Source organism: Pseudophryne corroboree, chromosome 4 (genome assembly GCF_028390025.1).
Source record: "Pseudophryne corroboree isolate aPseCor3 chromosome 4, aPseCor3.hap2, whole genome shotgun sequence".
NCBI lineage: Eukaryota > Metazoa > Chordata > Amphibia > Anura > Myobatrachidae > Pseudophryne > Pseudophryne corroboree.
This window is the reverse complement of record NC_086447.1, coordinates 176333393-176405481: the sequence shown is the minus strand read 5'-3', so window position 1 is coordinate 176405481 and position 72089 is coordinate 176333393. Positions and strand designations below refer to the sequence as shown.

The following is a 72089-nucleotide window of genomic DNA, read 5'->3' as shown; positions in this document are numbered from 1 at the left end:
GTCAAGTTGACCCAAAGAGAATAAAAGACAACTCTCTGCAACCGTTCCAAGCTGGACTGTCCAGAATTCTTGGTTACAACCTGAAACCAGGACTTGGAGAGGCTGAGAGGTCATTGTGTCAAAGACTTGTGACCCCAGAACTTCAGTATACTCAACTGTTATACAAGTCCATTAAACGTAAATTTACTTCATTTGGTCATAGTTTAAACCAACCTGTCCATTAAGCCATATTTTTTTTATAGTGCCCCTATAAATGCTGCCTTCCATTTTTATAAAGTTGCACTTTCTCACATGAAAATAATAAAATTACACTAATAATTTATTTTTGAAGTAAATATTATTGAGAAATAGCCTATTGGGATGATGGTTACAACTGGTGCACAGCGGATGTGAAATGAACTGTTAGCCACAAAGAGTCATTAAGCAGAATTCAGGGTTTATTGATATAGAACAGGTACAGTGTAATGCAGGAACACAGTGGTAATGCAAAGGTGGCATCAAACACAGGGTATTGCAGTTAACAGGTGTTAAGTACTGCACGTGTGTGTAGTACTGTGACACTAGTACACAATAAATATGGCTGCAGTCTGCACATGAGCAGTAGCAACTCAGGTTGGAGGTCGCCCCTCCCTGCAGACTCTGGCGTTAGTGCCTGGAGTGTATGTAGTATATGCAAAGATACAGATGTGTCCTCTTGCAGTATTGCTGTGTGCACACTGATCGCTACATAGCGGCGGGGAGTACACTATGCATTCAGTTCACTGGGAGCTGGCGTGTGTATGCCCCAACCGCTGAGTGTAATGGGAGCCAGCCGTGATGCATTTGTATCGTGATCCCCCTACAACAAGCTGCTATACGCCGCTAAGCTGCAGCAGGACACCTCTGTATGTATATTTTTAATTGCTCTTAAATTATTTTTTTTTTACCATTATGTATATTAAAATACATGTAAAATAGGAGATTTATGGTACCTTGGAGAAGAGATTTACTTACCATGGTTAAATCTCTTTTTGCGAGGTATACTGCGTTCCACAGGGAATACATCGAGGTGTAGAGACTGTCCCAGAATGCATTGCGGGGCCTCCTCTATAACCCCGCCTCCAGGCACTGTGAGCTCAGTTTTGTTAACCAGTCCAATGCAGAAGCAGGTAAAAGAGGAGGCAGATGTTAGTCCAGTGTGCAAGTAGAAAGATTTTCTTAGTTGTACTGAGTGTCGAAAAATGGTCATGGTCATGTGTTGTGAGGGGGCGTAGCCACATGCTGCTAGTGGGAGGGCTGCATGACATTAACAGCGTGGCCACACCACACAGCCCCTTTTTTTTTTTTTTTTTAATCTGGAGGCAAGGCTAAAAATATATAGTAACGCCTCCAGTATAATAGAAATATATAGTGATACCTCCAGTATAATAGAAATATATAGTAATGCTTCCAATTTAATAACAATATATAGTAATGCCTCCATTATAACAGGAAAATACAGCCACTGTCGCACTCCCAGTAACCCTGACAAAGTGGGAGGAGCTGTCATGCTGCCAAGCACCATGGTCTTATTCAGATCTTCCCCAAACAGGATGTCTCCCTTAAAAGGAAGTACCTCCAGTGTCTTTTTGGAGTCTAGGTCCACCTTCCATGACCTTAACCACAGAATTTGGCGAGCCAGGATGGACGTAGTCGACGCCTTGGCCGCCATTACACCTGCCTCAGAGGACGCCTCCTGAATATATTGGGAGGTGGTGGTAATATGAGACACATATTGTCTGGCAGTGTCAGAAATATCCTGAGGCAGCTTATCTTCTATTGCCTGAACCCATGCTTCAATTTCTTTTGCGGCCCAGGAGGCTGGTATAGTGGGTCTATGTACAGCACCTGTAAGGGAGTAAATAGACTTCAGGCATGCCTCCACACGCTTATCTGTCGGTTCCTTCAGTGAGGTGACAGGCAGAGTAGATGACACCACAAGACGGGTGACATGGGAATCCACCAGCTGTGAATTTTCCCATTTATTACACAACTCAGCAGGGAGAGGACAACGAGCTAGCATCTTTTTAGACAGGGAGAATTTCTTTCCTGGAGAAGACCAGGGTTCCCGACGTATGTCTACTAAATGATAAGAATGCGGTAAGACTACTTTAGCAACCTTCTGACGTTTAAACTTATCAGGTTTCTTAGACGCAGTAGTGGGATCTACACCATCATCGATTTGTAGAATCGGCTTAATAGCCTCCACTAGGTCAGGGACATCAACCTGAGCTGTAGGTTCCTCGTCAGAAGCAACTGTATCAGTGTCTGATGGATCAATATACTCCCCATCCTCAACAGAAGTATCATCTGAGATATTAGTGGATTGTGAGGAGGAAACGGACTGCTTAGATGACCCCTTGACCCCAGAGGGACGTCGGGTAGGTTTTTGTCTAACCAAAGATTGATTCAATTGTTGTATCTGGGTAGACAGAGCACCTGCCCAGGGCGGATTTACCACAGGGACAATATGTGGCTGCAATGGCACAGGAGATCCCATAGGGGGCGTAAGGCGTGTCACAAGCGTATTAAGCATTGTAGAGAACGCCGCCCAAGGTGGCTCCTGATTGGCTACAGGAGCAGTGGGCTGACTGGGAGATGTATGGCACCATCCTTCGAAGCTCCCCCCTCAGGCAAATCCTTCGCGCATACGCTGCATGATGCAGGAGCATCCATGGATTTCCCGCTCTTTGTGGTGACATTATAGTTAATGTAACCCTAGAGCGTAAGAGTACGATACAGCCAAATACAAATACAATACCTGCAAATAAATCCCCTATTTATGTGGCAGTATATACAGGACACAAACAGAGAATAAATGCGGTATGAGGTGACTGAAATACACAGTAGAATACACTTAACTGTAAATACTGCGCAGCACTGTATATTAGACCCTGACGCACCTAGGGGGTCATTCCAAGTTGATCGCTTGCTAGCTACTTTTTGCAGCGCTGCGATCAGATAGACGCTGCTAGGGAAGCCAATCCCGGGCCATTTTTTCAATCCTGGGTATCGGGATTGAAAAATGGCAAATCCCAGGATTGGCTTTTAACTATGTGGCCGCCCCCTCGCCCCGCACACATAACTCACCATATACCGGGGACGGGCGGGTGGGGAACATCCTGCGCTCTCTCCTGGCGGCTCCCAGCGGTGTGTGACGGTGCAGTGTGACCTCTCACGATGCGCTGGGGAGCCAGAAGAAGGAACCCGGGCAGCGTCTGAGCGGTCTTTGGATGCTTAATGCTGATCCCTCAATCCCTGGGATTGAAGCTTCCAATCCCAGGATTGAATCCCGGACGTTTTTGGTCCTAAATCCCTGGATCCACCATAGTCGCCGCCTATAGGGGAGTGTATTTTTGCTTGCAAGTGTGCAAACGCCTGTGCAGCCGAGCTCTGCAAAAACATTTTGTGCAGTTTCTGAGTAGGTCTGAACTTACTCAGCCCTTGCGATCACTTCAGCCTATCTGGTCCCGGAATTGACGTCAGATACCCGCCCTGCAAATGCTTGGACATGCCTGTGTTTTCCCAAACACTCCCAGAACCCATAAACGTATTCTTCCTGTCAATCTTCTTGCGATCGGCTCTGCTATAATCTAACGCTGTGATTGTGATCATTGAAAATTGCCGTGAGTGCCACGTTGTTCTCCTCTGTTATTGTTCTATTTTCACGGAGGCACCGGCGTTTGTCTTGTATAAGCTTTTTGGAGTGCCTTGTCTACCAATTTCTATATATATATATATATATATATATATATACACACACACACACACAATGCGCGGTCCGAGACCAGCTGTATGTATCAGAATACTCCTAAAATATATTCTGGTAGAGGTACACTTGTACTTAACTAACACTGTCTTAAAATGACATGTGGAATACTTAAGTGACTGTGAAATCACAGCGCTGATTAATCAGGGGGATTTATAGAGGAGACCTTGCCCTGCAGTCCCGGAGACCAGTCGCAGCTACTGTGAGAAGATGGTGCCCAGAGAATCCGTCAGGAAGTGAGGGAGAGTGTAAGACAGCTCCAGGGTGGGAACACCAGAAGTAGATGGCGCCTGGAGCTGGGGGAGGGCTTTTCCCATATGCTGGTCCTCACCACCGGATACTATTGAGCCTTATTAAAGTGGATATTTTACTATCCGACCTGTGCTCCCATGCGGTGATGGAGCTGCAGCACAGTATGTCACACTGACATATGAAGTGCTGCAGCCCTTGAAGTCTTCTAAAAAGCTTTTTCAGGGCTGCCTAGCGCAGCCCCCCTGTTAAGTGACCTGCTTCATGCAGGCACCAACTCTAAAACTGAACTCACAGTCCCTGGAGGTGGGGTTATAGAGGAGGCCCTGCAATGCATTCTGGGATAGTCTAAAGCTTTAGCCTGTTGGTGCCTCTGGATCAAGAGCCATCTCTACACCCCGATGTATTCCCGACGGACTACTAGAAAAAGAATTACCGGTAGGTATTAAATTCCTATTTTCTCTAATGTCCTAGGGGATACTGGGAAACGTAGTTACCATGGGGAAGTCCCAAAGCTCCCAGGACGGGTGGGAGAGTGCTGAGACACCTGCAAAACTGCCTGACCAAACTGAAGGTCATCACCAGCCAACTTCACAAACGTGTTCGATCCAGACCAAGTAGCAGCTCGGCACAACTGTAAGGCCGATCCGCCCAGGAAGAACCCACCAATCTTGTGGAGTGGGCCGCATAGAAGTCAGCAAAGGCAATGCCGCAAAAGAATAGGCCTGTTGAATCGTCAACCTGAGCCATCGAGCAATGGACTGCATAGAAGCAGGACATCCAATTTTGGTAGCGTCATAAAGGACAAAAAGCGAGTGAGATTTCCTGTGACGAGCTGTCCTCTTGATATAAATCCTCAAAGCCCTAACCACATCCAAGGACTTTGGAGCAACCGATGTGTCAGACAGTACTGGAACCACTATTGGTTGATTAATGTGACAAGCCGAAACCACTTTCTGCAAAAACTGTGGGCAAGTCTTGAGCTCCGCCCTATCCTTGTGAAAAAACAAATAAGGGCTCTTACAGGATACGGCCCCCAAATCTGACATGCCACGCTAAGGCCAGTAACAATCTTCCAGGTAAGATATTTCAAGTCCACCTTATATATAGGTTCAAACCAGTCCGACTGTAGAAAGGTCAGAACCACATTGAGATTCCACGGAGCCGTGGGAGGGACAAAGGGCCGTTGGATGTGAAGAACACCCTTCAGGAACATTTGTACTTCTGGAAGTACAGCCAGCTGTTTCTGGAACAAGATGGAGAGAGCCGAGATGTGAACCTTGATGGAGCCCAAGCGTAGGCCCATATCCACGCCTGCTTGCAGGAAGAGCAGAAAACGTCCAAGATGAAAATCCACAGTAGAATATTTTCTACCCTCACACCAAGAAACATATTTCTTTCAGATACGGTGGTAATGTTTAGATGTGACCACCTTACGAGCTTGGGCCATAGATGAAATAACCCTTGAGGAAAGACCTTTCCTGGCTAGAATCTCCCTCTCAACTTCCAAGCCGTCAAACGTAGCTGCAGTAAGTCTGGATAGATGAACGGCCCTTGGCGAAGAAGATCCTTGAGAAGTGGCAGAGGCCAGGGCTCCTCCAGAGACATTGCCAGAAGGTCTGCATACCAGGCCTGCCGAGACAATCAGAATTGCTTGAACGTTTTCCCTTTTGAATCTTTTTAGAACTCTGGGAATGAGAGGTATTGGAGGAAAGAGGTACACAAATTGGATAGTCCACGGTGCCATCAGAGCGTTCACCGCTGCAGCCTGCGGATCCCTCGTTCTGGAACAGTAACGATGGTGCTTCTTGTTGAGATGAGAAGCCATCAGGTCTATCTGTGGACAGCCCCACCAGTGAACTAGCTATTGAAACAACTGAGGGTGAAGGCCCCATTCCTTCAGATGTAGGTCGTGCCTGCTGAGGAAGTCCGCTTCCCAATTGTCCATGCCTGGAATGAATATGGCTGAGATGGACCTTGCGTTGGCTTCCGCCCAGAGGAGTATCCGTGACACTTCTCGCATTGCGGCCCTGCTTTTTGTTCCTCCCTGTCGGTTTATGTACGCCACCGCCGTGTCTTTGTCCGACTGTACCTAAATGTACCTGTTTCGGAGAAGATAGGAGGCCTGTAGAAGAGCATTGTAAATTGCTCTGAGTTCCAGAACACTTATCGGGAGTGCAGATTCCTGACTCGACCACTTTTCCTGGAACTGAGCCCCCAGGGTCACTGCCCCCCAACCTCAGAGACTGGCATCCGTTGTCAGGAGAGTCCAAGATTGGGTACTGAAACTCCGACCCTCCACAAGGTTAGAGACTTGTAGCCACCATAATAGGGAGATCCATGCTCTTGGCGACAGAGCTATACTCTGGTGCATGTGTAGGTGAGACCCTGACCACTTGTCCAGCAGATCTAGCTGGAACGGACCGGCATGGAACCTGCCGTACTGGATTTCCTTGAAGGAGGCCACCATCTTTCCCAGTAGGCGGATGCAAAGGTGAACAGAGACCCTGCGAGGTCTGAGCACAGAGCGGACCATAGCCTGGACTGTCAATGCCTTGTCCATGGAGAGGAACACCTATTGAGACACCGTGTCCAGTATCACTCCCAGGAACTGAATCCTTTGTGAAGGTTCCAGGTGAGATTTCTGGAAATGTAGGATCCAACCATGATCCGTAAGAAGGTGAGTAGCCAAGGTGATGCTGTTCAACAGACTCTTCCTGGACATCACCTTTATCAGGAGATTGTCCAAGTAGGGAACTATGTTGACTCCCAACATGCGGAGTTGCATCATCATCTCTCCACCATGACTTTTATGAATATCCTTGGGGCTGTGGAGAGACCGAAGGGTAAGGTCTGAAACTGGAAGTGGTGGTCCAGTACAGCGAATCTTAGATAAGCTTGATGAGGGGGGCATATCAGGATGAGTAGATACGCATCCTTGACATCCAGGGACACCAAGAATTCCCCTTCCTCCAGGCCAGAGACCACCGCCCTTAGGGATTCCATCTTGAACATTAACATACGCAGGGCAGGTGAGGTTCAAGAATGGCCGTACCGAACCGTCCGGCTTCGGTACCACAAATAGGCTGGAATAAAATCCCCTGTTGTGCAACAGAGGAGGCACTGGAACAGTGGGCCTAATTCAGAGTTAATCGCAGCTGCAAATTTGTTAGCAGTTGGGCAAAACCATGTGCACTGCAGGGGGGCAGATATAACATGTGCAGAGAGAGTTAGATTTGGGTGGGGTGTGTTCAAATTGAAAACTAAATTGCAGTGTAAAAATAAAGCAGACAGTATTTACCCTGCACAGAAAGAAAATAACCCACCCAAATCTAACTCTCTCTGCAAATGTTATATCTGCCCCACCTGCAGTGCACATGGTTTTACCCAACTGCTAACAAATTTGCTGCTGTGATCAACTCTGAATTACCCCAATAACCTTTGTCTGTAGTAGTTTTTGAATGGCGTCTTTCAAGGTAACTCTTGCTACAAGTGAAGCTGGTAAGCTGGACTTGAAGAATATGGGAGGAGGTAGTGCTTGACATTTCAATCAGTACCCCTGGGATATGAGGTCCCTCACCCACGGGTTCCGGCAGGAGTTCGCCCACATGTGGGCGAAGTGTTGAAGACGAGCACCTACCTGAAAGTCTCCCTGCAGCTGGGGCCAACCGTCAAGCGGAGGACTTAGTGGATGAGGATCCGGAGGTCTGGTCCAGAGATCCAGCAGCTGCTGGTTTGCGGGACGTACGTTTATTTCCCCTAGTTGCATTTGAGGCACCTCCGGCTCTGCCTCTAAATCTGGCCACACAAAAGGACTGCAGAGAGGGCCCAGGATAGGGACTTCTAGCAGGAGGCGCAACCGACGGCAGATAGGTAGACTTCCCAGCTGTTGCTTGAGAAATCCATGTGTTCAGTTCTTCCCTGACCAGGCATCCTCTGTGAAAGGAAGATTTTCCACGCCTTTCTTGGAATCAGCATCCGCTGGCCATTGTCGCAGCCATGGAGCCTTGTGAGCCGAGACCACCATTGCCGTGGCACGGGCATTGATGAGGCATATTTCTTTGATCGCATCACTCATAAAATTTGCAGCATCCTGGTTATGATACAGTAGAGTCAGGATCTCATCCTGAGGTACAGTGTCAAACCCCTCTATTATATTGTCAGACCATTTCAGCATGGCCCTTGTAATCCAACCGCAAGCAATAGTGGGCCTCTGTGCTAAGCCCACTGCTGTATAAATTGATTTGAGTGTAGTCTCAATTTTACGGTCAACCGGGTCTTTGAGAGAAATAGCCCCAGGTACAGGCAGCACAATGTTACGTGACAGCCTTGACACTGAAGTATTCACACACAGGGGTTTTTCCCATACTTTCCCATCCTCAGGTGGGAAAGGAAAAGAATTTAGCAAACGTTTAGTTGTTTGAAATTTTCTCATACGTCCTAGAGAATGCTGGGGTCACATTAAGAACCATGGGGTATATACGGGATCCGCAGGAGACATGGGCACTTTAAGACTTTGAAAGGGTGTGAACTGGCTCCTCCCTCTATGCCCCTCCTCCAGACTCCAGTTTTAGAATTGTGCCCAGTGAGACTGGATCAGGGACGTGCAGTCAGGGGAGGCATGGGAGGCAGTGCCTCCCCTGTCATTAATGAGTAAAATAATACAAAGAAGATACTTATGACACATAAGTATCTTCTTTATTATTTTACTCATCATTAAAGCAGTTTGGGAGGCACCGATCGTGGTGCCTCCCGCACCTATTGTTAAAAGATATGGGAGCGGGGGGCGGGTGCGGGTGGGGCCTAACAATGGGCAGAAAAAGCCCATTGAAATTGTATGGGAAAGCGGCACCATTAGAGGTGCCGCTTTCCTACAGGGACGTGCTTTCAACCTATGAAAGCACGTCCCCTGTCAGTGAGGCCACAGTGTTTGGCCAGCGGATCCGTCACTGGATCCGCTGTCAATCACTGTGTGGGCCTCGGTGGCGGCGGAGGTGCGGGCGGCGGAGGTGCGGGATGCGGCGGGCCGGGCGCCAGAGGTGCTGGCGGCGGTGATGCGGACGATGGTAGCGGCGGCGGGACCCGGCATTACATACAGTTCAGCAGAGTTTGGCAGCGGAAGCGGTACCCATTTCAAAAATGGCGCCTCAGCGTCATTTTTGAAATGCAAGATGGCCGCCGCGAGCCAATCATGGCTCGCCGCGTCATCGCCCCGCCCCCTCTGCTGACTTATATAAGTCAGCGCGAGGCAGCGGCTGTCAGTCCGACGGCGGAGGAGGAGATGAGAAGAGCTCCTGAAGACCGAAGATGCCGGAAGTCCTGGATGGGCGGCGGCTATGCAAAAGAGCTTAGCAGCCGCCGCCCACCAGGTTAAGCTGCTGGAAGTCCTGGGAAGGCGGCGGCCATGCAAAAGAGCTTACAGGCCGCCGCCTCCCAGGTGAAGACGCCGGAGGAAGACGCCAGAAGCCCTGGGGAGGTGGCGCCCCCCCAGGTGAAGACGCCAGAAGCCCTGGGAAGACGGCGGCCACGCAAAAGAGCTTAAAGGCCGCCGCCCCCAGGTGAAGACCCTGTTTAATAAAGTTTTTTTTTAAAGTATGTGTTGTGTTTTTTTTTTATATTTTCTTTACAGGTGGACTACGGGTGCCAGCGGGCCCTTTATGTCCGGGCATGCTGGCACTTGTGGTTCTCCAAGTGCCAGCTTGCTGGGGCAGGCTTGCTGGGACCTGTAGGTTACCTGTAAAGAACAATATTACTATTCTTTACAGGTGGACTGCAGGTGCCAGCAGGCCATTTATGTCCGGGCATGCTGGCACTTGTGGTTCTCCAAGTGCCAGCATGCTGGGGCAGGCTTGCTGGGACCTGTAGGCCACCTGTAAAGAACAGAGCTTACAATGAACCCCGCACCCACCGCCACCAGGGGTGCGGGGCATAGCACTGGGCTATCAGTGCCTCCCCAGCCCCTGACCTCACCGCACGTCACTGGACTGGATGCACTACAGGGGAGCTCTACTGAGTTTCTCTGAAAAGACTTATGTTAGGTTTTTTATTTTCAGGGAGGCTGCTGGCAACAGTCTCCCTGCTTCGTGGGACTTAGGGGAGAGAAGTATGACCAACTTCTAGTGAGTTCAGTGGTTTTGCTTCTGGCTGACAGGACACCATTAGCTCCTGAGGGTGCTGATTGCTGGGTACGCCTAGATGCTCACTCCCGCAGCCTGCCGTCACCCCCTTACAGAGCCAGAAGTCAGGTGAGTAGCAGAAGAACAGAAGACTTCTTCTCCAGTGACGGCATTCTGAGTTACCGAGCAGCGAGCGGAACGCTGCGCGCGATGCTCCCACACAAACACAGGCACTGCAGGGTGCAGGACGTGGGGGGTAGGGGGGGGGAGCCCTGGGCAGCATAAATTCCTAACAAAAGGCTGTCAAAAGCGGACTTTAGTGCCTGGGCACTGTCCTTACCCCGCCAGCGTAATTAATTATTTATTTCTGAGCGGGACAGAAGCGCGCCATTACAGCGGCGGGGCTTCTTCCTCACCTCATTAGCACACTGCTCGTCACCATGTTTTCTCCTCAGAGAGACGCTGATCCTTCCTTCACTGCTGACAAGATCAGGGTGCAAAACAGGGGGGGGGGGGGGGGGGGGCGCAGCAATATGGGTGTTTGTTATTAATCTATAGAGCGTTGCAAGTCTGTTACTATAGAGTTTATTATTCCCCAGACTGTGTACTTTTGGCGCTGGGTTGTGAGCTGAAAAATCCTCTGTGTCCAACTGACAGATTTTCTGTGGGTCTGTCCCCCATAAGCCGGTGTGTCTGTGGGTACTTGGTACATGTGTGTCAACATGTCGGTGGCTGAATGTTTTTCCCAAGAGGAAACTATATTAGGGACGCAGACATGTGATGGTGGCCCTGTCGGCACCACCAATAACTGACTGGGTGAAAGTTTCAGTAATATCAAAGTAAGGTTGGATAAATCTGTGTCCAAGACACAGACGTAGAGAAAAGATGTGATGTTCATGGCTATGCTTCTTTCCCTCAGGCCCCTCGGGGTCGCAAAAATGTTATTTTGCCCTGTTACTACACACTGATACCGACACGGATACTGATTCCTATGTCGACCATAATCTCTCCTGATTAGATCCAATATTGGCAAGGAGCATTCAGTACATGATTGTGGATATTAAGGACGTATTAACGTCACTGAGGACCCTGCTGTCTTGACAAAGGGGTCTATATGTGTATGTATATATATATATATATATATATATATGTATATATAGATATATAATGAAAGCTGAGGTAACGTTCCTCCATCTCATGTGCTGAATGCTCTGTTTGAGAAAGTCTGGGCCAGCCCGACAAGATGGTTTCAAATCCCCAAGAAGATTCCGGTTGTTTATTCATTTCCTGCCGTGGACAGAATAAAGTGGGAGTCAACCCCTGTTCTGCATGGGGCCCTGTCACAAATCCAGCGGATCGTATGCAGGAAGCTACGTTATATTCTAGTTATGTAACCACGGGTACGTTACTTAGACCTGCCTTTACATGCGCATGGGTGAGTAGTAGTATTTAAGAATTGGTCGGATACCTTGTCATCCGATATAGATACCCTGGAGAGATAGGATACTCCTTACGTTGGGTCATATCAAGGATGCTGCAGCATACTTACGTGAGACTGCAAGGGATATAGGACTCTTGGGTTCACGAGCCAATTCCATGGCGGTCTCGGCTAGGAGGGCATTGTGGATTCACCAATGGAATGCTGATGCTGACTCCAAGAAGAAAGGGAGTCTCTTCCCTATGTAGGTGAAGCCTTGTTTGGTGACGGCCTAGTTAATTTGATCTCGGCAGCTGCCGCAGGTAAGTCAACCTTCTTGCCCTATGTTCCCTCACAACGGATGAAGACGCATCATTATCTGACGCAGTCATTTCGGCCCAATAGATACACACAGGGGCGGATTGGGAACAAAAAGCGGCCCTGGAAAAATTTGTACTAGTGGCCCCACTTGGACAGCACCAGAGGTGTAAGGTCTAGCCATGGGCCATGGCAGCAGCACCCTCACCCCAAGACTTTCCAGATAGTGGGGATGTCCAGCATCAAGGGGAAGTTAAAGGGAAATAAAATTAAATGTTATAAGCACATTATATGATACACCTTTAGAATTTAGGAAACTATATAATTCTTTAGAAAGATATATTTTCTTGCTTATTACACCAACCGTATCCCAATCACTATTCACTCAATCTTATATGTCAGCCAAGCAGGCAGACAGAGCATACACTAGATCATCTGCAATCACAGGCTAAGTGGCAAAGTCATTTTCATATATGCAAATTGTTTGGCATCTTATTCATTATGTCTATAAATAGGACCGCATGTCCTCAAACAAAACAGGCCCCGAGGGTGCGTCGGCCCACCGGGAATCTTCCCTGTAGGCCCTATGGCCAATCTGCCTCTGGATACACAAGAAGTTAAGATTCCCCTTTCTTTGCAGGTAGAGGAAGGAGAAGAGGGAAGAGGTCCGCAGCCTCTTCAAGATCGCAGGAGCAGAAATCATCCTCTGCTTCTGCCAAATCCACCGCATGACGCTGGGGCTCTCTTGCGGGAGCCCGCACCAGTGGGGGCACGTCTAAAACTCTTCAGCCAGTTCTGGATTCGTTCGGACCTGGATTCGTGGGTTTTACAAATAGTGTCCCAAGAGTACAAACTGGAGTTTCAAGACGTCCCCCTCACCGATTTTTCAAATCGGCCTTACCAGTTCTCCTCCGGACAGGGAGGTAGTATATGACGCAATACAAAAGTTGTGTCAGAATCGGGTCATTGTCCTGGTTCCCCCGTCACAACAGGGAGAAGGTTTTTATTCAAGCCTGTTCGTGGTCCCGAAGCCGGATGGCTCGGTCAGACCAATCTGAAATCCCTCAATTTCTACCTAAAGAAATTCAAATTCAAGATGGAATCTCTCAGGGCAGTGATCTCCAGTCTGGAGGAGGGAGATTTCATGGTTTCGGTAGACATAAAGGATGCCTACTTACACGTTCCCATTTATCCTCCGCCTCAAGCTTACCTGAGGTTTGCAATTCAGGATTGTCATTACCAATTTCAGACGTTGCCGTTTGGTCTGTCCACGGCTCCGAGGATTTTCACCAGGGTGATGGCGGAAATGATGGTTCTCCTTCGCAAGCAAGGAGTCACAATTATCCCGTACTTGGATGATCTCCTGATAAAGGCAAGATCCAGGGACCAGTTGGTGCAAAACATTGCACTCTCCCTGACAGTTCTTCAACAACATGGTTGGCTCCTAAACTTGCCAAAATCACAGTTGGTCCCAACGTTGCGGTTGTCGTTTTTGGGAATGATACTGGACACAGAACTACAGAGAGTTTTTTCTTCCAGTGGAAAGGCTCTGGAGATCCAGAGCCTGGTCAAACAAATTCTGAAACCAGCAAGAGTGTCAATCCATCAATGCATTCGGTTGCTGGGGAAGATGGTTGCGGCCTACGAGGCCATTTAGTTTGGCAGGTTCCATGCCAGAGTGTTCCAGTGGGACCTGTTGGACAAGTGGTCTGGATCCCACCTACACATGCACCGGAGGATAATCCTGTCTTCCAAGACCAGAATCTTACTCCTGTGGTGGCTGCACAGTTCTCACCTCCTAGAGGGGCGCAGGTTCGGGATCCAGGACTGGATCCTGGGGACCACGGATGCAAGCCTCCGAGGCTGGGGAGCAGTCACACAGGGGGAAAACTTCCAAGGAAGATGGTCAAGTCAGGAAACTTGTCTCCACATAAATGTTCTGGAGTTAAGGGCCATTTACAACGGCTTTCTACAAGCTGAACATCTTCTTCGAGATCTACCCGTACTGATCCAGTCGGACACTGTAACAGCAGTAGCATACATAAACCGTCAGGATGGAGCGAAAAGCAGAGCGGCAATGGCAGAAGCCACAAAGATTTTCCGCTGGGTGGAAAAACATAAAAGCGCTCTGTCAGCGATATTCATTCCAGGAGTGGACAACTGGGAAGCAGACTTCCTCAGCAGACACGATCTCCATCCAGGAGAGTGGGGCCTCCTCCAAGAAGTCTTCACAGAGGTGACAAGTCGTTGAGGAGTTCCTCAAGTAGAAATGATGGCGTCTCGTCTCAACAAGAAGCTTCAGAGATATTGTTCCAGGTCGAGGGACCCTCAAGCAATAACAGTGGATGCACTGGTGACACCGTGGGTGTTTCAGTCGGTGTATGTATTTCCTCCACTTCCTCTCATTCCAAAAGTTCTAAAGATCATAAGAAGAACAAAGATTCGAGCAATCCTTATTGTCCCAGACTGGCCAAGGAGGGCTTGGCATCCGGATCTTCAGGAATTACTCATAGGAGATCCCTGGCCTCAAGACTTACCGCGGCTACGTTTGACGGCATGGCGGTTGAACGCCAAATCCTAGCCATAAGGGTATTCCCAGTGAAGTCATTCCCACACTTGTTCAGGCTAAAAAAAGGGGTAACGTCTAAACATAACCACCGTATTTGGAGAAAGTATGTTTCTTGGTGTGAATCCAAGAAGGCTCCTACGGAAGAGTTTCTGCTATGACGTTTTCTCCATTTTCTACAAGCAGGTGTGGATGCGGGCCTAAAATTGGGCTCAATTAAGGTTCAGATTTCAGCCTTATCAGTTTTCTTTCCTCCCTTCCAGAAGTTCTGACTTGTGTGAAAGGCGTCTTGCACATCCAACCTCCGTTGTGCCTCCAGTGGCACCATGGGATCTTAATGTGGTGTTGCAGTTCCTTCAATCACAATGGTTTGGACCTTGGAAAGTGGTCATTCTGTTGGCCTTGGCATCTACAAGGCGGGTGTCTGAGTTAGTGGCCTTGTCTCACAAGAGCCCTTATTTGATCTTTCATGAAGATAGAGCAGAATTGAGGACACGTCAACAATTTCTGACGAAGGTGGTTTTATCTTTCCACATGAACCAATCTATTGTGGTGCCTGTGGCCACAGACGCCTTCATTGAGTCGAAGTCTCTGGCTGTGGTCAGAGCTTTGAAAATTTATGTCGCCAGAATGGCTCAGATTAGGAAAACAGAGGCTCTGTTTGTCCTGTATGCTCCCAACAGGATTGGGTGTTCTGCTTCCAAGCAGACCATTGCGCGCTGGATCTGTGGTAAGATTCAGCATGCTCATTCCATGGCAGGATTGCCGTTACCGAAATAGGTGAAGGCCCATTCTGCTAGAAAGGTGGGCTCGTCCTGGGCGGCTGCCCAGGGAGTCTCGGCATTGCAACTTTGACGAGCAGCTATTTAGCAAACACTTTTGCTAAGTTTTACAAGTTTGATACCTTGGCCGATGATGACCACAAGTTGGGTCATTCGGTGCTGCAAAGTCGTCCGCACTCTCCCGCCCATTCTAGCGCTTTGAATAACCCCATGGTTCTTAATGTGACCCCAGCATCCTCTAGGACGTATGAGAAAATAGGATTTTACTACCTACCAGTAAATCATTTTCTCTTAGTCCGTAGAGGATGCTGGGCGCCCGTCCCAGTGCGTACTGTGTCTGCAGTTATTACTTGTGGTTACACACATGTTGTGTTACGGTTCTGGTCAGCTTGTTGCTGCAATTGTTCATGCCGTTGGCTTGTGTTCTGTTGAATGCCACGTTCTGCGGCATGCTTAAGGTGTGAGCTCGTAAGATGCTCACCTTGGTTTAACAATAAATCCTTTCCTCGAAATGTCCGTCTCACTGGGCACAGTTCCTATAACTGGAGTCTGGAGGAGGGGCATAGAGGGAGGAGCCAGTTCACACCCTTTGAAAGTCTTAAAGTGCCCATGTCTCCTGCGGATCCCATCTATACCCCATGGTTCTTAATGTGACCCCAGCATCCTCTACGGACTAAGAGAAAAGGATTTACCGGTAGGTATTAAAATCCTATTTTTTGTCAGGATTGACCCACGCCTTTGTAAAGAGTGAGTTTAATTCCTTGGATATAGGGAAGGTGGCAGAAGATTTTGGTTTTATATTAAAAAACAATTCTTCCTCAGGTTCTGTCTCCTTATTCAGTATTTTGAGGACTTCCCTAATAGAATAGATTAGGGCCTCCACACCTGAGACAGAGTATTATCACCCTCCATATCCACCTCCCCTTCATCCATATCTGCCAGGTCATTATCAGAGTCAGACTGGAGTACATGTGGGAGCTTGTGTTTATGAGAGACCAGCAGGGGGGGACTGAGTAGCCTGCCTGTGGTCAGCAGCCTTGATCAAAAAATCAGCCACAGATTTTTTAAGGGTCTGCCTTTCCTGTCTGGCAGTAGCCAACTCTTAATTTATATTATTAATCATTCCTTTAAATGATTCTAACCACTCTGGTTCCTGAACGCTACTACCCTGTGAAAGTAGAGAACACTGGGTACATAGGAGAGATCCCCCTGGTGTAGGGGAAAACGTAGTGTTGCATGAGGGACACACAGTCTTCTTCCCAGACATTCTGATTTAGCAGAAACACAGAATTCAGTGAAATAACACAGTTCAGTGAAAACACAGGAGAGTGAAATAAAACAGTAAACCCCAGACAGCCTGAATGGAGTGACACAGAGAGGAATGAGACCAGCATACAATTTACCTCAGCCAAAGCAGTGCTCTGCTGGGTACAATTCCAGAGCCTTAGTAAGGCAGAATTTGTAAAATAGCTTAAATGCTTCCCCCCCCACTATAAAACCCACTGGTACCAGTACAATTGGTGATTCAGTAGGTTTTGTGGAGGAGCAGCGTTTGCATGCAGCCTGGCAATCAGCAGCAGCAGGAAATGGCTCCATTCAGCTGCTGGTCCCGCTCCCTGGGAAGCCCCGCCCCCTCACTGGCGCATGGACCCTTTGTGTTTATACTGGCTTTAATCAGTGTAAAAAGGAGTTTAAGAACCCCTTTATGTCAGCGCCAGTGTGGGTGTCTCAGCGGGAACCTCAGCCCGCAGCCAGGTGCCCATCGCCCTGTATGCAGCCATTTTCACCGGGGAACAGCTAACCGGGACCCCAGTGTCTGTACTCACCACAACGCATCTTCAGCATCTGTTAGGGGTGGTGGCATGCTGCCGGCGTGTGCGCACACCCTGGGGGCATGTGAAACAGCGCCTCAGGAGCTTATTGTTCTGTCTGCGGGAATACAAACCATTAACCCTCTAGGAAGTTGGTTCGGTCCCCCCCTAAGTCCCAAGATGCAGGCAGACTGGTGCCAGCCAGTGCTGCCTGAAAAAAACAAACTAACATACATTTCTGAAGAAAACTCTCTGGAGCTCCAGAGAAATGGCACATTTTTGAAAACTGAGTCTGCAGGAGGGGCATAGAGGGGAGGAGCCAGCACACACTATTGATTTCTTAAAGTGCCAGGCTCCAATGCACCCGAACAATACCCCATGGTAACTACGTTTCCCAGTATCCCCTAGGACGTTAGAGAAATGAACTTTTCTTGATGAGTACACAGCTACCACTAAATCCACAATAACAGCTGATTCAATATAAAAAGTAATTCTTTAACTCAAAAATGTAGCTGAATGTGCGCCTTTGTTGTCAGCCAGATTAGGCTCTTGGTGATTGTACAATGGCCCTAATGCCGAGTTGATCGCTCGCTAGCTGCTTTTAGCAGCAATGCAAACGCTAGGCCACGCCCTCTGGGAGTGTATCTTAGTTTAGCAGAAGTGCGAATGAAAGATTAGCAGAACTGCACAGGAAAAATTTCATGCCGTTTCTGAGTAGCTCCAGACTACTCCTATCTTGCGATGACTGCAGTCTGTTTAGTTCCTGGTTTGATGTCACAAACACGCCCTGCGTTCGGCCAGCCACTCCCCCGTTTCTCCAGCCACTCCTGCGTTTTTGCCTGGCATGCCTGTGTTTTTTTAGCACACTCCCTGAAAACGCCGAGTTGCCGCCCAGAAACACCCACTTCCTGTCAATCATACTACGATCACTCGAGTGACTGAAAAACGTCGCTCGAGCTTGGGTAAAACTATAAAGTTTTGTGTGAAAGTACTTAGCGCATGCGCGCTGCGTACCATGTGCATGCGCAGATTTGCCGCTTTTTCACTTGATCGCTGCACTGCGAAAAACGGCAGCGAGCGATCAACTCGGAATGAGGGCCCATGTCCAAGTCCTACACAAGACATACAGACAGAAATGGGCAAATGTAACAAGTTGTTTGTGCCTTTAAAGGAACTGCCATCTAGTGACTATTTCACCGGAACTGCAGCGGCTCCAGAAAATTGTTGACTATTATATTTGGCACAAACTATTATATTTGGATCCAATTGCATTAGAGACGTTTGTTTATTTTTACTGGTGCCAAATTCCAGCAATCCGTTCAAGAACATAGTAAGGACACGTTCCCAGGTATAAATAAGAGCCTGCCCATAGGAGGAGTCATGCATTTTGAGAAAGTCATGGGTCCGTGCCGAAATTAGTTAAGAACTCCGTCCCTCGCACGGGTTTCGGTCGTTGGGTCGAATCAATTTTAGGTCGACCGTGGAAGGTCGAAATACATTAGGCCGACAGGAACAATAGGTCGACATGGTCATTAGGTCGACATGTACTAGGTCGACAAGTCAAAAGGTCGACATGGGTTTTGTGACTTTTTTGGTGTCGTTTTCCTTGTAAAGTGATGGGGAACCCCAATTAGTGCACCGTGTTTGCTCGCCATGCTTCGGGCAAGGTGCCTCGCTGCGCTACCGCTGTGCTCGGCACAGGTTACCGTTCTCAATTGTAGTTCATGTGGCTCGTCGAGTATGAAAAAGTCCAAAAAATGTAAAAAAAAGTGAAAAACTCATGTTGACCTTTTGACCTGTCGGAAAAGGGATTACTCTGCGCCAAAAGACACTAAATAAAACCACAGTGTGCAGTCTGTCATGTGTAGTCATTGACTCAGTAAGACTTCAGATATATGTAACCACTTTTATATTTGGTCTGTTAAAAATGACAAAATTAAACACACACATATAACATATACTTTGTAACAATAAATTACTCTCTATGGAAGCAATGTAAATAATATACAATATATTTAAAACTAACTTGTTGGCTCTGTTTGGTTGGAATTCAATTACTTAACACTGGCGTCGCAGTGTCAAATTGAGTGAAAAAGTCCCGCAATGTAATAACGCAGTCTCTTGATAAATGGCTTACAGAAATTGCAGTGTATAATTACCCATGTGCTGGTTCCTGGAATAATTAAATGCAGGGTCCGTTTTGTAAAATAATGCACATATGCAGGTAATCAATATGGTATAGAATTACCGTTCAGAAGGCAAAGCACACCCTGGTTGTTTACTTTGTCAGGAAGCCTCTAGGATTCTTTCCACGTCGCGGGTAATGAACCCCACAGCGCAGTGGCGTAAGTTTGTCCCAGACGCCCGGAGGCAAGATAAATATCGGTGCCCCCTACACATACATACATACATACATACATACACATATATATACAGTGGAGGGGCACCAATATTTATCTTGACAGACTTACATATATTCCACCATGCTTCGCAGGCATAACGGCGTATGCTTGAAGAAAATTCCAAAGGACAGCTCTTGCAGTAAGAGCTGTTCTTTGCTATGGTAGGAATTCCTGGAGTCCTATCTGCGCATGCGTGGGCAGACATGTGCCACTGGGAGGGATCTATTTGAAATGCTGGAGAAGCCCATAGACACCATCTTAGCCAACAGGGGTGCGGGGATAGGCGGTGGCAATGGAGGTCAGAGTGGAGGAAAGGATGAGGCAGAATGGAGGTCATTGGTGACATATATATATATATATATATATATACATACACACACACATATACACATATATCTCACAGTATATCACAAAATATATTTACTAGAATATGGCAGTGCACTCAGAGAGGGAGAAAGGGAGCGTACGTTTTTATATAGGCACGTACAGAACACAGACACCTCGTTCCTAATCTTCTCCTGGTGCCCCTTCTACTCCTCCTCCTCTGCACTAGTGAAAGAAGGCTCTGCTCTCGCCGCAGAACGCCAGCCACAATAGGGAATCCGACATGAGCGCTGTAGCTGTACCGGCTGTTCTTATAACAGCGCCTCGCACGTCTGTCCCTCGTCCCTCCCACAGCAGCAGAAGCTCCTCTCCCAACTTTCACAACTACTGCAGTTGCGCACAAGTGCCATGCCTTTCTGGAGGTGAGTGCTGGAGGTACCGCATCACAGTCTGCGGCCAGCGGGCTTACTGTACAGGAATGAGTCAGTTTTACTCATTGCTGCCATCACGTAACTGGAGACAACAGAGACGAAGTGCCCCCTAAAAAGCAGGAGCCCGGCGACAGCCGACTCCGTTGCCTCCCAGAGTTCTGCCTCTGCCACAGCGGAGGACAATGGTGAGTACCCGATGTAAGCAGGTGGAATCCTGGATGTAATTGAGGCAGCTATGAACAGCCGTAAGCGGTAATCAGCTGGTGCCCGCTGGCTTTGATGACGGTAGAAAGCCGTTAACGATGAACGTTGCGGGATACCGCCGGCTGTGAACACCTGTCAGAAGCCTCAAGCGGTGTTATCAGCGGGTAGTCGCCGGCTGGAGCGCCCGGCGTGCAGCGTGCAAAGGTGTGCTGATACTGTAAGGAGCAGTAGGTCCGCTCTATGGACAAGTTGAACCAAACAGAAAACCAACGTGGAGTGGGCGTCAACGCGTTTCGTCTCCTAGGCAACCGGAGACTTCCTTATCCGTCTTGAGGAAGTCTCCGGTTGCCTAGGAGACGAAACGCGTTGACGCCCACTCCACGTTAGTTTTCTGTTTGGTTCAACTTGTCCATAGAGCGGACCTACTGCTCCTTACAGTCTCAGCACACCTTTGCACGCTGCACGCCGGGCGCTCCAGCCGGCGACTACCCGCTGATAACACCGCTTGAGGCTTCTGACAGGTGTTCACAGCCGGCGGTATCCCGCAACGTTCATCGTTAACGGCTTTCTACCGTCATCAAAGCCAGCGGGCACCAGCTGATTACCGCTTACGGCTGTTCATAGCTGCCTCAATTACATCCAGCATTCCACCTGCTTACATCGGGTGCTCACCATTGTCCTCCGCTGTGGGGTTCATTACCCGCGACGTGGAAATAATCCTAGAGGCTTCCTGACAAAGTAAACAACCAGGGTGTGCTTTGCCTTCTGAACGGTAATTCTATACCATATTGATTACCTGCATATGTGCATTATTTTACAAAACGGACCCTGCATTTAATTATTCCAGGAACCAGCACATGGGTAATTATACACTGCAATTTCTGTAAGCCATTTATCAAGAGACTGCGTTATTACATTGCGGGACTTTTTCACTCAATTTGACACTGCGACGCCAGTGTTAAGTAATTGAATTCCAACCAAACAGAGCCAACAAGTTAGTTTTAAATATATTGTATATTATTTACATTGCTTCCATAGAGAGTAATTTATTGTTACAAAGTATATGTTATATGTGTGTGTTTAATTTTGTCATTTTTAACAGACCAAATATAAATGTGGTTACATATATCTGAAGTCTTACTGAGTCAATGACTACACATGACAGACTGCACACTGTGGTTTTATTTAGTGTCTTTTGGCGCAGAGTAATCCCTTTTCCTGTTTATTTGTTTTAATCACAAGCAACCTAGCAAGTTGCTTCTACTCAGCTGCCAATTTACACTCTTCATTTAAGTTGATTATTATTTTTTACTATTAGCGCCGGATATTAACAAGTCTGTGACATTTGTCTAGATTTGTTTTCTATTAATTATTTTGACCTGTCGACCTAGTACATGTCGACCTCCAGTGGTCGACTTAATCTGTGTCGACCTAACGACCGTATCCCCCTCGCACACCACCTGAGACAGAATTAGTGCTACACCTGATTCCTGGTGGTCTTGTCCAGTGCGGCCATACCAGCGGTACCAGAGGATGCTCGCGACATCAGCCGCTCAGCGTTCACTGAGCCATACTACAGTGCCAGGTATCTACATCCACAGCCAGGATAACTATCGCAGCACTATAACTACTACTATACAGTAAGCTGACAAATTGCACTGCAATCTGAGGAGTCAGCTCACAGTGACTTACATTATGGAAAAATATAAGGATTAAGGAGGTTATTCAGCTTTGTTAGCAAACCAAAAAAGTTAGCAATCGAGCAAAACCATGTTACACTGCAGGTGGGGCAGATGTAACATGTGCAGAGAGAGTTAGATTTGGGTGGGTTATATTCAGTGAAGCAAGCAGAGCCAACCCTAACCAATATGATGCCCTAGGCAAGATTTTGGCTGGTGCCCCCTAGCACCGCCGCTAGTTCTGCAGGAGATGCCTGGCATGAGTCAGTTGGCAGCTCTGCTAATGTTGGGCGCCTTTTGTTTATGAAAATGCATCTTATTTGCATTACTATGTGGCTAGGATGCACAAGCAGCTTCTGTTGATTAAAATGATATGCAGTATGCCTATATTCTATGTGCGACTACAGCTGTATCTGCATATGAAATGCTACATTACAGTGATTTCCAGGAATACACTGCAATGTAGCATTTCGTATGCAGATACAGCCGCAGTCACACACAGAATATAGGCATGCCGCATATCATTTTAATCAGCAGAAGCTGCTGGTGCCCCTAAGCATACCAAATGCCCTATGCCTTAGGCCGGCTCTGGCTGCAAGTAGAAATATTTTCTTAGTGATACGGAGAGCAGGAAAAATGGGCGTGGTCATGTCTTGTGATGGGGTGTGGCCACATGCTGCTAGTGGGAGTGGCTACATGACACTGCCCCCCTTTTTTTGGGACTCTGGAGGCAGGGCTAAAAATATATAGTAATGCCTCCAGTATAATAGAAATACTGTATATAGTGATACCTCCAGTATAATAGAAATATATAGTAATGCTCCCAATTTAATAACAATATATAGTAATGCCTCCATTATAACATTAAAATACAGCCACTGTCGCACTCCCAGTAACCCTGACAGAGTGGGAGGAGCCGTCATGCTGCTAAGCACCATGGTCTTGTTGCTTTGTGGCACATTATAATTGTGGTAATGGCAAAGTGTGTGGCAGGTGGTACTGCGTACCCGCTGCCAAATTCTTAAGGGTACTCCGTACCCAAGCGTACCCGCATACTTGCACCGCTGGTTATATTGTTTCTGTGCGTGGTAAATACTGGCTGCTTTATTTTTACACCGTAATTTAGATTTCAGTTTGAACACACCCCACCCAAATCTAACTCTCTCTGCACATGTTACATCTACCCCACCTGCAGTGCAACATAGTTTCTGCCCAATTGCTAACTTTTTTTGGTTTGCTAACACCACTCCGTGTTATACTTCTGTTGGCGTTTGCTATTCACAGTCACCCTCCTCAAAATTCGACTGTCTCTGGTGTGACATTAATTTATTTTCCGTTTGTGCCTATCTGCAAATAAAGCAATTGGCTGTTAGCTTCCTGACAGCCAAATAGCAATAGGGAATAAAACTTCACAGTGTGAACCAATCAACTCAAGTTACGTTTTCTACAAAAATAAACCATAGCATTCAGGACTCTGCCCACAATGATGTATGTATGCCGTAAATTTATTTGTGAGATTTTATTGATCATTTTATGAATAAATTGATTTATCTAAACGTATTAACCTGTGCAGGCTGTAAACCATAAGCACATTTTTTTTCAGCTCCTTCCTTCTATGTGTTGTCTTTACCTTATAGAGGACTTAATATAAACTGTAGCGAGCGGTCACAGCAAGCGCATTCAGTACTGATGTGTATGTGATCATTAGGTCTTGGTTATAAGGAAGGCAAATTTATACTTGTGCTTGCAGGATATATATGAATGAGAGAGAGAATTATTAATTTAATAGAAGCAACAGGTATATAACGTTTTAGACATTCAAAACACAGACACCACAATGTCGACAGGTACAATATTTAGACAACCAAAATATCAACACGGACTAAATGTCAACAATCAATACGTAGACGGTCAAAATGACGACAAATTTATAAAGTAATTTAAATTCTGAAGGAGCTCGTGGCTAGGCTGCACAGGAAGACAACAGTAAATTGGGCAGGATGTACCAAAGCAAAAATGTAGTAAAAACCCTGTTTTTTGGGGATCAGTACGAGATCCTGGCTGTTGGGATCCTGGGGGTTTTACTGCATTTTCAAAGGTACTAAGCCCTGGCCACCAGGGCCCCGACACGCAGGGTAATGTTTTTGCTGGTGTTACCCTATAGAAGCCTATGGGCTTCTTTCCACGTCGCACTGTGTGAGTGATCTGATTGGGTCCTCCCAGCATGCCCTGCTGCCGCTGGAACCCTCTGCACATGCGCAGACTGACTCCTGGGGCTGATATATGGAAGTCCAGGGACAGAGACACATCGTGAAGGAAAGCTCTGATCACAAGAGCTGTCCTTCGCAACACTAATCACATATGTTAAGCTGGGTACACACTAGACGACGTGTGTACCCAGCAATATCGTCAGGGGCAGGTCCTGGGGCGCCATCGATGAGTGCGCTGGGGTGGAGGGGGCGATAACAACCAATCAGGGATGCATGCATGGCCATTGTTCCTGACAATGTGCGAGAGTGGGTATCATCAGCGTCATACTGCATACACACTAGGTGATAGCTATATCATGGACGATGTGTCGGTATTGGCCACATCATTCACTTTGTCTACTCTGGTGTGTACCCAGCATTAGCACATATGCGATTAGTATCGGCGTGATGTACTGCAACAGGGTGGTACATCCCGCCCATTGTACTTAAATCAGAAAAATTCTCCTAAATAGACAATTGTAGCAATATGGCTTTCATGCCATATAGTTAAATCTAATAATGTTGATATTTGAAGGGTATGCAGTTAAATACCGGCATTCAGGAGACCGACGCCGGAATCTCGACAGTCAGGGAAATACAGAATACAGACCTCTGCAGTGTATTCCCACTCGGTTGGCGGGTCCACATGAACAACCGAGTGGATTCCGACAGACAGGATGACGCTGTCGGTATATTGACAGCCATCATCCTGTCTGTCGGTAAAACGTACCGATTCCATGTGAAGGACATGGGGAGGGTACAGGCATTGTGTGTATCTGGTAAGGTAGTGAGGTGAAATATGTGTAAAAGTGAAACAAAAGTGTATGAAAAAAACTGTGAATGACAAACCAAGGTAGTTTGTAGAGGGTCAGGTGCCCCCTATGCATGGGGCTCACGGAGACAAGCCCAGGGCTAGCACCAGAAATTGTGGGCCCCCGGGACTGACAAAATAGGCAGCCCCCCCCCCCTTTTTTACAAAAAATATTTTAGGCAGATATTTTGGCCAAAAATTATCAAGCTTGCCACCACGTCAAGGTAGACTCTTTAGGCAGGTACCTAACCACCCTCATTAACTAAACCCTAGTGCCAGATATGCCCCCAGTGCTACATACAGAAATGCCCCCACAGTGCCTGCCAGATATGCCCCCAGTGCCAGATATGCCCCTAGTGCCAGATACATATATGCCACCAGTGCCAGACATGCCCCTACAGTGCCTGCCAGATATGCCCCCAGTGCCAGATACAGAAATGCCCCCACAGTGCCAGATATGCCCCCAGACCCCAGTGCCAGATATGCCCCCAGTGCCAGATAAAGAAATGCCTGCACAGTGCCTGCCAAATATGCCCCCAGTGCCATACATATATGCCCCCAGTGCCAGATACAGAAATGCTCCCACAGTACCTTCCAGATATGCCCCCAGTGCCAGATATGCCCCCAGTGCCAGATACATATATGTCCCCAGTGCCAGATATGCCCCCACAGTACCTAGCAGATATGCCCCCAGTGCCAGATATGCCCCCATTGCCAGATACAGAAATGCCCCCCTCAGTGCCTGCCAGATATGCCCCCAGTGCCAGGTACACATGTCCTCACAGCCCCGGGCCCCCTTCTCACAACATACTGTATATACTCGAGTATAAGCCGACATTTTCACCACTTTTTTTTGTGCTGAAAAAGCCCCCTCGGCTTATACTCGAGTCAGTGGGAAGGAGGGACACGGAGGGCACAGCGCGCGCCTCTCCTGTGTCCCTCCTGCATCGGCAGCGGCGGGTCTATTAAATTAAGTACCCGTTCGTGAGCTCTGATTGGCTCACGAACCGGCACTTCATTTAACACACACACGCCGCTGCCGCCGGAGATGCAGGAGGGTCACAGGAGAGGCGCACGCTGTGCCCTCCGTGTCCCTCCTTCACAAAACAGCGCGGGAGCGGCAGAAGGTAAGTTGTAACTGGCACTGGGGGAGCATATTTGGCACTTGGGGAGTGGGGGATATGTGGCACTGAGGGGGCATATTTGGCACTGTGGGGGCATATCTGGCACTGTGGGGGCATATCTGGCAGTATGAGGGCATATCTGGCACTGTGAGGGCATATCTGGCAGTATGAGGGCATATCTGGCACTGTGGGGGCATATCTGGCAGTATGAGGGCATATCTGGCACTGAGGGGGCATAAATGTCAGTATGAGGGCATATCTGGCACAATGAGGGCATATCTGGCACTGTGGAGGCATATCTGGCTGTATGAGGGCATATCTGGCTGTATGAGGGCATATCTGGCAGTATGAGGGCATATCTGGCACCGTGGGGGCATATCTGGCAGTATGAGGGCATATCTGGCACCGTGGGGGCATATCTGGCAGTATGAGGGCATATCTGGCACTGTGGGGGCATATCTGGCACTATGAGGGCATATCTGGCACTGTGTGGGGCATATCTGGCACTATGAGGGCATATCTGGCAGCATGAGGGCTGTGTACGGCTAGAGCTGCATTTCCCACCCTAGGCTTATACTCGAGTCAATAAGTTTTCCCAGGTTTTTGTGGTAAAATTAGGTGCCTCGGCTTATATTCGGGTCGACTTAAACTCGAGTATATACGGTACTTCTCTTTACAAATCCTTCCTCTCTGCTCTTTCTGCCACGCTGTCTGCTGCTGCTGCCGGCCTCCCCCTGTCCCTAGCTCCGTGGCTCCTCTTCACCCGACGCGGCGTGACGTCATGACGTCACGCTGCGTCGCATCCGAATAAAATAACCTTTATTAAAAAGAACAGCAAGCAGAAGCTTGCTGTGATCGGCGGCGGGCCGGTGGGATATGAAGGGGCAGCCGCGGTCAGTGTCACCGGTGGCGGCCACCGCCGGGATTAGCCACGGCTGGCTGTGTGTGCAGCCCGGGCCTGGGACAACTGTAGACAGGGCACCCTCTTGATGACGGACCTGGACAAGCCTATAAAAGTGGAGCTTGTTAAATAGTTATCTTCCATATCTCCTGCTCTACAGTCTTGTTAAAAAGAGTGGTTACTTAATTCTGTCTTAAACATGCAGTAACAAGGAGTGATGAATTTCTAGGCCCATAAGTAACATTACAGGATGAGAGAGAATGAGGTACAATGAACAATTACAAGGTGGTAAGATAAAACAGAAGACAGTGCCACCTACTGGTCAATGAAGCTAATATATATATATGTATTTTTTTAAATGGTACTACGGGATGCGGTTATGTGACCGGCGGTCGGGAGAACGCCAGTCACTATACAGACACCGGGGTCCCGAACGGTGAATATGCCGACCAACAGGAACTATTCCCACTTGTGGGTGTCCACGACCCCGGTATTACCCTATTTGAAGAGAAAGCTCTTTCCCAAACTGCTATAAAACCGTGAATGAGGCACCTGCTCGCCCAGTCTGTCACTCTGACATATTGGCTGTAATGACATTGGAATTCAATATCCTCCAGGTACTAATGACATGAGTATTCTGCACAGATAACCTCTCCCTATGTACTGCACATGGGGTCCGTATAGTAGCTGACTGTATACAGTAGCGGATCTTGCCACGGGCAAGCATGACTTTTGCCCGGGGCGCCGCCTTCCGGAGGGCGCAGCACCATGGCAAAATCCGCCACTGTGCCCCCCCCCCCCCCCGCTGTGAAGGGAACCAGACGCTACTCGTCTAGTTTCCCTTCGTGGAGAGGACCTTTGCTGTGCGGTGCGCGATGACGTCATCGCGCACCGCACAGCATTGTGGCACAGACGCTAGGGGTCATAATTGACCACTAGTGTCTATGCATCCGGTCTGGAATCAGGAGCGGGGATGTAAGTATACTTTTTTTTATTTTCTTTCAGCGGCGCTACAAATAGAGGCGTAACTGACCACGCCCCCATATTAAGCCACACCCCTAACGTTTTGCCCGGGGCGCCACAAGGGCAAGAACCGTCCCTGACTGTATACAATGGATGTCCCAGACATAGCGGATCATTTATAAAGCTACACAGTGCAGTGCACTCACTCTTGTTTAGTACATTACTATGCTGGTTAATGCAGATTATTGCATTTGAGGTTGTATGTAACTTTTTTTTTTTTTTTTTTTTATGTGTTTAGAACACTGTAGACTATAATACTGAGGTTAGTGGGATTTGTAAATGTAAAATAAATCATGTCTACACGTACTAACCCACTTCATTGTTTTGAAAGTTTCCAGATGATTGTGCTTAGACAATTCGAACGAGGCCAAGTCATGACAGTAAGGTTACATCATGCCTGCCTTAAATTTATACTCCATATGTCTTTCATTTGTGTTTTCCTTCCCATTAGTTTAGCAGCGCATATAACTGTGCTTGCTTATCTGATACTAGGTAAAATCAGGGTACTTTGGGCCTAATTCAGCATGGATCGCTATTCTGAGAAATTGCAGTTGTCTGCGAGAAGAAAGGCGCCGCCCCGACAGGAAAATAAAAACGCCCCGTGCAAGTTTGTGAATGCATCGCAGAACACTACCCATTAGCAGATGCATACACAATTTCCTGAACATCAAAGATTTTTGCTGTCTGAGCAAATGTAAGTAGGTCTGAGGTCTGAGGCTGCCACTAATCTGCGAATGAGATAGTCTGAAGTGGTCTGCGCTGATGTCAGAGACCCTCCCCAAAAATCCCTGGGCATGCCTGCATTTCTTCTGACACACCCAGAAAACGGCAGGTTTCCAGCCAGAAACGCTGGCTTCCTGTCAGTCACGCTGGCTTCCTGTCAGTCAAACAGCGACTACATTGCTATTATGATCTGTACGCAATTTTTGTCGCTATTACCCAGGCGTGTGAGCAATGCAAACACTACGCATGTGCAATCATTCCATAATCACTCGATTTGCAAATTCTTTAATTAGTGATCCATGCTGAATCAGGCTCTTTACGCGGTAAGAAAACCTGTGGCGGCTTCACCAATCAGGGACCACTTATAAAGTTTGTGTTTTTCCTCACAGAAACACTTCTGCAGAAACTAAGGGTCTAATTCAGACCTGATCGCAACAGCAACATTTTTCTCTAATGGTCAAAACCAGGGGGGTCATTCCGACCTGGTCGCACGCTGCCATTTTTCGCAGTGCAGCAATCAGGTCACTACTGCGCATGCGTATGCACCGCAATGCGCAGGCACGTTGTACGGGTACAAAGCGGATCGTTGCTGAGCGATGGATTTAACGAAGAATCCATTCACATGGCCGATCGCAAGGAGATTGACAGGGAGAAGGCGGTTATGGGTGTCAACTGACCGTTTCCTGGGGGTGTTTGGAAAAACGCAGGCGAGTCCAAGTGTTTGAAGGGCGGATGTCCGACGTCAATTCCGGGACCAGACAGGCTGAAGTGATCGCAGCGGCTGAGTAAGTTCAGACCTACTCAGAAACTGCACAAACTGTTTTTGCAGAGCTCGGCTGCACAAGTGTTCGCACACTTGCAAAGTGAAAATACACTCCCCCATAGGCGGTGACTATCTGATCGCAGCACTGCAAAAAGCAGCTAGCGAACGATCAACTCGGAATGACCCCCCATGTGCAGTGCAGGGGGGCAGATATAACATGTGCAGAGAGAGTTAGATTTGGGTGGGGTGTGTTCAAACTGAAATATAAATTGCAGTGTAAAAATAAAGCAGCCAGTATTTACCCTGCACAGAAACAAAATAATTCACCCAAATCTACTCTCTCTGCACATGTTATATCTGCCCCACCTGCACTGCACATAGTTTTGCCCATTAGAGAAAAATATTGCTTTTGCGAACAGGTCTGAATTAGGCCGTAAATCCACACTTGCCCGCTCTCTTGGAACCTCATTGAGACTTCTGAATTGGGAGGAAAATCTCTGAAGCCCTGGAAAAGTGGGCAATTCTCCCATAATCCAGCGGTCTGCAGCATTTACCAGCAAAAGTCGGTGAAACAGTGAGGCATGATGATACTATTCACTATGAATCCAGAAACCCATCACCCCCCATCTTGCTTCCCCCAACTTCCGTGGAAGAACTTGCCAGCAAGTATGACTGAATCCCATATTAATGATACCAGATAGAAGCTGCAGCTCCTACCTTATTACAACATGGTGACTGCAAATATGCACATGGCATGATGTGCGTAAGTGCACAAAAAAACAAACAGGCTTCTATGAACTGCATTGGCTGTAGCCCCTGGAAACCAGGTAGCGCTGGCAAAATAGCATGGAAGTAGCTTCCCACTGGAAGTGATTTCTGCTAATTGCAGACCTCCCCCTGGGACTGCCTTTCCTATAAGCAATTATTAGTGAGCACTTCCAACGGGAAAAAACCACCAGTGCAATCACGGGTGTGGCAGATTTTACTGGATGGACTGCAGCCCCTAGGTAAAATCCACCACTGTCAGATTTCTGTAAACTATGAGGTACTGTGCTCCTCGATACTCGTATGGTACAGCTCCGCCAGCGCGAGGGACATATGCAGGCTCCAAAAGGTGGTCAGAACCGCAGAGAAGATCATTGGGGCCGACCTTCCCTCAGTCCAGGACCTGTACTTGTCCAGAGCTAAAAAGCGGGCAATGAAGATAGTAAAAGACCAGCTACACCCCGGCCACAGCATGTTTAACTTGCTTCCTTCAGGCAGGCGTTACAGGGCTGTCCCCGCCAGATCCACCAGAAGCCTCAAAAGTTTCTTTCCCCAAGCTGTCCGCCTGCTGAACTCCTGAACATTGACTGACTAGACGTACATGTAACTCACTTGTGTCCCTACGGTATACCTATCTGTGTAACTTTACTTGCCCCCCCCCACACACACACACCTGCTACCTACTTGGCTGTTGTATAGCAAACCGAAGACAAATTCCTAGTATACGTAAGTATACCTGGCCAATAAAGCTGATTCTGATTCTGATTCTGATTCTGAATGCAGAGCCTCCAACAGGACCCCCTCCACCAGATACAAAATACTCTACCCCTGGTCTTTACACTTAATGCATTGGTTCCCAAACTGTGTGTCTAGGCACCCTGGGGTGCCGCGAGGCTCTTGCAGGGGTGCTTTGAGTTGGTGGTCCAGGACCATACCATATTATTTATGGTCAAAGTGATAGGCAAAATCAGTGCTAGTGGCTGCCAATCATAAAACAAGTGGCCAATCAGAAGCACAACTGTACAGTGTACACCATTACATAACTGACCCTAAGGATGACAGATTGGCACAATTTACTTCATTTTATATATTTTTTTCTCAAATACATCAATAACAAACTTTTATCCTAGGGGTGCCGTGAAAAAAATTAAACAGGAATTCAATACCTATCTGTAATTCCTTTTCTCGTAGTCCGTAGTGGATACTGGGATGACATTAGTACCATGGGGTACAGATCGGGTCCATTGGAGCCTGGCACTTTAAGAAATCATTAGTGTGTGCTGGCTCCTCCCCTCTATGCCCCTCCACCAGACTCAGACCTGATCGTAGCAGCAAATTTGTTAGCAGTTGGGCAAAACCATGTGCACTGCAGGTGTGGCAGATGTAACATGTGCAGAGTGTGTTAGATTTGGGTGGGTTATTTTGTTTCTGTGCAGAGTAAATCCTGCCTGCTTTATTTTTAGACTGCAGTTTAGATTTCAGTTTGAACACACCCCACCCAAATCTACTATCTCTGCACATGTTATATCTGCCCCCCCTGCACTGCACATGGTTTTGCCCAACTGCTAACAAATTTGCTGCTACGATCAGGTCTGAATTACCCCCTCAGTCTAGGACAGGGGTGGCCAACCAGTCAGAGGCAAAGAGCCAGAAAAAAATCTGTAGTCAAGGGCAAGAGCCAGTATCATGCGCGCGCAAAAATGGGGGCGTGGCCTAGTTTTCACAAAGCCACACCCCATTTTGTGCGCACACCTTTTGTTATGACATTTGTAGGAGTATGACCTTGTATAACTCCGTTTTTAGTCATGTTGTACAGTGCCAAATACATATAATGTCCCAGTACAGTGCCACATACATATAAAAGTGTCAAAAAATGGGTGCCTCCACACAACCAGAAACATATGTCCCCACAGTGCCAGATACATATATGCCTCACAGTGCCAGATATACATGTCCCCCCAGTGCCAGATATACATTTCCCCCCAGTGCCAGCTCTGCCCCCAATGCCAGATATACATGTCCCCACACAGTGCCAGCTCTGCCCCCAGTGCCAGATATACATGTCCCCACAGTGCCAGCTCTGCCCCCAGTGCCAGATATACATGTCCCCACATTGCCAGCACTGCCCCCAGTGCCAGATATACATGTCCCCACAGTGCCAGCACTGCCCCCAGTGCCAGATACATATGACCCCACACAGTGCCAGCTCTGCCCCCAGTGCCAGATATACATTTCCCCCCAGTGCCAGCTATGCCCCCAGTGCCAGATATATATGTCCACACAGTGCCAGATATGCCCCCCAGTGTCAGATATACATGTCCCCCAAGAGCCAGATATATATGTCCCCACAGTGCCAGATATATATGTCCCCCAAGAGCCAGATATATATGTCCCCACAGTGCCAGCTATGCCCCCAATGCCAGTGACCCCATAGTGCCAGATATACATGTCTCCCCAGTGCTAACTATGACCCCACAGCAGAGCCGGCCCTAACTAATATGATGCCCTAGACAAGATTTTGGTTGGTGCCCCCTAGCACCACCGCTGGTTCCGCCTCTGAGCTTGCACCTCTTTCCCAGCACCATCACCCCTCACCCATAGCAGTCCATATTTTGTTGTTTGTACCCCTATATTTTAAATAGGAACAGTTCGCACATTTGGCGCACAGCCCCAAAAAGGGGTGTGTTTTTGCTGGCAAGGGGCATGGCCACACAATAGTAACCCCAATTCCAATTACGCCACACAGTACTGCAACTTTATTCACATTTGATCATGCGATAGTGTCCATAATTAATTTTACATCCCACAGTAGTATCACTTTACCTTATAAATGTTACTCCTCACAGTAGAGCTCCTTATTCACATTACACCACACCCTATTGCTTTTTATTCACATTAGACGACACAGTAGTGCCCTTTCTATATGCAACGCCACATAGTAGAGCACCTTATACACATAATGCCACACATTAGTAATGCATTTATACTCGTAATTCCACACAGTATTGCCCCTTACACACATGAGACACATTATTAATGTCTGTCACGATCCGGGTATCTGGACGCCATTTCGTACCCATCAGATGCCTCCTAAGGCTGGCTCAGCGCTCCAGGACCGGATCCCATCTGTTATCCTAATGTTCACATTCCTGCATCCTCTCCTGTCTCTCTGAGACGCTGTCACAGTAACGCCTTATTACATCTGGCATGGCGTCTCCCGCGGCCTCCGCCGCCGTCCCTGAGCTTCTGCATGCAGAGTGTCAGAGTGGCGATTACGTCAGCCGCGGCCTCCGCTGTGTCCGCGTGGTTGGATGTGCACTTGTCAGCCTGGCGTCTCCTGTCTCCAGTGGCCGGCGCCGCCATTACTGTTTTCATTACCACATGGATTACAAACCAAACTTCCCTCCAAGTGTCTGCATGGGCGCAGCCATCTTGGATTCTGTCAGCTGATCATTTCCTCCAATCTGTTGTCAGTATTTTTAATCTGCATAATTGCCAAGCCAATCCCTTCCTTGCTGCAGGTATAAATACACTGTGCCTGAGCAAGGAAGGCGTCAGTGCTTTGGTTGTCAAACCTAGTTCCTGTTTGTCTCTCTCCTGTGATTGTCTTCCAGGTTCCAGCTCCTGTCTCAAGACTTCCACCATAGAGACCCGCACCAGCATTCCACCTGCGGTGTAGCCTGACTCTCCAATCCATTGTGGATTCATCTGTTTCCAGCTACAACATTACCTGCTTCCAGCTCAGCTTCCAGCAGAGTACAGCTTCCCTTAAAGGGCCGGTGTCCTTTCTACACTTTACCACTCTCCACCGGTATTATTATTTCTCCGCTCTCAAGTTCTACATTTCAGTTCATATTTCATCGCTCCCAAGTTCATTTATTATTTAACTGGTTCCAGCCAGTATCCACTCCGTGCTAACAACAGTCTGGTTCCAGCCAGTATCCACAGCAGCTGTTTTATCTTCAGCAACCCAGCTTTTCCTGGAACACCAGCTGGCACAATCCTGGGTTATCTCCATTGCTACAGTCAGGCCTGGTAAGGACTTTCCATCTAGAAGATCATAAGAACTATCTCACACTACCAGTGCCCTGTGGCTCCTGCCATCCTGTAGTACCCAGGAACTGTATTTATTCTTTGCTGACTTTTTTACGTTGTCTTTTACTGCTGCTGTGTTGCGGAGTTGTCATAATAAACATCATTGACTTTTATCCAAGTTGTCGTGGTCACGCCTTCGGGCAGTTATTATTCATGTTACTTACATGTCCAGGGGTCTGATACAACCTCCCAGGTTCCGGTACATCTCAGCCCCTACAACTGAGGCTGCCTCCCGTCAGCTCAGGCCCTCAGTTGTGACAGTAAGCACTGACCTAATGAATCCAGCCGGAGACCAGAATCAAGCGGCCAGGCCGATGCAAGAACTGGCAGCCCGACTAGAACATCAGGAGGCTGCACAGGGCCACATCATCCGCTGTCTCCAGGATCTCTCTACTCGGCTGGATGGGATTCAGACAACTCTCCGTGGATCAGGCGCGTCTGGTGCGTCAACCACAGTGACTCCAGCTATAACCCCACCCACCTTACCCATTTCTGCTCCACGTCTTCATCTTCCAACGCCAGCAAAATTTGACGGATCTCCAAGATTCTGCAGGGGATTTCTCAACCAGTGTGAGATTCAGTTTGAGCTACAACCTGGCAATTTTCCCAGTGACCGTACAAAAATTGCCTACATTATTTCTCTTCTCAGTGGCTCAGCCCTTGATTGGGCATCACCGTTATGGGAGAGGTCCGACACCCTGCTATCTTCCTACACTGCCTTCGTGTCAACATTCAGGCGCATCTTCGACGAGCCAGGCCGGGTAACCTCAGCTTCATCCGAGATTCTCCGTTTACGCCAGGGGTCACGTACTGTAGGACAATATCTGATACAGTTCCAGATCCTGGCATCCGAACTGGCATGGAACGACGAGGCCCTGTATGCTGCATTCTGGCATGGCTTATCTGAGCGTATTAAAGATGAGTTAGCTACCAGAGACTTACCTTCTAAGTTAGATGAGCTAATCTCACTCTGCACGAAAGTGGATTTACGTTTCAGAGAGAGAGCAACTGAGCGTGGAAGATCATCTGCTCCAAAATCTTCTGCTCCTCCTCCTCGTCAACTGTCACCATCTAAAGATGAGCCCATGCAACTTGGCCGTTCCCGTTTAACTCCTGCTGAGCGCCGAAGACGTCTCTCCGAGTTTCTCTGTCTCTATTGTGCAGCTCCGTCTCACACCATTAATGCCTGTCCCAAACGTCCGGGAAACTCCAAATCCTAGCTCGCCAAGGAGAGGGCCGGCTAGGAGTAATGATCTCCTCTCCATCTCCTCAAGATTGTAATCTCCCAGTCTCGCTTCAAGTTGCTCAACGTTATCGGAACGTCATTGCCCTCCTTGATTCCGGAGCAGCTGGGAACTTTATTACCGAAGCCTATGTTAAACGGTGGTCCCTACCCACCGAGAGACTTCCTTCGTCCATTTCTTTAACTGCCGTGGATGGCAGCAAAATTTTTGATGCAGTTATTTCTTTAAGGACTCTACCAGTTCGTCTGAGAGTGGGAGTTCTTCATTCCGAACTTATTTCTTTTTTAGTGATTCCAAGAGCCACACATCCTGTGGTCCTGGGCCTTCCATGGCTCCGTCTTCACAATCCTACAATTGATTGGACGACTACGCAAATCCTGGCATGGGGTTCCTCCTGTGCTGAGACATGTTTGTTTAAAGTATTGCCTGTCTGTTCTTCCTCCCCCAGGTCGTCTGATGTTCCACCTCCTCCATATCAAGATTTCACGGATGTGTTCAGTAAAGCTTCTGCTGATATCCTTCCTCCTCATAGAGAATGGGACTGTCCGATTGATCTCGTTCCAGGGAAGGTTCCACCTCGAGGCCGAACTTATCCGTTGTCTCTGCCTGAGACGCATTCTATGGAGGAATATATTAAAGAGAACCTAGCAAAGGGGTTCATTCGACCTTCTTCTTCTCCAGCCGGCGCAGGCTTCTTTTTTGTAAAAAAGAAAGATGGTGGTCTGCGGCCGTGCATCGACTACAGAGGTTTGAACGACATTACCATCAAGAACCGTTATCCTTTACCCCTGATTACTGAGCTCTTTGACAGAGTTAGCGGAGCTACCATCTTTACAAAGCTGGACTTGCGAGGTGCATACAATCTCATCCGGATCCGTGAGGGTGACGAGTGGAAGACCGCCTTTAACACCCGTGACGGACATTATGAGTACCTCGTCATGCCCTTCGGATTGAGCAATGCTCCAGCTGTCTTCCAGCATTTTGTCAATGAGATCTTCAGAGACATTCTATACCGTCATGTCGTGGTCTATCTAGACGATATCCTCATTTTTGCCAACGATTTAGAGGAACATCGTTTTTGGGTTAAAGAGGTTCTGTCCCGTCTCCGTGTCAATCATCTCTATTGCAAATTAGAAAAATGCGTCTTTGAAGTCAAGTCCATTCCGTTTCTAGGGTACATTGTGTCCGGTTCCGGACTAGAGATGGATCCTGAGAAACTACAAGCAATCCAAAATTGTCCGGTACCCTTAACCCTCAAAGGGGTCCAGAGGTTCTTAGGGTTCGCCAACTATTACCGAAAGTTTATACAAGACTTTTCCACCATTGTGGCGCCTATTACTGCTTTCACTAAGAAGGGTGCTAACCCGTCCAAGTGGTCTGAAGAAGCCATGCAAGCATTTCATCTTTTAAAACAAAGGTTCATCTCTGCGCCTGTTCTGAAACAGCCTGACATCGACTCTCCTTTCATCTTAGAGGTGGATGCCTCCTCCGTTGGAGTAGGAGCGGTGTTATCTCAGAGGGCTAAAGATGGCCATTTACACCCTTGCAGTTTCTTCTCCCGGAAGTTCTCCCCAGCTGAGCGCAACTATGCCATTGGCGACCAGGAGTTGCTAGCCATCAAGCTCGCTCTAGAAGAGTGGAGGTATCTGTTGGAGGGAGCTTCTCATTCAATCACCATACTTACAGACCACAAGAACCTTTTATACCTGAAGGGCGCACAATGTCTCAACCCTCGTCAGGCCAGATGGGCACTTTTCTTTTCCAGGTTCGACTTTAAACTCCAGTTCTGTCCGGGCTCTCAGAATCGCAAGGCCGATGCCCTTTCCCGCTCATGGGAGCAAGAAAATGAGTCAGAGTCTTCAGACAAGCATCCTATTATAAATCCGTTGGCATTCTCCACGGTAGGGATGGACTCTACGCCCCCATCAGGGAAAAGTTTTGTGAAGCCGATGCTAAGGAAGAAGCTCATGCATTGGGCCCATGCTTCCCATTTTGCCGGACATACAGGTATCCAAAAAACCCTGGAGTTTATCTCTAGGTCCTATTGGTGGCCAACTCTGAAAAAGGACGTCTTGGAGTTTATTGCATCTTGCCCAAAGTGTGCCCAACATAAAGTATCCCGCCAGTCGCCTGCGGGGCAACTGGTTCCACTATCCGTTCCCCGTCGACCATGGACCCACTTGTCGATGGATTTCATTACAGACTTACCCATGTGCAACAAGTTCAATACCATCTGGGTGGTAGTTGACCGGTTCACCAAGATGGCACACTTCATTCCTCTCACCGGTCTTCCGTCAGCTTCCAAGTTGGCTCAAGTATTCATACAAGAGATCTTCCGACTCCACGGTCTTCCTGAAGAAATTATATCAGATCGAGGAGTTCAATTCACAGCCAAATTCTGGCGAAGTTTATGTCAAGTCCTCCAAGTCAAGCTAAAGTTTTCCACGGCTTACCATCCTCAGACCAATGGTCAAACCGAGAGGGTGAATCAGGACTTGGAGGCCTTCCTCCGCATCTGTGTCCTCCTCTCAAGATGACTGGGTTCAATTACTTCCCTGGGCCGAGTTCTGTCATAACAACCAGTATCATTCTTCATCTGCTTCAACACCATTCTTCACTAACTTTGGATTCCATCCTAAAGTCCCTGAGTTCCAACCGCTTCCAGCAACTTCTGTTCCCGCAGTGGATATCACCTTGCATCAGTTTGCCAATATCTGGAAGAGCGTACGATCAGCTCTGCTCAAGGCATCGTTCAGGTACAAGAAGTTTGCGGATAAGAAGCGTCGAGCAGTTCCTGCTCTCAAGGTGGGTGATCGGGTATGGTTATCCACGAAGAATTTGAGGTTAAGAGTTCCCAGTATGAAGTTTGCACCTCGCTATATCGGTCCTTTCAAGATTGAACAAGTCATCAATCCTGTTGCTTACAGACTCCAGTTGCCTCCCTTCTTAAAAATACCCAGGACATTCCATGTTTCCCTGTTGAAACCGCTGATCTTGAATCGGTTTCATTCCTCACTTCCTCCAACTCCGAAAGTCCAAACTCAACGAGGCGTTGAGTATGAAGTGGCCAAGATCCTGGACTCACGTCACCGTTACGGTCAACTACAATATCTTATTGACTGGAAGGGTTATGGTCCTGAGGAACGTTCATGGACCAATGCTTCTGATGTCCATGCTCCTGCCTTGGTCCGGAGATTCCATTCCAAGTTTCCTCAAAAGCCAAAGAAGTGTCCTGGGGCCACTCCTAAAGGGGGGGGTGCTGTCACGATCCGGGTATCTGGACGCCATTTCGTACCCATCAGATGCCTCCTAAGGCTGGCTCAGCGCTCCAGGACCGGATCCCATCTGTTATCCTAATGTTCACATTCCTGCATCCTCTCCTGTCTCTCTGAGACGCTGTCACAGTAACGCCTTATTACATCTGGCATGGCGTCTCCCGCGGCCTCCGCCGCCGTCCCTGAGCTTCTGCATGCAGAGTGTCAGAGTGGCGATTACGTCAGCCGCGGCCTCCGCTGTGTCCGCGTGGTTGGATGTGCACTTGTCAGCCTGGCGTCTCCTGTCTCCAGTGGCCGGCGCCGCCATTACTGTTTTCATTACCACATGGATTACAAACCAAACTTCCCTCCAAGTGTCTGCATGGGCGCAGCCATCTTGGATTCTGTCAGCTGATCATTTCCTCCAATCTGTTGTCAGTATTTTTAATCTGCATAATTGCCAAGCCAATCCCTTCCTTGCTGCAGGTATAAATACACTGTGCCTGAGCAAGGAAGGCGTCAGTGCTTTGGTTGTCAAACCTAGTTCCTGTTTGTCTCTCTCCTGTGATTGTCTTCCAGGTTCCAGCTCCTGTCTCAAGACTTCCACCATAGAGACCCGCACCAGCATTCCACCTGCGGTGTAGCCTGACTCTCCAATCCATTGTGGATTCATCTGTTTCCAGCTACAACATTAGCTGCTTCCAGCTCAGCTTCCAGCAGAGTACAGCTTCCCTTAAAGGGCCGGTGTCCTTTCTACACTTTACCACTCTCCACCGGTATTATTATTTCTCCGCTCTCAAGTTCTACATTTCAGTTCATATTTCATCGCTCCCAAGTTCATTTATTATTTAACTGGTTCCAGCCAGTATCCACTCCGTGCTAACAACAGTCTGGTTCCAGCCAGTATCCACAGCAGCTGTTTTATCTTCAGCAACCCAGCTTTTCCTGGAACACCAGCTGGCACAATCCTGGGTTATCTCCATTGCTACAGTCGGGCCTGGTAAGGACTTTCCATCTAGAAGATCATAAGAACTATCTCACACTACCAGTGCCCTGTGGCTCCTGCCATCCTGTAGTACCCAGGAACTGTATTTATTCTTTGCTGACTTTTTTACGTTGTCTTTTACTGCTGCTGTGTTGCGGAGTTGTCATAATAAACATCATTGACTTTTATCCAAGTTGTCGTGGTCACGCCTTCGGGCAGTTATTATTCATGTTACTTACATGTCCAGGGGTCTGATACAACCTCCCAGGTTCCGGTACATCTCAGCCCTTACAACTGAGGCTGCCTCCCGTCAGCTCAGGCCCTCAGTTGTGACAATGTCCTTATAAACATAATGCGCCTTACACATTATGACAACCTTTATTAATGCCCTTTTACACAATGTCCCTTACACATATGCCGCACATTATTAACGCCCTTATACACATAATGACACACATAGTGCCCCCTACACATTTGTTGCACATTATTAGTGCCCGTATACACATAATGACACACATACAGTAGTACCTTGTTACACATATGCCGCACATTATTAATGCCCTTATACACATGACACACATAGTGCCCCAGACACATATGTTGCACATTATTAATGCATTTTTACATGACAAACATAATGCTCCTTACACATATTCTGAACACTACTGCACAACCAACCCACTCACATGCACACAGCACTCACACTACCATTAACACTGTGACCTCTGCCTCTGCTTGGGTACAGATGTGTCCTCATAAATCTTGCCTCAATGCTAACGTCGGGCACCTTTTTTTATGAAAATGCATCAAATTTGCATTGCTATGTGGCTAGGATGCATAAGCAGCTTCTGCTGATTAAAATGATATGCAGCATGCCTATATACTGTGTGAGACTGTGGCTGTATCTGCATATGAAATGCTACACACAGAATATAGGCATGCCACATATCATTTTAATCAGCAGAAGCTGCTGATGCCCCTAGGCACATCAAATGCCCTAGGCAATTGCCTAGTTTGTCTATGCCTATGGCCGGCTCTGCCCCACAGTTCCAGCAATGCCCCCAGTGCCAGATATACATGACCGTCCATTCCCCCTTCCCCCGTGCTGCTGCTGTCTGTGAGGGGAGGAGAGCGCAGTGTGCGCGTCTCCTGCCCCTCACTCTCCAGCGGCTGTGTCTCTTCAATTAGGCGCCGGTCCGTGAGCCAATCAAAGTTCGCGGTCCGGCAGCCTTAGCTGCCGGTCCGCGAGCTCTGACTGGCTCACGGACCGCCGCCGGAGAGTGAGGGGCAGGAGAGGCGCACGCTGCGCTCTCCTCCCCTCACAGAGTGACAGCAGCAGTGCAGTGAGCACGAGGGATGGGGGGGCCAGGGCCGCGGTGGCCAGGACCCGGCTGAGCCGCATGCGGCGGATGAAAGAGCCGCATGCGGCTCGAGAGCCACGGGTTGGCCACCCCTGGTCTAGGAAAACTGTGCCCGAGGAGACGGACATACTACGAAAACGGTGAGGTAACGAACCAACACACAACAGTAATAAAGGATAGCAGCGCTAACCAGAACAGAGGATAGCAACGCTAACAATAACAAAGGATAGCAATGCTAACCAAACATGGGACAGGGACAGTAACAGCAGACCCAACCAAGAACACTTACAACCAGGTAAGCAGGAACACGAAGCACTGAGGCGGGCGCCCAGTATCCACTATGGACTACGAGAAAAGGAATTACCGGTAGGTATTAAATTCCTATTTTCTCTAACGTCCTAGGGGATACTGGGATGACATTAGTACCATGGGGAAGTCCCAAAGCTCCCAGAACGGGTGGGAGAGTGCTGAGACCCCTGCAACACCATCTGACCAAACTGAAGGTCAAATTTGGTAGCGTCAGAAAAGACAAAAAGCGAGTCAGATTTCCTGTGACGAGCCGTCCTGTTGACGTAAATTTTTAAAGCCCTCACAACGTCCAGGGACTTTGGAGCAACTGATGTGTAAGCCACCACTGGAACCACTTTGGCTGATTTACGTGAAAAGCCGACACCACTTTCGGCAAAAACTGCGGGCGAGTCCTGAGTCCTCAGGAGCTTAGTGTCCTGTCTGCGGGGATACGAACCATTAACTCTATAGGAAGTGGGTTCGGTCCCCCCCTAAGTCCCACGATACAGGCAGACTGGTTGCCAACCAGTGCTGCCTGAGAAAATCAAACTAAATAAAATTTTGAAGAAAACTCTCTGGAGCTCCAGAGTAATGCACCCGGCTCCTTGGGTACATTTTTCTAAATTGAGTCTGGTGGAGGAGCAGAGAGGGGAGGAGCCAGCACACACTAATAATTTGTTAAAGTGCCAGGCTCCAATGGACCCAATCTATACCCCATGGTACTAATATCAAACCAGTATCCACTAGGACGTTAGAGAAATGCTAATACACTAGGGCGCTGTGATTCAATAAAGATTAGGAACCACTGACTTTTACTGCCGTGATAATACGGGTCGCCGCTCAGTGGAAACGGGTTAATCTTGGTCCAACGACCCAGAAATCCTATCTGGTTATTTTGCAGGGTTGGTCCCGGGAAGGACCCGGATTAAGGGGTAGAGTCTCACTGCAGCCGAGACTCCCGGCGACTACTGCACCTGTGTGCAGTGCAAATTGCTCTGACCTGGGAGTAATCCGGGTTGGAGTTGCAGTGGAAAGGGGCAAGTCCCGGATCAGACCTGGGCCAATATTTACTAATATTCGTGTTTGAGTCGGTTTGTGTAGTGTTTAAACTCGTTTTGTATCGGGTGCATTTTCATGCAACTTTTTGAATCCATATACGCAAAGTTACGAAGCACTCGACTTTATGGTTTTCGTGTTTTCCGATGTCGATGCCAGTCGGGTTTTTTTGGCACATTTACGGCCGTCATTGTCGTTTGCGTACGTGTTTTTGTTGGAATTGCTGTTTTTTTCACTAAGTTAAACGCGGCAGGGTTCTTTTTTTTCCCCCGCGGCCGCATTTTCACTTTCAGTTTCGATTTTCATCCCCGTTCGTGATTGGTTGTGTTTCAGATGGTAGGAGTGTCTGTGCGCAACCATATAAATACGCCCCAAACCGACCGCACCTCGTGGGTTTAGTTAGTGGTGAGGAGGAGGGAGGTTGTGCTGTGGAGGTAGGTGATTTTGTGGTTTGAAGAGGAGTGTTGGTAGCGATTTCTGAGTGTGGTATTGTGTTTGAAAGTCGTCTTGTCATTCTTGTTGTCTTGTATTTTGTGGTTTTGTCTCATTTTTAGTCCAAGTTATTTTTCTTTATAGTCCCTTGTCAGTGTGTGTGTGTGTGTGTGTGTGTGTGTGTGTGTGTGTGTGTGTGTGTGAGTTGTGTAGTGGTAGTGGAGGAGTGTGTTGTTTGTCTTTTTTTTTCCCTGTGTTAACTGTTTAGACACACAATTATGTGTGACTCAGAGGTGGAGGGTGTGAGTGAGGGGGAGGAGGTCGGTCAGGTGGAGGAGGTGAGTGTTAGTGAGGTTAGTGAGGTGGAGGAGGTGGGTGAGGTTGCTGCAGCAGCCTCAAGTGACAGTGACAGTCAGAGTGCTCCGCAGCCACGCACCACTACTAAGACTGGGCGGAATGTTAAGTTTAGTTTTGCTGAAAATGTGGCATTGGTGCGTGAGCTGATGAAGTATCAGAGGCAGCTATTTGGCCCTGAGTCCGCCAAGGTGCCAACACGGAGGAAGACGGTGTTGTGGTCGAAAGTTGTTGCTGCTGTCAATAGTGAGGGGGTGGTCAAGCGGACGGAGGACACATGCCGCAAACGGTACTATGACATAAAGCGACGTGTCAAGTCCAAAATGGCCAAGGAGGCCAAGTCGGCTCGGCAAACCGGTGGTGGGCAGCCCTATATTGCAAGATATCTGGAGTATGAGGAGCCCATGCGGAGTGTCATACCTCCTGAAGTTGTCTCTGCAACCCATGTCCGGGATTCAGATAGGCCAAGGAAGAATGGTGAGCATGTTTTTTTTATTTTTTTTATTATAAGTTGTATTTTGTAATCTGTGTTATGTGACGTTGCATATTACTCCCATCTTCAAGTGTGTGTTTGCAAATACATTGTTTTGGGTCATGTGTTAGCTAAAAGCCAATGTAACATCTTACTTTATTGTATGTCATGTGTTTTTCAGACAGATATTTAGCATGTGTAGTTTGGACTTGTTGTGTCTCTGATTTGTCCTGCAATAATGTTTTCCTTTTGGGCATTTTTTACGTAAAAAAATTTGACTATGTTTTATATATAAGTGAATTATGTTTTTTGGAATTAAAATAAGTCCTTGTCAAGTTAGAGGCTGGAGTACTGGAAAGTGGTTTGTAAACCACTTACATGTGTAATGTCATCTTAACAGAATGCTATGTTTTTTGTGTTTTTTTCAAAAAAAAAAAATTTTTTTTGCTTCTATTTGTACTGTGACACCATACTGCATTTTTTAAAAACTTTACTTTTGCTTGTTTTTTTGTGTGGTCATATAGTGGTAATGTGTATTTGAAGTGCCACATCACAGAGCCAATTAGATATTGCATCTGTATTATTTTTAAAAACAATACAAAATTAATTTGTGTTTTAAAAAATAAATAAAAACCCATTCCTTTAACTTGTTGCCTATGTCAGTGTCCTGTACATGTTTGCCTGTCTTGATGTTGCCATAGTGTTTTTTTATTTTTTTTATTTGGTATTTCTGGTCCTTATGTTTTTTTGAAGTAAAAACCAAGCATTTCTAAAGGAAAAAATGTTTATAAGCATAATGGGTGGATGTATACACAATAGCATGATTTATGAATATATCTCATTTTATACAGTGTCTGAAAAAAGCAGTACTACTCGTCGGCCAGTAAATCCTAACACATCTGATGATGATGACGCTGCGGAAGCAGGTAAAGTGTCCATTGTAGTATAGGGTAGGCTTGTAAAGGAATGGGCATAACAAAATTACACTTTCATTAAAAGGTCCATCAAAAGAAGTATGGAGCAGCAGAAGTGGCTCTTCTGTTAGACATCACCACAAGAAACCTGTGGCCGAAAAGAAAGCAAGGTCGTCTGCCCCGCCACAAACACAGCAGGCTACCCCGCAACGAAGATTATCGTCCGTATGTTCTGTCCCCCCACTCCAAATTTTGGACACACCTCCAAGACATCATCCACACTCCCCTCATCTTGATTGTGAGTATCAAACTGAAAAAAAGTGTAAAATGTCAGAACATAATCATAATCAGTCATAACCGCATTAAGTCCAAACACATCCAAAACAAAAATACTTACCGCAGTAAGTAAAAGCTGAAATGGAATCCAAACTAAATGGCCTTGTCCACATCCAGTAAAGATATGTATGTCCACTTGAGTCGTACAGTATGACATTGGGTCTAAGATGCTGCAACAAAAAAGCATGTTGGTTTGTTTGTAAAAAGTAAGTTTGTTTTTCCAAAAATCTCATGTGTGCTTAAGGTAACATTGCAAAATATCTACAAAAACATTACTATGTTTGTTTGAACAAAGCTATAAGGTAACACATTATGTATTACAATGTTTTTTTTTATGCTGGAGTATGTGTGAGCTAAAATAAAACTAAAGTGTTTGCTTTCACAATTAAGTAACCAGACACATTTGCCACAAACAGGCATATGTATGTATTTAAGCTATGAGTGATGATGTTGCTAGGCAGAATAGTTTAAAGCAACAGTGAATGACATGTGTTCCATGTGTAGTGTTTTTTTATCATTTCCCAACCATATGGATAGCTAACGGAGATATGTTTAACATTTCAGCTTCGAGTCCTGGGAAAAGCATCCCTCCACAACAACACCAACACAGTGACATGGAGGAGACAAACATCTTAGAAATGCAGCCATTAATGCAAGTAATGAGCCCCCCAGCACCTGTGAGTACACCACCACAGCAAAGCACACCACCCCCACCACAACACAGCCCAACAACACCAGGAACACAAGGCCCTGATCAGGTGTTTTGGACTATTTGGGCTAGACAGCAGGCCACTAATGAAGATTGCCTGCGTAAGCAGACACAAATGTTTGCAAGCCTACCATCTCACCTCAGAAGAATCTCAAGAAATCTGAGTCGACAAAATGAGCAAACAACCAGAATAGGCAATACCATGGAACTCATGCGTACAGACATTACACAGGTCATGGGCAACATACAGCGCATAATGGAAGAACAGCACAGACTAATGGAAGAACAGCACAGACAACAGCAAAGTTATATGAGCATTTTTCAAAACAGTCAAAAGATTAATGAAAGTTTATTCAGAATAGTAGACAATCAAAATGCTGCGACACGTGAACTCAATGCCACCCTCACTAACCTGAATGAAACACTCAGATGCATGCACCAACAGCAAACAACCAGCAGTTCTGGTACGACTACTCCAAATATCACGCCAGTCTCATCACCACCAAGACGGTCCACCAGAGCACGCCAACATGACAGTGCTAAAGGCAAAGGGCAGGACAAGCAGCCACCAAAAAAAAACATAACAAAAAGAAGTTAGACATTTGTGATAAGTAAAGTTAGCAAGTGTTTTTGATGCTTTACAAAATAGCACACTTAGCTCCTTGCCCCTTTTTTTAACATCATTAATTATAAGTGCACCAAATTAAGTGTAAAAAATAGTACGCACATTTATTCCTTGTCATTTTTTTGGGGGTATTGTAGGAGGAAAATGTTGATGGAGCCACACATACATGTTAGCAGGAAGTAAAGTGACCACTTGATTTTTTTCTAATCATTACTCTTTCTAGATTCCAATCATTCTCTTTGCCTGCAGATACAATAATTGCCAGCCAGGCAGAATGTCTTTAGCAGGAAGTAAAGTGACCACTTGATTTTTTTCGAATCATTACTCTTTCTAGATTCCAATCATTCTCTTTGCCTGCAGATACAATAATTGCCAGCCAGGCAGAATGTCTTTAGCAGGAAGTAAAGTGACCACTTGATTTTTTTCTAATCATTACTCTTTCTAGATTCCAATCATTCTCTTTGCCTGCAGATAATCCAAATTACAATGTTAGTGATACATATCTTAGCTAGCTTATCTATACAACATTACAAGATGAACACAATTGAGTGGCATTAGAAGCTTGTAATATGTTGCCTTTGTTTTGTTTTTAAAACATTGTCCAAATGAATGTCAGTATTGTTGGGACAGGTTTGTGTGTGCTAAAAATTATTAAGCATGTTTTTACACATGATGCTGAAACAAACAAATATGTACTTTTACACAATTTAAAAAAAACTGTTTATAATAATGTATATGTGTGGCAAACTGTATTTACTTACACATCATCAAGTTTACAGCATCAAACATTAGGAAATAAATTATTCCTGATTACAGTAAGTTTGTGAGTCTTAAATATGATGGTGCGTCACACATAGGGACACATGTATTCCTCAAGGCAAACATATTATATGTTGAGGAGTGTTTTTTGGGAACACAGGTTCTCAAACTCGGCCATCAGGAACCCACACAGTGCATGTTTTGTAGGTCTACTCACAGAATCACAAGTGACATAATTAGCTCCACCTGTGAACCTTTTTACATATGTCTGTGAGTAATTCATACACCTGTGCTTCTACTGGGTTACGAGAAAAACATGCACTGTGTGTGGTCCTGGGGGCGGAGTTTGTGAACCTGTGCATTAGGACATTACACACAATGATAAAGTGAAATAATAAATGGATGATGTGGGCTTGTAAGAAATTAGCACTGTAAGATTTCGAACACTTATCCAGACTTAATGCATGGCACTCATAATCTGTTGTTTTGATATTAAAAAGATACACAATACACATGCAACATTTGTTGATCATATAGCGAGGGTATGTTTGTATGTGTCAAGGAGACAGACACATTCTGAGTAATGGTTTTTGATCAAAAAAACAAAACATCTATTTATGAAGACACAACAAATGAAATAAGCAAACCAAGCTTACCTTAGAAATAGCTATTGATGATGTGTTGCCTAACCTGCCTTCCTACATCAGTACTCCAAGTATCACCAGATGTCTCTAATTCCTCTGCTTGCTGGCTGCTTTCTTCCTCCTCCTCCTCCTCCTCAACATGTGGCAGATGTTGTTGTAAACACATGTTATGAAGAAAGCAGCAGCAGAACACAATTTGAGTCACCTTGGAGGGACTATACAACAAAAGGCCACCAGACTTATCCAGACACCGAAACCTAGATTTCAGCACACCAAAACATCTTTCTATCACATTCCGCGTGGACTTATGTGCATGATTGTAATTGTGTTCAGCAGGGGTATCAGGTCGGGACAATGGAGTTAGAAGCCAAGAGAAACAGCCATAACCTCCATCACCTAAAAGACAAATATATAGTAACGTGATTCATGTGAAGATACAGCAACGCATAAGTAACACACTGTGGGGCAGATGTATTAACCTGTAGAAGGCATAAGGAAGTGAAAAACCAGTGATATGTGCAAGGTAATAAAGGCAGCAGACAATCTGATCCTAAATGTTAATTTACATATTGGAGCAGATTGGCTGGTGCCTTTAACACCTTGCACAGATCACTGGTTTCTCACTTCCTTATGCCTTCTACAGGTTAATACATCTGCACCTGTATTTGGGCAAAGTCTACGCAGGCCTACACATATCAAATTACATACCCAGCAGCAATCCATCTGGCATTTGTCCGTCCTCAAACTTATCAAAGAGGGATGACTGACCGAGGATGAAGGAGTCATGGCAGCCCCCAGGGTAACCAGCAACAACACTCATTATTTTGAGATTTGCATCATAAACCACCTGCACATTTGTGGAGTGTTCAAAATGGCGGTTTGTATATATGTGCTGCCTGCCCCTAGGTGGTCTCAGCTGAATGTGTGTGCAATCTATGTCTCCAAGCACATTGGGCATGCCAGCCAGCTCATAGAAAACTACCCTGACGGCATGCCACTGAGACTCCTGGGTAGGGAAGCAGATTGAGGCCTCGATGTGTGGCTGCAAAACAGCCAAAACCTGTGTGAACATTTTAAAGAACAATAAACTTGAGATTTTAGGACAGAACTGGCCACCGAGAAATTAAAACAAACACAAAACAGAAGAGGTTGTTAGGTATACATCACCTGTGTTAAGATTCTGGAAAATGTGGGCTGTGAGATTCCTATGACATCCCCAGACACAGCCTGAAAGCTGCCAGTAGCCATAAAGTGCAACACAGCCAGGAGTTTGTGCAGGCCTGAGACAGGGCGAGAGCGTGCAGTCTCAGGGTCTAGGCCCAGTTTGACAAGGTCATACAGACGGAAAATGTTGTTACGATTTAGACGGAACATCTGTATGACCTTATCATCAGACAATGCGTTCAAGTTTAAACGCCCCCTAAAAAAACGAGACCTGCGCAGCCTCCGCGGAACCTGTACAACCTGCTGACCATGTTCAGTTTCTTGGCCCTGGGTACTTACAGGCTGATGTCTGAGTCTGAGGAATCCCACAGCACACAAAAGATCACTGGCCCACAGTCCTGCTGCCATTTCTGAGTGTAGGTGTATTGAAATGGGCCTAACATCCTTTTATAGGCATCCTAATTCAGGTGTGAGTGATTTTTTATTTGCAACACATGCAAACACGACTGAAAAAAGCAGGTCTATTTTTTTGCCGCTTTTTTTAACGAATCGCAAAAAAATACGACCGCATTTGAGCCCTCAGAGACTAACACCCAAATACGAATGAATAGTGAATTCCCGTATTCTATGAAATAACAGCCGCGTTTGATCGATGGTCTATTCATTCGTATTTCGGGACGTTGTCAGTCAAACCATTACGAATAGACCAGACACTGCCGAGATTGGTGCTTAGTGAATTCCCGGATTGGGACTTAGAAAAAAAAAACACAAATCGACCAAACTCGGATTTTTAGTAAATACTGGCCCTGGTTTGGTACTGTGTTCCAAATCTCGGGTCAGACCCTGGACTTAGGAGAAAAAATAGGATTTAATTACCTACTGGTAAATCTTTTCTCGTAGTCTGTAGAGCAGTGATTTTCAACCTTTTTCAACTCGCGTCACACCGGCAAGACTTTCAAATTGCCAAGGCACGCCATCAGTGCCCCACGGGGAAAAAAAACATTGGCCTCCATAGTAATTAAACAAACACACTGACCACCACAGTAGCACAAACACATTGGCACCCAAAGTAATACAAACACATTGGGCCCTGCGGAAATAAAAAAATAAATGCTTTCACCCCCACAGATTTATAATAATGGGATGCAGTTAAAATAACGGCTGTCAGGATTTTAACTGTAGGAGAGCGACGCCAGAATCCTGACAGCCAGTGAAAGTGGAAAAAGTGGAATCCCGACCTCTGCAGGGTATTCCCACTCGGTTGGTGGGTCCACGCCACAAACTGAGTGTGAATATAACCTGTGGCGAGCTAAGCAAGCCACCGGGCTTGATGCTGGGATTCCTGGGATGCCGCTGTCGGTATACTTACAGCCAGCATCCTGTTTGTCGGTAAAACATATACATTTTATCATAATGCCACACACTTTTCCCCCAGTAATTCCACCACACACTGTCCTCCCATAGTAATTCCACTCACTGCCCCCACCAGTAATTCCACATGCTGCCCCACATAGTAATTCCACTCACTGCCTTCCATAATAATTCCACTCACTGCCCCCACCAGTAATTCCACATGCTGCCCCACATAGTAATTCCACGTACTGCCCTGCCCCCATAATAATTCCACTCACTGCCCCCAGGGCCGGATTAACAATGGGGCGGATGGAGCTGTAGCTCCAGGCCCCCCATTGAAAATAGGCCCACAGAGTCTCTGCAGTGCAGGCAGCCAGTGTTGACAGGAGAAAATACTTTTCTCCTGTAATCACTGATCACTCAGCAACAGGAAATGCCTCCCTCCTGGCCAAATCTCCCCCTATCACCTGGGTTGCCTAACAAACTTGCTTGAACAGAAAGCAAGGCAGCTCAGAGTCGGACCCTGCAATGTGATAAGCTCCGCCCACAACATCGATAAGCCCTGCCTCCTGGATAGCCTGCAGCTGTGCTTTCTAACATTGCCTGAAGCTCCGCCCCCATGCTATCTAAAAGCTCTGCCCCCGGCTACTCCACTCCTTTCACATTGAGGCTGGAGCCACCCCTCCCTTCCCCTGGGAAGCCAGAAGCCCCACCCATATGCCTGATTAGCTCCGCCCCCTGGAAGTTAGCAATGTGTCCCCTCGAGTTATCAGAAGTGCTGCCTGTTCAGCTGCTGTCAGTCCTGGTCCTCTCCTTCTCTATTGCTGCAAACAGTGGTGTGAACTTGGTGAAGTATTCTGCAGCTGTTGTCTGTCACTGGCTACAGAGAGAGGTACCAAATTGCAATATTTAGTACTGGGCACTATAGAGGCACTGTTAGAGGCAGAGGCATAACAGGGGCACGGCGAGCAGGGCATGTCCTGGGCCCGTGACAAACTCAGCAGAGGGAGGGCAGCACCACCAGATAGAGCAGTGTATATATGGCAGAGTGGGATTCTGCAGGGTGTTTGTGTACATCATGTACTACTGTATGTATTCTATCACCCAGTGCTCACGAACATCTCAGGTTGCCTGTGGGGTATGGGTAGACGCCACTGTAAAAAAATGGGGGTAGGGACTTCCATAAGGAGGCAGGATGTAGCCCCCTCCCGGCCAATAGAAGCCAGGTGGGGCTGAATTCAAGTAGTGGAACTTTGGAGACAGCGTATTGGGTGGGCACTCAGAGTCCACCAGGGAAGTTGCATACTAGTGTCTGCATAATGGACGTAGGCTGGAGCCAGAGCGGGGCTTCATGGGTAGTGGCTTGACATACGTGCCGTACTTGCACAGTAAAGTGGTGCGGGTAGGTAGCGCAGTACGGTGGTGCGGGAAGGTAGCGCAGTACTGTGGTGTTGGAAGGTAGCGCAGTAATTTGGTGTGGGAAGGTAGCACAGTAATGTGGTGGAAGATAGCGTAGTACGGTAGTGTTGGAAGGTAGCGCAGTAATTTGGTGTGGGAAAGTAGTGCAGTACGGTAGTGTTGGAAGGTAGCACAGTAATGTGGTGTGGGAAGGTAGTGCAGTACGGTAGTGTTGGAAGGTAGCGCAGAAATGTGGTGTGGGAAGGTAACGCAGTAATGTGGTGCAGGAAGGTAGAGCAGTACAGTGGTGCAGGAAGGTAGAGCAGTACAGTGGTGCGAGAAGGTAGCGCAGTAATTTGGTGTGGGAAAGTAGTGCAGTAATGTGGTGTGGGAAGATAGCACAGTAATGTGGTGTGGGAAGGTAGCACAGTAATGTGGTGTGGGAAGGTAGAGCAGTATGGTAGTTTGGGAAGGTAGTGCAGTAATGGTGGGAAGGTAGCGCAGTAATGGTGGGAAGGTAGCGCAGTAATGTGGTGTCAGAAGGTAGAGCAGTATGGTGGTGTGGGAAGGTAGCGCACTAATGTGGTGTAGGAAGGTAGCGCAGTACGGTGGTGTGGTAAGGTTGGCAGTAATCTGGTGTGGAGAGGTAGCGCAATACGGTGGTGTGGGAAGGTAGCGCAGTATGGTGGTGTGGGAAAGTAGTGCCGTGTGGGAAGGTAGCGCATTAATGTGATGTGGGAAGGTAGTGCAGTACGGTGGTGTGGGAAGGTAACGCAGTAATGTAGTGCGGGAAGGTAGCGCAGTAATGTGGTGTCAGAAGGTAGAGTAGTACGGTGGTGTGGGAAGGGAGCACAGTAATGGTGGGAAGGTAGCGCAGTAATGTGGTGTCAGGAGGTAGGGCAGTAATGTAGTGTGGGAAGGTAGCGCAGTCATGTGGTATGGGAAGGTAGAGCAGTACGGTGGTGTGGGAAGGTAGCGTAGTACGGTGGTGTAGGAAGGTAGCGCAGTACGGTGGTGTGGGAAGGGAGCGCAGTAATGGTGGGAAGGTAGCGCAGTAATGGTGGGAAGTTTGCGCAGTAATGTGGTGTCAGGATGTAGGGCAGTAATGTAGTGTGGGAAGGTAGCGCAGTCATGTGGTATGGAAAGGTAGAGCAGTACGGTGCTGTGGGAAGGTAGCGTAGTACAGTGGTGTAGAAAGGTAGCGCAGTACGGTGGTGTAGGAAGGTAGCGCAGTACAGTGGTGTGGTAAGGTTGCGCAGCAATCTGGTGTAGGGAGGTAGCCCAATACGGTGGTTTGGGAAGGTAGCGCAGTATAGTGGTGTGAGAAGGTAACACAGTAATGTGTGGAGAGGTAGGTGCAGTACGGGAATGCAGTCCTGAGAGGTAGTGCAGTGAAATAGTGTGGAGATGTAGCGTAGTGATATACTTCAGTGGTGTAATGTGAATCATAGTGGGGATATAGTCATGTGACTGGCATTCGGACATTGGCGGTCACTATACTGACACCAGAATCCCGAACGCTGGACAGCCCGACAGTCGGCATGCCGACTAGCAGGGACTATTCCCACTTGTGGGTGTCCACATCACCCATAGAGTGGGAATAGAACCTGGGGCGAGAGCAGTGAGCCACCCAGCTCGCTGCGTTGCAAGCGCAGCAAGCCCACAAGGGGCTTTGTTGCGCTCCTCCCGGCCGGTCTCCCAATACCAACCCATTAAAGTGATATAATGCGGGGATGTAGTGTGTAGAAGTAGCAGAGTAATGTAATGTGGGGAGGTATTGCAATGATACAGTATGTAATCACACTCCCCTACCCACTCGGGAGTACTTCTCTACGACGCTGATCACACTACCTGCGACAGAATAGGCCCTTCCTAAATCTCAGCTCCAGGCCCATGTAGACCTTAATCTGGCACTAACTGCCCCCATAATAATTTCACTCACATAATAATTCCACTCACTGCCCCCCACCCCCCAATATTTTTAAACATTGCTTTCACTTGAATCCAAACACCTACAGTAATTCCACACATAAATTAAAAAAAAATTGTAAATTATACCTGCAGCTGTGATGAGCGCTGAGAAGGCAGCACAGAGCAGCTTGGATTGAGGAGCAGCACTGGCCAGTGGGCGGGCACTCAAGGCAGGAATGCGACGTAGCCTGCGTGACCTATGAGTCACCATAGGTCACAGGCCGCTCGCGGAAGTGCACAGCGCTGCCCAAGCAGGGTATTGATTGCGGCGGGTGGCGGTGGCTGGTCTCTCTGGCTAGAGGCAGCGGATCACCCTGGCGGGCGGCGGCACACCTAGAGACCGCTAGGGTGCCGTGGCAAATCGGTTGAAAATTGCTGCTGTAGAGGATACTGGGGATCCATTTAGTACCATGGGGTATAGACGGGTCCACTAGGAGCCATGGGCACTTTAAGAATTTGATAGTGTGGGCTGACTCCTCCCTCTATGCCCATCCTACCAGACTCAGTTTAGGAAACTGTGCGGACACACTTTGCGAGAAGGATATAAAAAGACAGTGGTGAGATTCCGCACCAGCACACACAAACAAGAGGAAAGCCATGCTAACCAAACATGGAACAGGAACAGAAACAGCTGAACCAAACAACAATACTTAACCAAGTAACAGTGCAGGACGAACAAAGCATCGGGCGGGCGCCCTGTATCCTCTACGGATTACGAGGATTTACCGGTAGGTAATTAAAATCCTATTTTCTCTTACGTCCAAGAGTATACTGGGGGTCCATGTAGTACCTTGGGGAAGTACCAAAGCTCCCAAACCGGGTGGGAGAGTGCTGAGGGTCCTGCAGAACTGATTGACCAAACTGAAGGTCCTCAGAGGCCAAAGTATTGAAGTTATAAAACTTTGCAAACGTGTTTGAACCTGACCAAGTAGCTGCTCGGCAGAGCTATAAGGCCGAGACATCGCAGGCAGCCGCCCAAGAAGAACCCACTGACCTAGTTGAGTGGCCTGTACAGATTTTGGAACCGGAAATCCTGCCGTGGAATAAGCATGCTGGATAGTGAGCCTGATTCAGCGTACAATTGACTGCTTTGAAGCAGGACATCCAATCTTATTGGAATTGTAAAGAACAAACAGCGAGTTCGATTTCCTGTGACATTCTGTTCTCTTCACATACACCTTCAAAGCCCTCACAACATCCAAAGACTTTGAAGTAACAGAGATGTCGGTAACAACCGGAACCACAATGGGTTAGTTGATGTGAAACGCAGACACCACCTTAGGAAGAAATTGCTGATGAGTCCTGAGTTCAGATCTGTCCTCATGGAAAATTAAATAGGGGCTCTTGTGAGACAACGCCCCCAGCTCCGACACACATCTTGCTGAAGTCAAGGCCAACAGTGGGACGGTCTTCCACGTAAGATATTTACGTCTAACTCCTGTAACAGTTCAAACCAGTCCGATTGGAGGAACTGCAGCACCAAATTGAGATCCCAAGGTGCCGTGGAAGGGACAAAGGGAGGCTGAATGTGCAGAACCCCTTTCAAGAACGTCTGGACCTCAGGGAGAGAAGCCAATTGTTTCTGAAAGAAAATGGACAAGGCCGAAATCTGGACTTTTATGGAGCCCAGACAATGGGCCCACATCCACACCCGACTGCAGAAAAAGCAGGAAACGTCCCAGATGAAATTCCACCGCAGAATATTTTCTGCTCTTACACCAAGAGACATATTTCTTCCAAATACGGTGGTAATGTTTAGACGTTACCCCCTTCCTGGCTTGGATCATAGTCGGGATGACCTTGTCAGGGATGCCGCTTCTGGCTAGAATCAGCCGTTCAACTTCCATGCCGTCAAACGTAGCCGTGTTAAGTCTTGATAGACGAAAGGGCCCTGTTGCAGAAGATCCTCGCCAAGAGGTAGAGGCCACGGATCTTCAAGGAGCATCTCCAGGAGGTCCGCATACCAGGCCCTTCTTGGCCAGTCCGGAGCAATTAGAATTGCTTGAACTTTTTCCCTTTTTATTCTTTTCAGAATTCTTGGGATTAATGGAAGTGGAAGGAACACGTACACCATCTGATAGACCCATGGAGTCGTCAGAGCATCCACTGCCACTGTGTCTCTCGACCTGGAACAATACCGCTTGAGCTTCTTGTTGAGATGAGAGTACATCATGTCGATTTGTGTACATCCCCATTGACGTGTCAGGCCCCACTCCCCCGGGTGCAGGTCATGTCTGCTGAAGAAGTCTGCTACCCAGTTGTCTACTCCCGGAATGAAGACCGCCGACAACGCCACCGCGTGTTTTTCTGCCCAGAGGAGAATTCTTGATACCTCTGACATTGCTGCTCTGCTTTTCGTTCCACCATGTCGGTTTATTTACGTTACTGCCGTTGCATTGTCCGACTGAACCTGAATGGTCTGATCTTGAAGAAGATACAGTATGAGGCCTGCAGAAGGGCATTGTATACAGCCCTAAGTTCCAGAATGTTGATTGGAAGTTACGGCTTCCTGACTTGAGCATCTTCCTTGAAGCTGCACCAACTGGGGTGACCACTCCCCAACCTCTGAGGCTTGCGTCTGTGGTTAGCAGAATCCAATTCTGAATCCTGAACCATCAGTCCTCGATTAGGTGAGAAGTCTGGAGCCACCACAGGAGGGAGATCCTGGCCTTTGGTGACAGAAGGATCCTCTAGTGCATGTGAAGATGTGATCCGGACCGTTTGTCCAACAGATCAGGCCTCGCATGAAACCTTCCGTACTGAAGCGCCTCATAAGAGGCTACCATTTTCCCCAGAAGGCGAATGCATAGATGCACCGATATCCGGGTTGGCTTCAGGATATCCCGAACCATCGACTGGATTACTAATGCCTTTTACAATGGAAGAAAAACTTTCTGCGACTCTGGGGTATATTTACTAAGATTCGTAATTGTCGGGATTTGGTGGGAAATTAAACACAAATGACATCGGTAGTGTGAATTTGCAACTTTTTGTTTTTTTTAACGTCTCATTTACTATGCTGTCGTATTCTGCATTTTCGTTTTTTCCGATGTCGATGTCATTCGTAATGTCAGGCAGTGTTTTACGGGAGTGATTAGTAAAACACTGCTGGACTTAACACAATGAATCCCGTCCGGATCTGTGAGATCCGTGCAGGGCTTCATTGTGTATATTATGAGAAGTGAAGAAATAGTTAAAAATCTTTAAAAAAAAATTTGCGTGGGGTCCCCCTCCTAAGCATAACCAGCCTCGGGCTCTTTGAGCCGGTCCTGGTTGTAAAAATACAGGGGTAAAATTGACTGGGGTCCCCACATATTTTAACAACCAGCACCGGGCTCTGCACCTGGTCCTGGTGCAAAAAATACGGGGGACAAAAACTTAGGGGTCCCCCGTATTTTTAACACCAGCACCGGGCTCCACTAGTCAGAGAGATAATGCCACAGCCGGGGGACACTTTGATATTGGTCCCTGCGGCCCTGGCATTAAATCACCAACTAGTCACCCTTGGCCGGGGTACCCTGGAGGAGTGGGGACCCCTTAAATCAAGGGCCAGGGATGAAGCCTGAGGCTGTCTCCCCCATCCGTGGGTGGTGAATGGGAGGCTGATAGCTTTTTGTGTAAAAAAAGAATATATTTTTTTGTAGCAGAACTACAAGTCCCAGCAAGCCTCCTCCGCAAGCTGGTACTTGGAGAACCACAAGTACCAGCATGCGGGGGGGAAATGGGCCCGCTGGTACCTGTAGTTCTACTACAAAAAAAAACCAAATAAAAACAAAACACAGACACCGTGAAAGTATAACTTTAATGTACATACATGCACACTTACATACATACATACTTACCTATGTTGACCCGAAGCACTCGGTCCCCTTGTCCAGTAGAATCCAGGGGTACCTGAAAATAAAATTATACTTACAAAGAATCCGGTGTAGATCGGTCCTCTTCTTAAAAGTTATAATCCAGGGACTTGGCAAAACAACAAACCGCTCACCCGAACCACGAACTAAAAGGGGTATCCATGTTTACACATAGATCCCCTTTCCCCGAATGTCGGGACCCCCCCGTGACTCCTGTCAAAGAGGGTCCCTTCAGCCAATAAGGGAGCGCCACATCATGGCACTCTCCTGATTGGCGGTGCGTGCCTGCACTGTCAGTCAAGCGGAGCACTGTGGATACAATGTAGCGTAGCGGCTCTACATTATATCCAATTATGGGAACTTTGCGGTGTGCGGTAGACCGCAAGGTTAAGTGGGGCCACCCACAAGAGTGACCCCACTTAACCTCGCGGCCTACCGCAGACCGCAAAGTTTCCATCATTGGATGTAATGTAGCGCCGCTACGCTACATTGTATCCACAGTGCTCCACTTGACTGACAGTGCAGGCGCACACAGCCAATCAGGAGAGTGCCATGACGTGGCGCTCCCTGATTGGCTGAAGGGACCCTCTTTGACAGGAGTCACGGGGGGGTCCCGACATTCGGGGAAAGGGGATCCATGTGTAAACTAGAGATGAGCGGGTTCGGTTTCTCTGAATCCGAACCCGCCAGAACTTCATGTTTTTTTTCACGGGTCCGAGCGACTCGGATCTTCCCGCCTTGCTCGGTTAACCCGAGCGCGCCCGAACGTCATCATGACGCTGTCGGATTCTCGCGAGGCTCGGATTCTATATAAGGAGCCGCGCGTCGCCGCCATTTTCACACGTGCATTGAGATTGATAGGGAGAGGACGTGGCTGGCGTCCTCTCCATTTAGATTATAAGAGACTGAGAGAGATTTACTGGAGCTGACTAGGAGGAGTACTGTTACTGTAGAAGTGTAGAGACTGAGTGGAGAGAGTTTACTAGTGAGGACAGTGCAGTTTACTTTATAATCCGTTCTCTGCCTGAAAAAAGCGATACACAGCACACAGTGACTCAGTCACATACCATATCTGTGTGCACTGCTCAGGCTCAGGCCAGTGTGCTGCATCATCTATTATCTATATATAATATTATATATATCTGTCTGACTGCTCAGCTCACACAGCTTATAATTGTGGGGGAGACTGGGGAGCACTACTGCAGTGCCAGTTATAGGTTATAGCAGGAGCCAGGAGTACATAATATATTATATAGTGAGTGACCACCAGACACACAGTGCAGTTTATTTAATATATCCGTTCTCTGCCTGAAAAAAGCGATACACACAGTGACTCAGTCAGTCACATACCATATCTGTGTGCACTGCTCAGGCTCAGGCCAGTGTGCTGCATCATCTATATATATTATATATCTGTCTGACTGCTCAGCTCACACAGCTTATAATTGTGGGGGAGACTGGGGAGCACTACTGCAGTGCCAGTTATAGGTTATAGCAGGAGCCAGGAGTACATAATATTATATTAAAATTAAACAGTGCACACTTTTGCTGCAGGAGTGCCACTGCCAGTGTGACTAGTGACCAGTGACCTGACCACCAGTATATATAATATTAGTAGTATACTATCTCTTTATCAACCAGTCTATATTAGCAGCAGACACAGTACAGTGCGGTAGTTCACGGCTGTGGCTACCTCTGTGTCGGCACTCGGCAGCCCGTCCATAATTGTATATACCACCTAACCGTGGTTTTTTTTTCTTTCTTTATACATACATACTAGTTACGAGTATACTATCTCTTTATCAACCAGTCTATATATTAGCAGCAGACACAGTACAGTGCGGTAGTTCACGGCTGTGGCTACCTCTGTGTCGGCACTCGGCAGCCCGTCCATAATTGTATATACCACCTAACCGTGGTTTTTTTTTCTTTCTTTATACATACATACTAGTTACGAGTATACTATCTCTTTATCAACCAGTCTATATTAGCAGCAGACACAGTACAGTGCGGTAGTTCACGGCTGTGGCTACCTCTGTGTCGGCACTCGGCAGCCCGTCCATAATTGTATATACCACCTAACCGTGGTTTTTTTTTCTTTCTTTATACATACATACTAGTTACGAGTATACTATCTCTTTATCAACCAGTCTATATATTAGCAGCAGACACAGTACAGTGCGGTAGTTCACGGCTGTGGCTACCTCTGTGTCGGCACTCGGCAGCCCGTCCATAATTGTATATACCACCTAACCGTGGTTTTTTTTTCTTTCTTTATACATACATACTAGTTACGAGTATACTATCTCTTTATCAACCAGTCTATATTAGCAGCAGACACAGTACAGTGCGGTAGTTCACGGCTGTGGCTACCTCTGTGTCGGCACTCGGCAGCCCGTCCATAATTGTATATACCACCTAACCGTGGTTTTTTTTTCTTTCTTTATACATACATACTAGTTACGAGTATACTATCTCTTTATCAACCAGTCTATATATTAGCAGCAGACACAGTACAGTGCGGTAGTTCACGGCTGTGGCTACCTCTGTGTCGGCACTCGGCAGCCCGTCCATAATTGTATATACCACCTAACCGTGGTTTTTTTTTCTTTCTTTATACATACATACTAGTTACGAGTATACTATCTCTTTATCAACCAGTCTATATATTAGCAGCAGACACAGTACAGTGCGGTAGTTCACGGCTGTGGCTACCTCTGTGTCGGCACTCGGCAGCCCGTCCATAATTGTATATACCACCTAACCGTGGTTTTTTTTTCTTTCTTTATACATACATACTAGTTACGAGTATACTATCTCTTTATCAACCAGTCTATATTAGCAGCAGACACAGTACAGTGCGGTAGTTCACGGCTGTGGCTACCTCTGTGTCGGCACTCGGCAGCCCGTCCATAATTGTATATACCACCTAACCGTGGTTTTTTTTTCTTTCTTTATACATACATACTAGTTACGAGTATACTATCTCTTTATCAACCAGTCTATATATTAGCAGCAGACACAGTACAGTGCGGTAGTTCACGGCTGTGGCTACCTCTGTGTCGGCACTCGGCAGCCCGTCCATAATTGTATATACCACCTAACCGTGGTTTTTTTTTCTTTCTTTATACATACATACTAGTTACGAGTATACTATCTCTTTATCAACCAGTCTATATTAGCAGCAGACACAGTACAGTGCGGTAGTTCACGGCTGTGGCTACCTCTGTGTCGGCACTCGGCAGCCCGTCCATAATTGTATATACCACCTAACCGTGGTTTTTTTTTCTTTCTTTATACATACATACTAGTTACGAGTATACTATCTCTTTATCAACCAGTCTATATATTAGCAGCAGACACAGTACAGTGCGGTAGTTCACGGCTGTGGCTACCTCTGTGTCGGCACTCGGCAGCCCGTCCATAATTGTATATACCACCTAACCGTGGTTTTTTTTTCTTTCTTTATACATACATACTAGTTACGAGTATACTATCTCTTTATCAACCAGTCTATATTAGCAGCAGACACAGTACAGTGCGGTAGTTCACGGCTGTGGCTACCTCTGTGTCGGCACTCGGCAGCCCGTCCATAATTGTATATACCACCTAACCGTGGTTTTTTTTTCTTTCTTTATACATACATACTAGTTACGAGTATACTATCTCTTTATCAACCAGTCTATATATTAGCAGCAGACACAGTACAGTGCGGTAGTTCACGGCTGTGGCTACCTCTGTGTCGGCACTCGGCAGCCCGTCCATAATTGTATATACCACCTAACTATGGTTTTTTTTTCTTTCTTTATACATACATACTAGTTACGAGTATACTATCTCTTTATCAACCAGTCTATATATTAGCAGCAGACACAGTACAGTGCGGTAGTTCACGGCTGTGGCTACCTCTGTGTCGGCACTCGGCAGCCCGTCCATAATTGTATATACCACCTAACCGTGGTTTTTTTTTCTTTCTTTATACATACATACTAGTTACGAGTATACTATCTCTTTATCAACCAGTCTATATTAGCAGCAGACACAGTACAGTGCGGTAGTTCACGGCTGTGGCTACCTCTGTGTCGACACTCGGCAGCCCGTCCATAATTGTATATACCACCTAACCGTGGTTTTTTTTTCTTTCTTTATACATACATACTAGTTACGAGTATACTATCTCTTTATCAACCAGTCTATATATTAGCAGCAGACACAGTACAGTGCGGTAGTTCACGGCTGTGGCTACCTCTGTGTCGGCACTCGGCAGCCCGTCCATAATTGTATATACCACCTAACCGTGGTTTTTTTTTCTTTCTTTATACATACATACTAGTTACGAGTATACTATCTCTTTATCAACCAGTCTATATATTAGCAGCAGACACAGTACAGTGCGGTAGTTCACGGCTGTGGCTACCTCTGTGTCGGCACTCGGCAGCCCGTCCATAATTGTATATACCACCTAACCGTGGTTTTTTTTTCTTTCTTTATACATACATACTAGTTACGAGTATACTATCTCTTTATCAACCAGTCTATATATTAGCAGCAGACAGAGTGTTTAGTGCCGCCGCTCACCTTGTCAGCAATCGGCGTACGAGGTTACATCCAGAAAATGTGGAGAAGATGATGTTCATTAAAATGAATTATAATCAATTCCTCCGCGGAGACATTGACCAGCAGCAATTGCCTCCACAAAGTACACAGGGAGCTGAGATGGTGGATTCCAGTGGGGACGAATTGATAATCTGTGAGGAGGGGGATGTACACGGTGATATATCGGAGGGTGAAGATGAGGTGGACATCTTGCCTCTGTAGAGCCAGTTTGTGCAAGGAGAGATTAATTGCTTCTTTTTTGGGGGGGGTCCAAACCAACCCGTCATATCAGTCACAGTCGTGTGGCAGACCCTGTCACTGAAATGATGGGTTGGTTAAAGTGTGCATGTCCTGTTTTGTTTATACAACATAAGGGTGGGTGGGAGGGCCCAAGGACAATTCCATCTTGCACCTCTTTTTTCTTTTCTTTTTCTTTGCATCATGTGCTGATTGGGGAGGGTTTTTTGGAAGGGACATCCTGCGTGACACTGCAGTGCCACTCCTAGATGGGCCCGGTGTTTGTGTCGGCCACTAGGGTCGCTAATCTTACTCACACAGTCAGCTACCTCATTGCGCCTCTTTTTTTCTTTGCGTCATGTGCTGTTTGGGGAGGGTTTTTTGGAAGGGACATCCTGCGTGACACTGCAGTGCCACTCCTAGATGGGCCCGGTGTTTGTGTCGGCCACTAGGGTCGCTAATCTTACTCACACAGCTACCTCATTGCGCCTCTTTTTTTCTTTGCGTCATGTGCTGTTTGGGGAGGGTTTTTTGGAAGGGACATCCTGCGTGACACTGCAGTGCCACTCCTAGATGGGCCCGGTGTTTGTGTCGGCCACTAGGGTCGCTAATCTTACTCACACAGCTACCTCATTGCGCCTCTTTTTTTCTTTGCGTCATGTGCTGTTTGGGGAGGGTTTTTTGGAAGGGCAATCCTGCGTGACACTGCAGTGCCACTCCTAGATGGGCCCGGTGTTTGTGTCGGCCACTAGGGTCGCTAATCTTACTCACACAGCTACCTCATTGCGCCTCTTTTTTTCTTTGCGTCATGTGCTGTTTGGGGAGGGTTTTTTGGAAGGGACATCCTGCGTGACACTGCAGTGCCACTCCTAGATGGGCCCGGTGTTTGTGTCGGCCACTAGGGTCGCTTATCTTACTCACACAGCGACCTCGGTGCAAATTTTAGGACTAAAAATAATATTGTGAGGTGTGAGGTATTCAGAATAGACTGAAAATGAGTGTAAATTATGGTTTTTGAGGTTAATAATACTTTGGGATCAAAATGACCCCCAAATTCTATGATTTAAGCTGTTTTTTAGTGTTTTTTGAAAAAAACACCCGAATCCAAAACACACCCGAATCCGACAAAAAAAATTCGGTGAGGTTTTGCCAAAACGCGTTCGAACCCAAAACACGGCCGCGGAACCGAACCCAAAACCAAAACACAAAACCCGTAAAATTTCAGGCGCTCATCTCTAGTGTAAACATGGATCCCCCTTTCAGTTCGTGGTTCGGGTGAGCGGTTTGTTGTTTTGCCAAATCCCTGGATTATAACTTTTAAGAAGAGGACCGATCTACACCGGATTCTTTGTAAGTATAATTTTATTTTCAGGTACCCCTGGATTCTACTGGACAAGGGGACCGAGTGCTTCGGGTCAGCATAGGTAAGTATGTAAGTGTGCATGTATGTACATTAAAGTTATACTTTCACGGTGTCTGTGTTTTGTTTTTATTTGGTTATTTTTTTAGTAATAGAACTACAGGTACCAGCGGGCCCAATTTCCCCCCGCATGCTGGTACTTGTGGTTCTCCTTGTACCAGTTTGCGGGGGAGGCTTGCTGGGACTTGTAGTTCTGCTACAAAAAAACAATTATTTTTTTTTTACACAAAAGGCTATCAACCTCCCATCCACCGCCCATGGATGGGGGCTGGGGACAGCCTCGGGCTTCACCCCTGGCCCTTGGGTGGCTGGAGGGTGGGGACCTCTTGATTTAAGGGGTCTCCACTCCTCCAGGGTACCCCAGCCAGTGGTGACTAGTTGGTGATTTAATGCCAGGGCTGCAGGGACCAATATAAAAATGTCCCCCGGCTGTGGCATTATCTCTCTGACTAGTGGAGCCTGGTGCTGGTGTTAAAAATACGGGGGACCCCTACGTTTTTTGTCCCCTGTATTTTTTGCACCAGGACCAGGCGCAGAGCCTGGTGCTGGTTGTATAAATAATAAGATTTTACTCACCGGTAAATCTATTTCTCGTAGTCCGTAGTGGATGCTGGGAACTCCGTAAGGACCATGGGGAATAGACAGGCTCCGCAGGAGACTGGGCACTCTAAAAGAAAGATTAGGTACTATCTGGTGTGCACTGGCTCCTCCCTCTATGCCCCTCCTCCAGACCTCAGTTAGGATACTGTGCCCGGAAGAGCTGACACAATAAGGAAGGATTTTGAATCCCGGGTAAGACTCATACCAGCCACACCAATCACACCGTATAACTCGTGATACTATACCCAGTTAACAGTATGAAATATAACAGAGCCTCTCAACAGATGGCTCAACAATAACCCTTTAGTTAGGCAATAACTATATACAAGTATTGCAGACAATCCGCACTTGGGATGGGCGCCCAGCATCCACTACGGACTACGAGAAATAGATTTACCGGTGAGTAAAATCTTATTTTCTCTGACGTCCTAGTGGATGCTGGGAACTCCGTAAGGACCATGGGGATTATACCAAAGCTCCCAAACGGGCGGGAGAGTGCGGATGACTCTGCAGCACCGAATGAGAGAACTCAAGGTCCTCCTCAGCCAGGGTATCAAATTTGTAGAATTTTGCAAACGTGTTTGCCCCTGACCAAGTTGCAGCTCGGCAAAGTTGTAAAGCCGAGACCCCTCGGGCAGCCGCCCAAGAAGAGCCCACTTCCCTCGTGGAATGGGCTTTCACTGATTTTGGATGCGGCAATCCAGCCGCAGAATGCGCCAGCTGAATTGTGCTACAAATCCAGCGAGCAATAGTCTGCTTAGAAGCAGGAGCACCTATTTTGTTGGGTGCATACAGGATAAAAAGCGAGTCAGTTTTCCTGACTCCAGCCGTCCTGGAAACATAAATTTTCAAGGCCCTGACTACGTCCAGTAACTTGGAATCTTCCAAGTCCCTAGTAGCCGCAGGCACTACAATAGGTTGGTTCAAGTGAAAAGCTGACACCACCTTTGGGAGAAACTGGGGACGAGTCCTCAATTCTGCCCTATTCATATGGAAAATCAGATAAGGGCTTTTACATGACAAAGCCGCCAATTCTGACACACGCCTGGCCGAAGCCAAGGCCAATAGTATGACCACTTTCCACGTGAGATATTTCAGATCCACAGTTTTAAGTGGCTCAAACCAATGTGATTTCAGGAAACTCAACACCACGTTGAGATCCCAAGGTGCCACAGGAGGCACAAAAGGGGGCTGAATATGTAGCACTCCCTTTACAAATGTCTGAACTTCAGGCATTGAAGCCAGTTCTTTCTGGAAGAAAATCGACAGAGCCGAAATCTGGACCTTAATGGAACCCAATTTTAGGCCCATAGTCACTCCCGACTGTAGGAAGTGCAGAAAACGACCCAGCTGAAATTCCGCTGTGGGGGCCTTTCTGGCCTCACACCACGCAACATATTTTCGCCAAATACGGTGATAATGGTTTGCGGTTACTTCTTTCCTAGCTTTTATCAGCGTAGGAATGACTTCCTCCGGAATGCCCTTTTCCTTTAGGATCCGGAATTCAACCGCCATGCCGTCAAACGCAGCCGCGGTAAGTCTTGGAACAGACAGGGCCCCTGCTGTAGCAGATCCTGTCTGAGCGGTAGAGGCCATGGGTCCTCTGATATCATTTCTTGAAGTTCTGGGTACCAAGCTCTTCTTGGCCAATCCGGAACCACGAGTATCGTTCTTACTCCTCGCCTTCTTATTATTCTCAGTACCTTTGGTATGAGAGGCAGAGGAGGGAACACATAAACCGACTGGTACACCCACGGTGTCACCAGAGCATCCACAGCTATCGCCTGAGGGTCCCTTGACCTGGCGCAATATCTCTTTAGTTTTTTGTTGAGGCGGGACGCCATCATGTCCACCTGTGGCCTTTCCCAACGGTGTACAATCATTTGGAAGACTTCTGGATGAAGTCCCCATTCTCCCGGGTGTAGGTCGTGTCTGCTGAGGAAGTCTGCTTCCCAGTTGTCCACTCCCGGAATGAACACTGCTGACAGTGCTATGACATGATTTTCCGCCCATCGGAGAATCCTTGTGGCTTCTGCCATCGCCATCCTGCTTCTTGTGCCGCCCTGTCGGTTTACATGGGCGACTGCCGTGATGTTGTCTGATTGGATCAGTACCGGCTGGTTTTGAAGCAGGGGCCTTGCCTGACTTAGGGCATTGTAAATGGCCCTCAGTTCCAGAATATTTATGTGTAGGGACGACTCCTGACTTGACCAAAGTCCTTGGAAATTTCTTCCCTGTGTGACTGCCCCCCAGCCTCGAAGGCTGGCATCCGTGGTCACCAGGACCCAGTCCTGTATGCCGAATCTGCAGCCCTCTAGAAGATGAGCACTCTGCAGCCACCACAGCAGAGACACCCTGGTCCTTGGGGACAGGGTTATCAGTCGATGCATCTGAAGATGCGATCCCGACCACTTGTCCAAGAGGTCCCACTGGAAGGTCCTTGCATGGAACCTGCCGAATGGAATTGCTTCATATGAAGCCACCATTTTTCCCAGGACTCGTGTGCAGTGATGCACCGATACCTGTTTTGGTTTCAGGAGGTCTCTGACTAGAGATGACAGCTCCTTGGCTTTCTCCTGCGGGAGAAACACTTTTTTCTGTTCTGTGTCCAGAACCATCCCCAGGAACAGTAGGCGTGTGGAAGGAACCAGCTGTGACTTTGGAATGTTTAGAATCCAGCCGTGCTGTTGTAAACTTCCCGAGATAGTGCTACTCCGACCAACAACTGCTCCTTGGACCTCGCCTTTATAAGGAGATCGTACAAGTACGGGATAATTAAAACTCCCTTTTTTCGAAGGAGTATCATCATTTCTGCCATTACCTTGGTAAACACCCTCGGTGCTGTGGACAGTCCAAACGGCAGTGTCTGGAATTGGTAATGGCAATCCTGTACCACAAATCTGAGGTACTCCTGGTGAGGAAGGTAAATGGGGACATGCAGGTAAGTATCCTTGATGTCCAGGGATACCATGTAATCCCCCTCGTCCAGGCTTGCAATAACCGCCCTGAGCGATTCCATCTTGAACTTGAATCTTTTTATGTATGTGTTCAAGGATTTCAAATTTAAAATGGGTCTCACCGAACCGTCCGGTTTCGGTACCACAAACAGTGTGGAATAGTAACCCCGTCCTTGTTGAAGTAGGGGCACTTTGACTATCACCTGCTGGGAATACAGCTTGTGAATTGCCTCTAGCACAGCCTCCCTGCCCGAGGGAGTTGTCGGCAAGGCAGATTTGAGGAAACGGCGGGGGGGAGACGCCTCGAATTCCAGCTTGTACCCCTGAGATACTACTTGAAGGATCCAGGGATCCACCTGTGAGCGAACCCACTGATCGCTGAAGTTTTTGAGGCGGCCCCCCACCGTACCTGGCTCCACCTGTGGAGCCCCACCGTCATGCGGCGGACTTGGAAGAAGCGGGGGAGGACTTTTGCTCCTGGGAACTGGCTGTATGCTGCAGATTTTTCCCTCTACCTCTGCCTCTAGACAGAAAAGACCCGCCTTTTCCCCGTCTGTTTTTCTGGGGTCGAAAGGACTGTACCTGATAATACGGCGCTTTCTTAGGCTGTGAGGGGACATGGGGCAAAAATGCTGACTTCCCAGCTGTTGCTGTGGAAACCAGGTCTGAGAGACCATCCCCGAATAACTCCTCACCTTTATAAGGCAAAACTTCCATGTGCCTTTTTGAATCTGCATCCCCTGTCCACTGCCGGGTCCATAAGCCTCTCCTAGCAGAAATGGACAATGCACTTATTCTAGATGCCAGCCGGCAGATCTCCCTCTGTGCATCTCTCATGTATAAGACTGAGTCTTTTATATGCTCTACGGTTAGCAATATCGTGTCCCTGTCTAGGGTGTCAATATTTTCCGACAGGGAATCTGACCATGCAGCAGCAGCACTGCACATCCAGGCTGAAGCAATAGCTGGTCTCAGTATAACACCTGTGTGTGTATATATAGACTTCAGTATAGCCTCCTGCTTTCTATCAGCAGGTTCCTTTAGGGCGGCCGTATCCGGAGACAGTAGTTCCACCTTTTTTGACAAACGTGTGAGCGCTTTATCCACCCTAGGGGGAGTTTCCCAACGTGACCTATCCTCTGGCGAGAAAGGGAACGCCATTAGTAACTTTTTAGAAATTACCAATTTTTTATCGGGGAAAGCCCACGCTTCTTCACACACTTCATTTAGTTCTTCAGATGGGGGAAAAACTATGGGTAGTTTTTTCTCCCCAAACATAATACCCTTTTTTTAGGTACCTGGGTTTATATCAGAAATGTGTAATACCTCTTTCATTGCCTCAATCATGCCACAAATGGCCCTAGTGGACATTAAATTAGACTCTTCGTCGTCGACACTGGTATCAGTATCCGTGTCGACATCTGTGTCTGCCATCTGAGGTAGTGGGCGCTTTAGAGCCCCTGATGGCCTTTGAGTCGTCTGGGCAGGCACGAGCTGAGAAGCCGGCTGTCCCGCATTTGGCATGTCGTCAAATTTTTTATGTAAGGAGTCGACACTTGCACGTAATTCCTTCCATAAGTCCATCCACTCAGGTGTCTGCCCCGCAGGGGGTGACATCACATTTATAGGCATCTGCTCTGCCTCCACATAAGCCTCCTCCTCAAACATGTCGCCACAGTCGTACCGACACACCGCACACACACAGGGAATGCTCTTAACAGGAGACAGGACCCCACAAAAGCCCTTTGGGGAGACAGAGAGAGAGAGTATGCCAGCACACACCAGAGCGCTATATAATGCAGGGACTAACTGAATTATGTCCCCTTATAGCTGCTATAAGTTATACTGCGCCTAAATTTAGTGCCCCCCCCCTCTCTTTTTTACCCTTTCTGTAGTGTAGACTGCAGGGGAGAGCCAGGGAGCTTCCTTCCAGCGGAACTGAGAGGGAGAAATGGCGCCAGTGTGCTGAGGGAGATAGCTCCGCCCCTTTTTCGGCGGACTTTTCTCCCGCTTTTTTATGGATTCTGGCAGGGGTAATTATCACATATATAGCCTCTGGGGCTATATATTGTGATTATTTTGCCAGCCAAGGTGTTTTTATTGCTGCTCAGGGCGCCCCCCCCCGGCGCCCTGCACCCTCAGTGACCGGAGTGTGAAGTGTGTATGAGGAGCAATGGCGCACAGCTGCAGTGCTGTGCGCTACCTTGGTGAAGACTAAAGTCTTCTGCCGCCGATTTTCCGGACCAACTTCATGCTTCTGGCTCTGTAAGGGGGACGGCGGCGCGGCTCCGGGAACGAACACCAAGGACGGGTCCTGCGGTCGATCCCTCTGGAGCTAATGGTGTCCAGTAGCCTAAGAAGCCCAAGCTAGCTGCAAGCAGGTAGGTTCGCTTCTTCTCCCCTTAGTCCCTCGTTGCAGTGAGCCTGTTGCCAGCAGGTCTCACTGTAAAATAAAAAACCTAAATTATACTTTCTTTCTAGGAGCTCAGGAGAGCCCCTAGTGTGCATCCAGCTCGGCCGGGCACAGAAATCTAACTGAGGTCTGGAGGAGGGGCATAGAGGGAGGAGCCAGTGCACACCAGATAGTACCTAATCTTTCTTTTAGAGTGCCCAGTCTCCTGCGGAGCCCGTCTATTCCCCATGGTCCTTACGGAGTTCCCAGCATCCACTAGGACGTCAGAGAAATGGGGGGACCCCAGTCAATTTTTCACCTGTATTTTTATAACCAGGACCGGCTCAAAGTGCCTGAGGCTGGCTATGCTTAGGAGGGAAGACCCCACACAATTTTTTTTAATGATTTTTTAACTCTTTCACACCCCTCCCACAGATAAACATGCACGGATCTCACTGATCCGTGCATGCCTATCAGAATACGGTAAAAAAAGCAGGTCTATTTGAAAACGTTTTTTTTTTTACGATTTGTACTTTTTCACGGCAGTGTTTGGCTATTGGTGGTCATTCCGAGTTGTTCGCTCGGTAATTTTCTTCGCATTGCAGCGATTTTCCGCTATTTTCGCATGCGCAATGTTCGCACTGCGACTGCGCCAAGTAAATTTGCTATGCAGTTAGGTATTTTACTCACGACATTACGAGGTTTTTTCTTCGTTCTGGTGATCGTAATGTGATTGACAGGAAGTAGGTGTTTCTGGGCGGAAACAGGCCGTTTTATGGGAGTGTTTGAAAAAACGCTACCGTTTCTGGGAAAAACGCGGGAGTGGCTGGAGAAACGGAGGAGTGTCTGGGCGAACACTGGGTGTGTTTGACGTCAAACCAGGAACGACAAGCACCGAACTGATCGCACTGGAAGAGTAAATCTCGAGCTACTCAGAAACTGCACAGAGAAGTCTTTTCGCAATATTGCGAATCTTTTGTTCGCAATTTTGATAAGCTAAGATTCACTCCCAGTAGGCGGCGGCTTAACGTGTGCAAAGCTGCTAAAAGCAGCTTGCGAGCGAACAACTCGGAATGACCACCATTTCCGTCAGTAATTGTGAATACAAATTTTTAGTAAATTACCGAGTTGTATAAAATAACAGGCGTGTTTGACCGATGGTGAGTTCATTTGTATTTTTTTTTCTCTGCCTTCAAAAAAAATACGAAGGCCCTCATCACTGCCGAGATTTGAGTTTAGTAAATTCCCGAGTTGACACTTTGAACAAAAAACATAAAATCGGCCAAAATCGGGAGCTTAGTAAATATACCCCTCTGTGTCCAGTATCATTCCCAGAAATGTGAGCCTCCGAGTTGGCTCTAAGTGAGATTTAGGGAGATTTAGAATCCTCCCTTGATCCAGGAGTAGTTTGGTTGCGAGACCAATGCTGTCCAACAACCTTTCCCTGGACGGTACCTTTATCAACAGATCGTCCAGGTACGGAATTATGGGGATAATTCCGAGTTGATCGCAGCATCAAATTTGTTAGCAGTTGGGTAAAACCATGTGCACTGCAGGGAAGGGGGGGGGGGGGGGGCAGATATAACATTTGCAGAGAGAGTTAGATTTGGGTGGGTTATTTTGTTTCTGTGCAGGGTAAATACTGGCTGCTTTATTTTTACACTGCAATTTAGATTTCAGTTTGAACATACCCCACCCAAATCTAACTCTCTCTGCAATTGTTATATCTGCCACACCTGCAGTGCACATGGCTTTGCCCAACTGCTAACAAATTTGCTGCTGCGATCAACTCAGAATTACCCCCTATGTTCACTCCCTGCTTGCGAAGGAGAAACATCATCTCTGCCATCACCTTGGTGAGCACCCTCGGTTCCGTGGAGAGACCAAATGGCAGGGCCTGGAACTGGTAGCGACAGTCGTGTAGTGCAAAGCGTAGATAAGCCTGATGAGGCAGCCAGATCGGAATGTGAAGGTACGCATCCTTGATATCCAGAGACACTAGGAATTCCCCCTCCTCCAGACCTGAGATCACCACTCTCAGAGACTCCATCTTGAATTTGAACACTCTTAAGAACGGATTCAATGATTTTAGATTCAAAATCGGTATTACCGATCCGTCAGGTTTCGGTACCACAAAAAGTTGGAATAATATCCCTTGTTTTGTAGATGAG

At 47.4% G+C, this 72089-nt stretch overlaps 1 protein-coding gene across 1 annotated transcript in view; it reads left to right on the top strand.

Annotated features, from left to right (window-relative positions):
- The window catches only part of LOC134911222 (galactose-3-O-sulfotransferase 2-like), an 18579-nt gene extending 18291 nt beyond the window's left edge, over window positions 1–288 (top strand). Inside the window, exon 3 of the mRNA XM_063919529.1 lies at window positions 1–288. This exon is cut by the window's left edge and continues 586 nt beyond it. Within this exon, the coding sequence (XP_063775599.1) occupies window positions 1–224 (224 nt within the window). The 3' untranslated portion in view covers window positions 225–288.
- The last annotated feature ends 71801 nt before the right edge of the window (window positions 289–72089 follow it).